Source organism: Wolffia australiana, chromosome 14 (assembly GCF_029677425.1).
Source record: "Wolffia australiana isolate 7733 chromosome 14, ASM2967742v1".
Lineage (NCBI taxonomy): Eukaryota > Viridiplantae > Streptophyta > Magnoliopsida > Alismatales > Araceae > Wolffia > Wolffia australiana.
The window spans coordinates 12,920,613-12,990,486 of NC_135848.1; the positions used below are offsets into that span (position 1 = coordinate 12,920,613).

Genomic DNA, 69,874 nt, shown 5'->3' on the forward strand with positions numbered 1-69,874 from the left:
GGGAAAGAGACAACGTAAGGCAAAGATACTTACTTTAGATCCTTACTTTTTCTAGGATCACGTTGATTTACGAGTGCTCGTAAGCTCCCCCTCTTCTCCAATGCTTCTCCCCACACACCTAGGACACCAAGAACACTCTTGATGGATCTCAAAACTCACTATATTTCAATCAGCCCATTAAAGTAGGAAGCAAGTTCAAGATGAATTTACAATGATCCATGCCTCTACTTAGATCGGAGGGTATGGAAGAAAGAGGAGGGGGAGATGAAGTAACGCCAAAAATTTCAGCTAAATCGGAGTTGTAGATCAAAAGTTATGGTCGTTTGAAGTTGAAGAAATCCTAGCCATTGATCTTTTTCTCTCTCCTCATCATCATCATCGGTTTTTATGCACGTTGAGAAGTCAAAGCGCTCCGGATTTCGCATCGCTTTGTATTCTGCGTGCGCTTTGTCATTTTCTGTGCAGTGCATGTCGTTTTCCGTGCAACGTGCGCCTAGGAAGAAGAGAACAATATAAGGAAGAAAAAAACAAGAAAAAAATAAATAAAAGGAGAGATAAGACTCTTTATGACATGGTGGCGCGTCACCAGACGCCACGTCAGGTGCGCGGAATATATATATATATATTACTATTGTGGCTGTGTGCACGCCTCGTTATTGTCGCCGGAATCCAAAGAGAGAGGACAAGAAAAGTGCATTTTTATCTTATCTCCCTCAGTCTTCACAAAAAAGGGTTCTTTTCGGTTCGTCCTTTTTTCGGTTCCTTTTTTGGGCTTTTATTTTTTCGGTTTGTTTGTATTGATTGCAATCATTGCTTTGTGAATTGCAAAGCAATTATTGCTACTGAAATGATTGGTTGTCACAAATCATTAAAATAGACTCTAGTTCATCGTCGTTCGACAAATCGAACGACGACACATGGCACGCAAAGTAAAAAGGGCTTTATATATATATAAAATATTAAAATTTCATACTAATTAAAATAAAAGCCCAAAATATGCATATAAATATATATTTTGACTCAGAAAATCATATCTTTTCAAATTTAATGTCAAAAATTCCATAAAAAACATATTATGTCTAAAAAATTACGTTATTTTAGAATCTATTGTTAGAAAAATCCCAAAAAATGTAGAAATTTGAGAAATGAATCCTAAAAATAGATTTAATCATTTTAAGCGTTATAACATGCAAATATGAGTAATTCAATGCGTATAAACATGTAAATATGATCATATAAGGTACTGAAAATGCATTTTTGCAGAATCCCATCATTAGAGACTCGTTGGCCATAGTCAAAGTACAACCGTCCGTCCATAAGACATCTTTGAAGTATCAGGTCTAAGGACCACTTACACAACCATGACGTGAATCAACCTGATTGACAGTTTGGTATAATACATTCAGGGATTCGTAGGGATCAGTTCAATGAACTCTTTCCACTAAAGAACACCCACTATCTATCCTTAGTGTCTCCACACTAATGGCTACGGGACTGGCCATACTCATCATATGAGTGAGACTAGATAGTGCTATTCTATCTGGATACTTTGATGTCCTTCTCGCACATCCTTCGAATAGGAATATTTAGAACACATGCTTAAAGACTAGTGATCTTTGTATTATGATCTCATCATAATTCACTAAGTCTGATCATGTATTCATGGACTTCATTATAAGCATCACACGTGCATTATAATTAATATATTGTATTAATGAACATGGAACGAGATGCGGAACGTGTGATTGGCTTGCCGGCCACATATATTTCCATCAGATGGACCACTACCAAGGATGGGGATGAGATTGCCTCGTAGTCGAGACATTCCAACAATGATGTACCCTTTGGTTTGGGGTAAAACTTGTCATTGCCCCCACAAATGTATCCAATTGATCTAGGGCAAGTAGATTGAGGCATTAGGTCCTATGATTCCAACTAGTATTCAGAATTATAGAGAGTTCATTCTGAATTAAATGTATCCAATGATTATCTTGGGGATTATTCCGGATTATCAAATAGATAATATCTATTCCCTATCGTGTAAATCTAAAATAAGTAATATATGTTATAACTTTATAAAATCTGGCTATTCGGACCATACTATTTCTGTAGAGATACTTGTTGTGGTGTCCCAACACGTCATGATGAAGGTAGTATACCCCCCACCCAACTATGCATGCTCTTGGTCATCTTTCTTCACACAATTACTAGGAAAGTGAGACACTACAATGAAAACATGTACAACATACCCAACACTAGTCATGATAGTTTGTCTCCTCAGTACCTTCTCGGAGACTTATACGACATACATGAAGTTAGAGAATACTAGGACGAGCGAGCAAGACTCTCTATCTTACTTAGTCTCATTCTCTCCCTCTTCTCCCTAGTCTCTCTCTAGTCTCTCTCTTTCCCCCTCTTGTCTTTCTCAGCCTCACTCTCTCCCTCTTTTCTCTCTCTGTCTCTCTATCCCCCTTATCTTATTTAGCCTCTCTCTCTCTCCCTCGTCTCTCTCTATCTCTCCGCTTCTTCTCTCTCTTGGTCGCTCTTTCTCCTTTCTCTTACACCGTCTATACCTCTCCCTCTTAAAATTATTGGTCTCTCTCTCTCTCTCTCTCTCTCTCTTTTCTGTCTTGATCTCTATCTGTCTCTCTCTCCCTCTCTCTCACCCACAGTCTCTCCTCCCTCGTTCTCTCCTTCTCTCCCTCTTCTCTCTCATTCTCTCCTTCTCTCCCTCTTACTCTCTCTCCCTCTTCTCATTCTCAATGTATCTCTCTCTCCCTCTTCTCATTCTCGATGTATCTCTCTCCCTCTTCTCATTATAAATGTATCTCTCTCTCCCTGTTCTCATTCTTGATGTATCTCTGTATCCCTCTTCTCATTCTCGATGAATATCTCTCTCCCTCTCCTCATTTTCGGTCTCTCTCCCTCCTCTCTCTCTTAGTCTCTCTCTCTCCCTCGTTATATCTCTCTGTCCTCCTCTTCTGGTTCTCTCTCTTATCATTTAACAACCAGTCAGCACCGTCATCCGTGATGGCCGTCCCGTCATGTCACATCTCTGGGAGCCTCGATCACCCTCACGTCAACCGTCACATGAATTTCATCACAAGATCTATCACTGTCACACTCTTATAAAACATCATCCATCACCATCACGTCACCTGTCACATCTCCCTCACCATGACAAATGACGTAACAAATGACATGTTTCTGTTCCCTAGAGATTGTCAAGAATGATCGGATGGATGCTTCTGGAACTCAGCCATTGTCTCACACTGCACCTACCCGCCATCCAGGCTGACGGGCATTGTACTAAGTTAAACCAGTCAGCATCAAGTTTTAAAAAAAATTAAGAAGGCTTAAACAATAGTCTAAAATTCAAAATATCGCTTGTAAGGAGACCCGGCCTCCATTCAATTAAATCTCATTAGAATATCCCACACTTATATAACTACTAATTCGATCACTTGGCATTATTCTAAACCAACATTAAAACTGTACCATAAGGAAAAATGTACGGCGGACCCCAAGAGAAGAAAATCACACCTAACAACCCGACTCGCCGTTTCCTCGGAAAACGCGTGACCAGCTTTTTAATTTAATTTAATTCTTAAGGAGGGCATTTTGAGCATTAATATTACTCCGGGGTGCAGGGGGGAAAAAATAACAGGGGTAGTTTCGTCCGGAAGATTGTATACATATCCCCATGGCTGATTTCTGAATGGCGTCCCCTTGTCGAGTTATCGTTGAAAGCGGTGGGAGAAGGAGAGTTAGAGAGAGAGAGAGAGAGAGGGGGGAGGAGAGAGAAATGGCTGGTTCATCGTCGACCTCTCTAGCTGCGCAGCTCTCCTGCCCTCGATCCTTGATTTGTCCTCAGTATTCTGGATTGCGCCAAGTTTTTCTGAAGCAAGATCAGAGATCAATCTCCGATGCCCACCTTGGCCAGATCCATCGCCAGCTTCGCGTCGCGTCGAGCCCCGGTGGGAAGGGTTGCCGGGCCGTGGTCGCCATGGCTGGCTCCGGGAAGGTGAGATCTTGGTTTTTTCGGGTTTTTTTTTTTCCGCCCCGGGGGGAATTCTCTGTGTTTGGGTAGATCTAGGTGTTCCTCGTGGTTAATTCTTTTGAATCGATGCGTTTTTGAGCTATAATTGCGGTGGGGATGCCAATGCTGTTGGGTTTGGTTCATTGGAATTGCGTGTTGCATGGTGGAAAATGCGTCATTTGATGTTGTTTCTTTTCTGAATTTGGAATTCTCGATGTTGATTTTGCGTTCTGGATAATTTTGGCTGCATGGGTTGGCTTTGAGGTAATCCTGCGAGGTTTTCTTTGTAAGAAAAGCCTCTTTTAAACTGATTGGTTTTGTTATTTGTTTATAATCGAAGAAATAGGATTTTCAGAGGAATCTAGTTGAATTCGAAAAGTGTTTGATGTCCTGAGAAAAGTTGATGTAATTCACCTGTCTCTGATTGAGAAATCGTATTTCTTCGAATAAAGACAGTATTTTTCATGCGTTTTCTGCGACGAGAATTCTCGAAGGGGGATCAGATCTAGCTTGATTGTTCATGGGTATTAGTGCTTGATTTTTCTTATCAACTTTGAAATATATTCTACGCTTGATTTCGATGGGCTTTCCCCGCCGTTTCGAGGTAGAACTGCTCTGAAATGTTTTTTGACTGCATGACACTAGTTTTAGTAAAATTATAACCCTTAGGGAGTTGATTCTGAAGGTAATCCTGCTCGGTTTTCTTTTAAAGTAAAGCCTTTTTCGAAATGATGCTTTTTACTAATTTCTTTATAATTAAATAAAATTATCAGAGGAATTAATTTCCAATTAAAGAAATAAAATAAGTGTTTACAAAATTGTATGATATTCGTCCGTCTCTGATTGAGGATTTAAAGGGTTTTGCCTGCCTCCCTGCGTTTGCCTGTAATAGTTTCAGCATTCCAAGCGCATTTTTTGTCAAAATAAATCTCATTCGAATTTTTTTGTTCTACTTCATTTCGTAACGTTTTCACTTGGGAGGCCTATTCTTTTATTTAATTTATGTTATCTATTGAATCCTATCCGTTCATCTAATCATTTAACTTGTTTGCTGTTCACAGTTTTTCGTTGGAGGCAACTGGAAATGTGTAAGTACGGTTTCCGCGTGATTTTACTCTCTTCTAATTTATTTAATGCAATCTAGCGAACAATGCTTTAATTTCTCGGAAATTTGCTATTGAAGGATTTCTTATCTTTGTCTAACGGCTATCATTTTGGCTTTTTTTTTTCTCGTTTAGAATGGGACGAAGGACTCCATCAGCACGCTTGTCGCGGATTTGAACGCTGCAAATATTGAGCCTGATGTTGGTCAGTTTATAAAAACAATTCATTATCTTATAAATAATGCTAAGTCCTGTAATGGTAAAATAATTCTAATTTTAATTTATCTTGAGTTCTACATAACATATTTTGAAACATCTGAGTACAAAACACCAGATTAAATTGTCTTTAACTATTTATTTATCCTGCGGACTACATTTGATTTCACTTAATTTCAAGATATAGGACGACATTTCCTCCTTGTAAGCCTCTTTTTTATCTTTGTATTAACAATTTAATCTGGTTATTATCTTCTTATGTCTCTGTATATTCCTTTCATGGTCTGCATCAATTAGACACTTGGGGATTTTTCATTCCAAGATTCATCGGCTAGTTTATCAAGGAAATATGTATCGTTTGTGTATAATTAAGAACCATATCAGCACGCATACAAATAAGTTTATTACCTTGTGTCAATTACATAAATAGTGTTTTTGTATAGTTTTTATCTCATTCTCAGAGAGTGCTGGGAAACTTGTTCTCATCATCTATCTTTATTTTGAAGCAGTATCAACAGAAATTAACATTTCCTGTCGAGATGGTAGCTTGAAGATGTGATTACCTCGTTTGAATTCTTTGCAGTAAAACCTAATTTTCTTATGATTGTATGGCAGATGTGGTGGTATCTCCTCCGTTCATATATATTGACCAGGTGAAGAACTCGCTTGGTGGCCGTATTGAGATATCTGCTCAGAACTGCTGGGTGGGAAAAACCGGTGCCTACACCGGAGAAATCAGGTAATCTCCCACTTAAATTACTCTGGCATGATGCCAATATTTACTAATGATGGTGTTACCTTTAATTAAATGATATGCAATATCATCACCAGTGCCGAACAGTTGAAGGACATTGGCTGCCAGTGGGTTATTCTAGGGCACTCGGAGAGGCGGCATATCATTAAAGAAAACGATGAGGTATTTAGTAACAGAAAACGAACTTGAAAAAAAAAATTCTATATGCTTTTTGACAGGAGACAAAAATTGTTATTGTCTTCAGTTCATTGGGAAGAAAGCCGCATACGCATTGGACCAGGGCATCAAAGTAATTGCATGCATTGGAGAATTGCTGGAGGAAAGAGAATCAGGGAAGACTTTCGACGTCTGTTTTAGACAATTGAAAGCCTTCGCTGGTGAGAATATTTCATTCCTTTTTTGCCTCTGGATGGAAGATCCACAGGTGGGTTTGATGAAGGAATAAACTATTTGTGCCGCAGATGCTGTTCCTAGCTGGGAGAATATTGTCATTGCATACGAGCCCGTGTGGGCTATTGGAACTGGAAAGGTGGCCACACCTGAGCAGGCCCAAGAAGTACACGCGGCAGTCCGCGATTGGCTGAAGAACAATGTCTCCACTGAAGTGGCTTCTAGCACCCGGATAATATACGGAGGTATTCTTCCCTGCATTATCAATCAAAGGGTGTTTCTTGAGCAAATATTGAAACCCAATTTGAAACCCCGTTTATAACCCAAATACTCTCATTAATTCTAAGAACCTGTGTTTTAGGCTCTGTCAATGGGAGCAACTGCGCAGATCTGGCAAAGCGAGAAGACATCGACGGGTTTCTCGTGGGCGGCGCATCATTGAAGGTTGGCTTCTGCTAGCTTCTGATAAAGAAGCATCAATTTTTGATCAATCACAAAGTTGATCAGATCGTTGAGATCTAAGACCATCGATCAGAGCAAAACCAGGGATCTGTGATCTCTCCGGATTCCCTCGATCTGATCTGATCTGATCGCCGAACCTGAGACGAGTAGATTAACACTTAACATTGAACAAACAAAGCGGATTAACTCTTAATCTTTGATGACTCTAAATGCAGGGCCCGGAGTTCGCCCAGATCATCAACTCTGTGACCGCCAAGAAAGTGGCTGCCTGATGGGCTTTGGATTTCAGCCCACCAAGGACTGACGAACTCAGTGTATGGCTGTTCAGCGTGTGAGTTCTCCCATTTTCCTTTCGATGCTCTGAAACATGCTATGGCACGCCGTCTCTCACGGTACATGTATACAATTCAATATGTTTTATTTCAGTTACTCGAGAGAAAACATGCATTCCATTCAATATTGAAAAACTAAGATAAAATTATTCCCACACGTCCAAATTATTTAGGAAAAAATATTTTGTCAACGATTGGCAAGAGTTTTCACCAGATCCTCTGGCGTCTGGTGGCCAAATTGTAATCTTATTTTGTAAGAGGAAAACAACAGAAGGGCAAAAACTTTGGTGAACCCAGGATGCTTATCACCTTCATAGATAACGTCAAGCGGCCGCCGACTGTTTGACGTCTTGGTCGCTGAGATTCAGAAGATCGAGGAGCTTCGGCCAGGATTCTGGAATTCCCCCGGGCAAGTCGAATTCCAGAAGTTTATCCCGGCTTCGGTAGAAATCCTCCACCGGCAGACTCTGAGGAAACATAACAATGGACATTTATGAGTTTGCAGAGATGAAAAACATAAACAAAAGCATATTACTGTAATTTTCACTTATAGTTAGCAAATATTTGCAGCAAAACGCATTCTCAAATATCATGTTTGTCAACAGGAACGATTGATGAACTGTTGTCTTTGTTTCGCAACAAAGTGTTTGATGTCATGAACACAAACTTCATGAAATACTCAATGTACTTGCACAAGTTTGATAGCCTAAACTAGAAGTAAAAACGAAATGCCATGTGATCATACATCTTATTGATAGTCGCAAACGGAATTTGTTGATGGTCGAAACTTTGAGTAGCAGGTAATGTCGTCAAACAACCAGAAACGATTAAAAAAGTTATATTCGGAGCTTCGTCACTGTTTGTTCCGAGGCAAATAGTTACAGAAAAGACCTTCCAAGATATCACGTGTTTCAGACTCTTACAGGAACGAATAATCAACACTTTCTTCCGTTTAGCTCTACAAAGTCTGATAACATGATTTCGAACTTCATGAAATACTCGATCAACCCACATATGTTCATTCAAAATGACAAGAACAGAGCATCAAATCGAAGTAAAAAGGACAGTCGATTCGTATGCTATGCCATGGCATCCTTATTCTAAAACATGATTCATTGACGGCGGAAGCATTAGAAACGTATCAAACTTTGAGAAATTTATAGAAAATAAATTTAAAAAGGATGATAAAGAAATCACTGACCATGTCATTGTATATCCGGAGCCTCTCTTTCACAACCTCTTCAGTATCATCAGCCCTGGTGATGAGCTTCGATGCACATCCAGATGGAGGGAGTAGCGGAGCCATATATATCCCCGGCCTTCCATCTTCTCCTTTACTTTCAATAGAAGCGACGTTGAAATTTTTCCCGCACTGACTACAGATCCGTCTTCCCAGACACTTCTCCACCAGCACATCCTCACGTAGCTTTAGATTTATCACCAAGTCGATGTCAGTAACACCTTCTAGGATTTCCTGAGAATCAAACAAATAGAAAAAAAGTCATTACAAGCACGCAGAATCTTGCATTACACCGAAAAAAAAATGATAGCATTATCCCAAAAAAAAATTGCATTATTCAAAACTTAATGTTTGGCATTGTTCATGACTTCAAGGATGCAACTTTCGAGCAGGAATAAAATTTTATTAGCTGTACTAGGATAAATATAGAAGACTATATACGGGTCAATGAGGTATATAATCATACTATGGGGGGTAAAAAAAGAAACCAGTACTGGTGAGATGTTTCTATGATTACGAGATTGAAATTAGATCATGATATTTGAAGGTAAAATTTTAAGATAGAAATAATAAAACACCAGGCTGCTCACAGCTTGTTTAATGGTTCGCGGAAACCCATCGAGAATGAATCCAGATTCACCCTTGGCTTCTCCTTCTTCGAGCCTCTTGGCCAGAATGTTGACGATGATCTCGTCAGAAACCAATTTTCCTTGGTTCACAATTCCTCGAAGCTGCAAAAACAATTAAAATTTGATTCAACAAAATAAGATAACTCAAACGCTTCAAATAGGAAAAAACATAGAACACGAACAATGAAATGCTGCGCTTTTAATAGTAATTAACAACTGAAAGACAACCGAGGGAGGAAAACCTGCTCAGCAAGAGGGCCAGAAGAGTTGAGTTCATCCCGAACAAGATCTCCAGTGGCGATATGAGGAACTCCGAGCAGATTACACAGGCGACTGGCGTACGTACCCTTCCCAACGCCAGGGCATCCCAAGAACACCCAGCGAACATCCCTATCACTGGAATCCTTTCGATCGGGAAACTGCCGGTGATTCAACAACTCAGGAAACCGCAATTCCGGCTCAGAAATCGCAGAAGAAATCAGCCTCTTCCCCGCTGAACATTGCGGGAGAAAACAAGCGCGAGCGGGGCTCCTCAACAAGCGTCTCAGAGCCGCCATGATCGACGGTCACCTGAGAAAGCTCCGAGCCCTTCTCTCCCCGCTCGCCACCGTCGTTACTTATACAGCAAGAAATCTCTCAGACCCGGATCGACGGTCAGCATTTTTTCTCACTATTTTCTTTAATTTTTTCTCCCTCGCTACACGCGGCTTTTTCCTATTGGGCGACGCAAAACGCCACGTGGAGGTTTGGATACGGTGACCGCCCGGTGCGGGTACCGACCCGGGCCGTTTCGAGCCAGGGGCTGGACCAGGGGTGCTAGCCGGCGCGGCCGGGGCGGTGACGGGATCCGCCTCCGCGGTTTAACAGCTCCCCCTCGCCGACTCCAAGACAGTTAGTTCCTCGGAGGAGAGGAAATGCTGGCGAAGAGGAGCCGTAGCCATGGAATTTGGGGCTGATCTTGCCGTCGAAGGAGTCCGATCGTTGTTCTTCCCGGCTAGATCTGCGAGGAATTCCGATTGATTCGTTAATCTGTTCGTTCGCGTTGGAGAAATTGATGAATTTCATGCTTCGATCGAACTAGAGCGCTGGGGGCGAATCAGAGTGTTCAGGGCCCGTTGGAGGCGGGCTTCCGTCTCCTCTTCTTCTTCCGCAACCCTAATGCGCGCCGATCCTACCATCTCGATCGTCTGCCTCCGCCATCCATGGATTTCGTGAGCCGACACGCCGCTGCATCAACCGACCACCAGACATCCAACGATTCTTCGCTGCCGATCGCCCCGCCCGCTGCTTCGGCGGAGGAGCCTGAATATCTCTGTAGGTATTTCGTTGTGAAGCACACTCTATGGCGCGGGCGGTATAAGAGGATTCTCTGCATTTCTCACTCTCTGATCGTCACCTTGCACCCGACCACTCTCGCCGTGACCAACTCTTATAACATCCCTGGCGATTACGAAGGCGCCGAGCCCGTTCAAGATGATGATACGTTTCAGGAATTCAAGATCAGATTGCGCAGGCCTAACCGCGGGAAGTTCGATGAATTTAAGTTTTCTTCGCCTCACAGGGCTAGCATTTTGACGGAGCTGCATCGAATTCATTGGCCGCGTGCATCGCCGATCTCAGAGTTCTCTGTGCTGCATTTGCGGCGAAGGACAACGGAGTGGATTTCATATGTTAGTATCTCTTCTAACCTGTAGCGTATCCAATTTATTTGTAGGCTTTTGCATGGGTTCTGAAGCTCGTCTTATGATGCAGAAAATAAGAATCACTGCTGTCGGGGTTGAAATAGTGGAATGTCCGTCAGGAAATCTTCGGTGGTGCCTGGATTTCAGAGACATGGCGTCTCCAGCAATCGTTCTTCTTGATGATATTTATGGAAATAAAAGCGTGGATAACGCACCCTTTGTTCTATGTTCTCTACATGGACGGAAGTCAAAAGCTTTTCTCGCGGCCCCGGGAAGTTCCACAAACGCAATAATTTCAAGCTTGGTGAGATATTTGCTTTTTCAATATGATGTTTTTCCTCGACAAATGAGTTATGTTATTTTTCCATTTATTGTGGGATGGATTCAAATGCTGATATGAATCTTAATCATTTGATTCAGACCAAGGTTGCAAAGACGGTAGTTGGTGTTTCTATAGCTGTCGACAGATCCCAGACATTGACAACAGCAGACTTCATAAAGCAAAGAGGTAAGATCAATTATGAGCTCTGGGCTATATTAGGTCCTGTTTATTTTGACACGGTTTTGTTGAACCGGATGAGTTTCTCTGGATTCATGTGAGAAGACGTAGTTGGGGTCTGTTATTTCTAAGTCAGAGTTGTGACGAAAATTCTCATCGTTTTATTCATCCTCACTTCGCGTGTTGCTTGACATCTATGGTTTATGTGTTCCAGACTATACTATCAATACAGGTTCAACAAAGGGTACGGTTTAAATTGATAAATTTGTCGTTTCAATTGAGGATCAAAGGACAAACTTTATTGTGTCTTTCTAGCTGGGAATCATACTTTTGTAGTTCCCTTAAAAGCATCTATAATTCCCTACGTTCAGTAATGTCCTCCATTGGTGAATGGTCCCGTCTGCCTAAGGAAGCACCGACTTAGGTTTTATTTTCCACATCCAGGAATACTCCATGTGAATGACTAAATCCATCCTTCATTAATGTTTTGGTCTGATATCTCCCACGGTGATTGGATTTTGACTCACCCTTCTATCCTTAGTGATACTACCCTAAACAAAAAGGATAGGCCTCTCCAAACCCAGCCGTCCTATGTCTCATTTTCAGTCTGCAAGCGTAATTCTACATGATGTGTAGAGTTTTATCTCATACTGGTTTCAGAGGGAGTGAATGATGGAAAGAGGACTCATACTGGTTTCAGAGGGAGTGAATGATGGAAAGAGGACTCATACTGGTTTCAGAGGGAGTGAATGATGGAAAGAGGACTCATACTGGTTTCAGAGGGAGTGAATGATGGAAAGAGGACTCATACTGGTTTCAGAGGGAGTGAATGATGGAAAGAGGACTCATACTGGTTTCAGAGGGAGTTTTATCTCATGAATGATGGAGATTTAAGTAACTCTTAGAGCCCTCTTGCAAATTCCCTCTTACATCTGGTACTGTCAGCCTAGTTCCGTATGTGCATTGGCCCTTCTTCATGCACTAATAAGACCGTCCATGTTAACTAACCATTACTTTTTTTATCCCTACTCATCTTATTATGCTTTGGATCAATTTATTCTTTAATCTCTGGAAATGTTTCACTGATTAAATTGCGTCTTATGGACTTGGTCATACCTGCAAGTACACACTCTCTTATTATGTGAAATGAACATGGTTCATAGGACTTGTGGATATAGTGTTACGACCATTTACAATCTCTTTGATCTTCATTGTAGATGCTAATCGTTTCTTCAAATTAATCAGTCCGAACTTTCAAATATATATTCTATTCGGCTGTTGATACAATTGATAAGGCTTTAGATTCTGCATTCTCTTTCAGATTTGCGTATTTTATGGTTTTCTTCTCTGTGCCTTAATCTTTTACGCAATTTTTCAAATAGCTTTTTTACTTCTCAGCAAGGGAGGCTGTTGGAGCTGATGAGACGCCCTATGGCGGGTGGTTGGTGACTAGGCTGCGATCTGGCGCCCATGGAACCAAGAGTGTCTCTGGACTGAGCTTGGTTATTGGTCCTAAAGGGGGACTTGATGAACGTGGGGATTCAGTGCCCAGGCAGCTTATCCTCACGAAAGCTTCACTTATTGAAAGGCGGCCAGAGAACTACGAGGTACCTATAATATATATGATCCGGTATTTTGAAGTTCGTCTGGTGTATCAGGTGATTTTATTAAACGATGGCTCTTCTTTTCTGGAAACTTCTAACTGCACTAAGAACATCTTTTTTGAGATAGAATAAATAATATTTCTCTAATTCTAATCAGAAATGCAGACCTCTTAATTAATTTGGTTGAATGTTCACCCAATCGTCTCAAGTGCACAGTGTGTGGCAACTTAGGATCTGCATGAGCACCTTGTAGATCTTGAAACTGACTGGTGGTCATTTTGTCAGCTGATGCCCATTTATGTTCTGTATGCTAACTATTGTTCTTTGTAGTTCTGTCTGTATCCTTTAACTATCCAACATTGTGTCCGTGCTGGTATGGGATCCGTTTAAATCGGATACCATACCTAATGTAACACAACATAAGTATCAGGCGTTTCTGAATGTTCTCCTGCTGGCTGCTAGGTTCCAACAGGTGGTCCAAAGCGGATCAGAGAATCTCACAATTTTATGCAAATAAAATCAAATATTTAGGGCAGAGTCTTTTTTGTCGGTGTCAGTTGTAGACAGTGCTTTAATAGGTTAGGCTCATATCAGGCATATTAAACTTTTCTACTATGGTGATGAACGATTGACCATGTATCATATTATAAAAATTCAAACTTAATTATTTTTTTTCAATGAACGATTGGTTCCATTTCAACTGAGGGCCATGTCTCCGTCGTTTAATTTAAGTATAAAGCTGTTTGAATTTGCGTGGTTTTAACTTCTGATTTAGATTTCCTTTGTGAAGTTTCCCTTTCTTCCTGCCCCCTTTGGACCACCTGGTGTAGCCCTACCCGCCAGCAAGAAGATCAAAAAAAGGAAAGAATACCTCAATGAGATGTGACACAACATGCACGAGATTTATATTGGCTTACACTGGTTCGGGTCTCAGTGGACCCAAAACGATGGATATAAATCTAAACCTCTCTCATGAGAGCAATTATACCGCGCCACAAAATTACAGACTTAAGGAGAAAAGAGATAATAACAAGTTAAACTTGATGGCCTTTGGGTATAATTATGCCCTCTTCAAAGGACAAAATAAGATATAAAAAGATAAATATCCCCCCTACGCTTACACTAGTTTTGAGCCTGGACTTCAAGATTTCTGTGGAAGAGCCTCCAACTTCTTTTGCAAGGATGATGTTGTGTCCTGTCATTTTTGTCGCATGCATAGAAACATTACTTCCTCTGCTGTTATTTAACTGCATCTAGTTAAATATTTTTTCTGTTAACACTGGTACAATGTTTTTCTGTAAAATGATGCTATTTCTGGACGCTGAAGCTTTCTCTACTCACTCTACTACTGTCCTCTTTTCCGTTGTCAGGCTGTCATCGTTAGACCTTTATCTGCCATCAGTGGCCTTGTTCGTTTTGCGGAGGAGCCTCAGATGTTTGCTGTTGAATTCAATGATGGTTGCCCAACTCACGTAAGAACTGGATCCACTTAAGCAAGATGTTGTGCGTGGTGAGAAAATGGCAGCCTTCTTGATTTTCCAGGCTTCCATTTCAGGTGTACACGAGTGCCTCCCGCGACAGCTTGTTAGCTGCAGTTAAGGATGCGTTACAAACAGAAGTAGGTAGATCTAATTTAACTTTATTGAAATTGTTTCTAAATATTTTATGGCAGAGAATCATTGCAATTATTCAATGCCACATGCTTATTGTCACTTTTGGAAATAAATACTTACATATGTTATTCCTGAAGTGTGAGGGTCATACGTCTGTGAGAAATTCATCACGCATATGTTACACATGTTTTTTTCCCTAGTCTGTGAGAAAATTGAAATTCATTAATATATAAAATGTTGGGAATGTCTTGGTTGAGATATGTTAAGCTTATCTTTTGGTTATAAGGGATAAAAATTGGAAAATTCATTTTTGAATGTTTGGATTCCTAATCCAATCACTTGCAGGGACAATTCCCTATTCCTGTTCTGCCCAGGTTGACAATGCCAGGACACCGATTGGATCCCCCTTATGGAAGGCCATATCAGCAATCTCAGCCACGTCTTGTAGCTGACTCTGAGAGCACAACAATGCATTTGAAACATTTGTCAGTTGCTGCAAAAGATGCCGTTGCTGAAGGAGGTTCCGTCCCTGGGTCAAGAGCAAGACTGTGGCGAAGAATCAGGGAATTCAATGCATGTGTACCATACAGTGGAGTACCTTTCAATATGGAAGTGCCCGAGGTGGTTCTCATGGCTTTGATCACAATGCTTCCAGCTACAGCAAATCTTCCTCCTGATGCTCCTCCTCCGCCACCGCCATCACCGAAAGCAGCTGCAACAGTCATTGGCTTTCTTTCATGCTTACGGAGACTTCTTGCGTCCAGAAGTGCGGCCTCACACGTGTTGTCATTTCCTGCTGCTGTTGGAAGGATAATGGGGTTACTTAGGAATGGTTCCGAGGGAGTGGCCGCTGAAGCTGCAGGGCTTGTTGCTTTTCTTATTGGTGGTGGCCCTGGTGACACTGATTTGATGATCATGGACTCCAAGGGAGAAAGACATGCAACTTTCATGCACACAAAGTCAGTTTTATTTTCCAGCCTCACTTCTGTAACTATTCTTGTGAACAGGTTGAAACCCATGTCTGTTTCACCCTTACTTTCAATGTCTGCCGTTGAGGTTCTTGAAGCAATGCTTTGTGAACCCCACGCAGAAACCACCCAACACACTACTTTTGTTGAACTTCTACGTCAAGTGGCAGGTTTAAGAAGGAGATTATTTACTTTGTTTGGTCATCCTGCTGAGAGTGTGCGAGAGACAATTGCAAACATAATGCGTACAATTGCTGAAGAGGATGCAATTGCAGCAGAATCCATGCGTGATGCTGCCCTTAGAGATGGTGCTCTTTTGAGGCATTTACATCATGCTTTCTTTCATGCAAACGGGGAAAGGCGTGATGTTAGTCAACACCTTGTTGCGCTTTGGGCAGATTCTTATCAACCAGCTTATGAGCTACTCTCTAGAATTCTTCCACCTGGGCTTGTTGCCTATCTGCAGACTCGTCCTGAGGGAAGTTTGGCCGAAGACTCTTTGAATCAGTCTGGTCACGATGCACCATTTACAAGGAGGCGCAGAGGTATTCTTAATCAGAGAAGGGCTCAGAATGGAGTTGCTACAGATGTTATAATAACATCAGCTGGTGTTGAAGCTGTAGATAACAGAAAAAATGTCACCCATGCTTTGCCTCCTGCTGAATTGACTGTTGGACAGGTTTCTGCTTCAACTCCTATTGTTCCGGACAGAAATTCAATGGCAGAAGCATTTGGGGAAGGTTTTCAGCCTGCAACTTCTGACGGTGCTGTGAACCCTGAAAACTTAATTCTGAAGCCAGGTGATTGTGATGTCAATGAAGCTCAGTCCTCCATAGCTGCTGATTTTCCTGCTCCTGCACAAGTCGTACTTGAGGACACACCGGTTGGTTCTGGCAGGTTATTGTGCAACTGGCATGAGTTCTGGAAAGAATTTGGTTTGGACCACAATAGAGCTGATTTGATATGGAACGAGCGTACAAGGCAGGAATTAAGAGAGTCCCTGCAAGCTGAGGTCCATAAATTAGATGTTGAAAAAGAGCGTTCAGAAGACATTGTCCCCGGATCTGCCACAATGGAGGCATTTCCTACAGCAGACCAGGCACCTAGAATTTCGTGGAATTATACAGAATTTTCAGTGAGCTATCCCAGCTTAGCAAAAGAAGTTTGTGTCGGCCAATATTACTTGCGGCTGCTTCTGGAAAGTGGAAATGGTTGCCGTGCCCATGATTTTCCACTGCGAGATCCTGTCAAGTTCTTTAGAGCATTGTACCATCAGTTTCTATGTGATGCTGATACGGGACTCACAGTAGAAGGTGCTATCCCTGATGAGTTGGGTGCTTCTGACGATTGGTGTGATATGGGAAGATTGGATGGATTCGGTGGAGGTGGAGGTTCTTCTGTCAGAGAGCTTTGTGCTCGAGCCATGACAATTGTGTATGAACAACATTATAAGGTTATCGGCCCTTTTGATGGTACTGCTCACGTCACTGTACTCTTGGATAGGACCGACGATCGGGCACTGCGGCACCGTCTTCTTCTTCTTTTAAAGGTAATTGTGTATGTCAATCGATCCCCGATTCATCTTTTGGCGTCATAGTTCAACTTTTATCACAATTAAAAGTATTCATATTTTTTTTCTGAGCTTCTTGTGTGCTTGTGTTTGGCGGGGAAATTCAGGGAAATCATGAATCAAAGTGATACTCGCTTCCAGTGCAAGTGTGATTTATTTCAATTTTAACTTTACCTGAATTCATCAATACTTTTTATCAAGTATTATATCTGCTGATGCATTCATTCTCGTTCCTTGAATAAATATTAAAACAGCAGAAAGCATAGGAGTTTAGAAAAATCTTAATGGCTACATGCATTTCAAGTATTATTTCACGTTAAGGAATATCAAAAAAATATGGAAGCCTTATTTACTCTTTATGAAGGCGAGATCTATTGAATCATACTTTATTATCTTTCCCTGGTTCTTTTTTAATAACTGAAAGTATCGCCAGATGATGCTGAAAATAATGAAGAAAGGCTAGTGAACCTTCATGCTTGATCTGCCTTATTGTATTAACCAGTGGCTTTGGTGGAATGCTCTGCTCTCCCCTATTTGGGGAATAATTTTCTGATTCACTATTCTTTCTGAGCTAACAACCTGATCTACTGTGCTCTTATTCCATACTGGAATCGATAGAACAGAGGGAATAGGTCAAGAGAAAGGTAGATTAGTGGGCTTTCCGCTGCTGCCTTGATCATAATTCGGCTGAAACAAGGAGATTTGATTCACTTGCTTTTTACCTTTGGTTGGTCATCTAGTGTTGGGTACTTCTTAATAACCCATGTTTAATTTCACAAATTACAAAATCCTGCAGCCCAAAATCACAACAGAATTGAAAATAATAGTTGCATCTATCCCACATAGCTGCGCAAAGGTACTCACCCCTTGAATTCCAACAGGAACGTATTTGTCAGCTCCCTTCTCCTCCAGCTGGTGGCAAACCTGGCTATACCTGGACAACATGTGCTAGGTTCTTTCTCAAATAGCAGAATCATTGTTTTTCTGGGTAGTCCGCCCATATTTATGGAGTTAACTGCGGGCCCTAAATTTACTGGGCCTAGTAGCAAAATCAGGAAGCGAAGAAGATAAAGAGAATGATGTAATATAATAAAGATAAAAAGGCGTGAAGACAGTGTCTTGCTTACAGTATTTATGTGTCTTAATCTCCTTTTCATGTGTTGTGCATGGATAAAATATATAATCTTTACTGTGCCTGTTCGTATTGCGTCTTAATTAGTGTTTCTTTTCTAAGTTCAACCACTAGTTTAGTTTGCTTATTTCCGATATTTTTTTCATGTTCTCGAACTTTGGATTGCTAATGAAATCATTTTATATTTCAGGCGCTGATGAAGGATCATTTAAACATTGAGGCTTGTGTCTTAGTGGGTGGCTGTGTTTTATCTGTTGACCTATTGACTGTAGCTCATGAAACTTCAGAAAGAACTTCAATACCTCTACAGTCTAATTTGATTGCAGCTACTGCTTTCATGGAACCGCAGAAAGAATGGATGTTTATTGATGGGGATGAGATACGTACAGGTCCACTAGAAAAGGATGCTATTCGTAGGTTATGGTCAAAGAAATCTATTAATTGGTCAACTCGAATACATGCATCTGGAATGCTTGATTGGAAAAAACTGCGTGATATACGTGAATTGCGATGGGTATTGGGGCGTGGAGTTCCTGTTTTAACCCCTGTTCAGGTACTTTTTACGGACACCATTGGAACGAGAGTTTTTTTTGATTTAATGATGTACTCTACGTTGAGGAAATAGATGTAGACCGATACTTTGTTTGCAGGGCCTCAATTTATGCCCATGAGTTTTTAATTTGTTGTATATACGTGATGGGAGGTCACCAATTTTTTGTGATCTCTCCTATATTTCTTCAAAAAAATATTCTATATACATTGTTCTTTGGATCTCTTTGTGAGTTCTGGAACAATGAAGCCATAGCCGAGAGCTGGAAGAAAACAAACAGGATGCTGCTTTAACCCTAACGGCACCCATGTAACCCTGTATATACAAGGATTCTAATATGTGGTACATATGAATGGGCCTATGATAACTTGCCATACATGAAACGGAGGATAGTGCAAAAAGGGGAGGTACAATTATAGAAGTGTAAAGAATAGAATTCAACTACAGCTAACACTTTTTATCTGTAATTTTTGAAGTTAAATTTCTTGTTGATGATTTTTTATGTCCCTTGAAGACAATTAGTTTTTTTTAATTTTTAATGTAAATTTTTAGGTCGGGGAAGCTGCATTATCAATATTACATTATATGGTGTCAGCACATTCAGACCTTGACGATGCAGGGGAGATTGTTACGCCCACGCCAAGAGTGAAAAGGATTTTGTCAAGCCCAAGGTGCCTTCCACATGTCGCACAGGTGACCCTTGATCTATACTCCTTGGTTTTATCCATTTTGGAGATTACTTTTTATTATCTTTTGTCATCTCCAAGTTTTATGTTGTAACTCTGGGTAGTCGCCTCGCTTACTAGGAATTGTGACGAATGTTTTTCTGATATGATCTTACTTCAAGAAATTAAAAAGTCCAAAAGGGGTCTCTTCAGGCAATAGGAAAATTAATTACTTTTTAATATCTTAAGATATTACACTTCTCTCTACATGATGCGGGACTTTAATGAAGCATCAAAATTGTCAGGATTGTAGTTTATCGTTTTCTTTTTGGCGTAAAAACCAGTCATACTGCACTTTTACATTTCCTTTCGTGATTTGAACTCCTTGGTGAGTAGGTCATTATGGTTTCATAATAAGGACGTTTTACTCTTGGATCCTTCGTTTTCTATCCCATTGTCTTTTATTATTTCATTGTTTGGTCATTTCTTAGTAGTTTGACTGGCCTCTTTTTTACAGTCCTTTTCAGAAGATTTCCCATGAACCAAGGCCTTCATGTTACAATTTAGCATGGAGCGTCATGGTAACCAGAATTACACAGAGAAAAGATAGTGTCAAACAGCATCAGTTGTTTGCGTGTTTTTACTCCCTTGATGTTCGGCATTGTTTGCGAGTAGAATCACGTGTATCAATTTTTTTGAAGTTTCCAATCCACTTTCGACAACATTAATCCTCCGCTCTATCTGCATTTACGTAATGTATATTAGTTCCTCGTTCATGACCTGGTGTTTTGGATAATTGATGATGTAATCGGTATTTCAGTTTTGTTATCGGTATGTTTGCACCTTCTTCTTTTTTGAGTGACTTATCCTCAAGGAAAGCGCTCACATGGAATGCAGACCAGTTCACTGAACTTGAATCATTTCTTTTTCCGGAAAAAAATAAACAGTCCAGAAAGAAATTTTCTGCTAGTCTGACAATGCCCCGATGAGGATTAGGACAGCAGACTGAAAGGCAGTTCTTTGTTCTGAGGCCTCGTCCAGTGTTGAATAAGTTTGTTATTGTAATTACCAATATTTTACTCCTTTCCAGAAAAAAAATACTTCTCTTTTGGCATATATGTAACGCTCGAAAGCAATGGTGTTCTTTCTGACACTCGTGATGCTTGAAAGAAATCTGTCTCGTTTGATATTTCTATGCTGGTTGCTTCATTTGATATTCCTGTCTTGTAGATGTAGCGTCAGTTGATATGAATTTTCCATTCTGTATTCACATTCATGTCTTTTCTCTTTTTTCCTTCTTCATTCCGGTGCATTCTTTTATTCCCTCGATTTTATCTTTTAAAAATTAATTGTAGGCTTTGCTTACTGGGGAGCCTGCTATTGTTGAAGCTGCTGCTGGCCTACTGAAAGCTATCGTTACTAGAAATCCCAAAGCCATGATCAGGTTGTACAGTACCGGTGCCTTTTATTTTGCTCTTGCATATCCAGGCTCCAACCTTCATTCTATTGCTCAGCTCTTCTTTGTCACGCACATGCATCAAGCATTTCATGGAGGTGAAGAGGCAGCAGTGTCTTCTTCACTGCCGTTAGCAAAACGTAGTGTTTTAGGTGGGCTCCTTCCAGAATCTTTATTGTATGTACTTGAAAGAAGTGGACCTATTGCATTTGCTGCTGCTATGGTTTCTGATTCTGATACCCCAGAGATCATTTGGACGCATAAGATGAGAGCTGAACATCTAATTTGCCAGGTATTTTTTTGTCATGTGACATTTTAATCTTATCTCCCCATTGATGTGAAGTCAGTCGGTTTATGTTGGTTATTACCGTGGTGCTTCAGGTTTTGCAGCATCTTGGCGATTTTCCTCAGAAATTATCTCAGCACTGTCATTCGCTGTATGAGTATGCTCCTATGCCACCGGTGACGTACGCAGAGCTAAGAGATGAAATGTGGTGCCACCGATATTACCTGAGAAACTTGTGTGATGAAGTTCGTTTTCCCAACTGGCCCATTGTTGAGCATGTTGAGTTCTTACAGTCACTGCTAGCAATGTGGCGTGAAGAGTTGACACGGAGGCCGTTGGATCTTTCTGAGGAGGATGCATGCAGAATACTTGAGATTTCCATGGATGAAGTGCAGATGGGTGAAGGTACCAGTGTGAATGAAGCATCTGTTGCTGATGTCGACACTGATGGCACTTACATAAAGAAAAAGAACATTGATGAGGAAAAACTTAAAAGACAATACAAAAAGCTTGCGATGAAGTATCATCCGGACAAAAACCCTGAAGGCAGAGACAAATTTGTCTCTGTACAAAAGGCATATGAGCGTCTACAGGTACTTGTTTATTTTTTTTCTTCTGCGATCACTTATTTTAGAGCTCCATTGTCTTATTAATTTTAATCTGGACCCTTTTTTTCTTTACCTCAAATGGTATTTCTCCTTCTTTTCTTCAGTAATCATTTTTTTGTTTTTTTCTTCTCTGAATCCTTGTTCTGTTTAGATTGTCTAGAGGTAGTAATTGCTAAGTCATCTTTTTTTCGTACTACAAAGTCTTGCTAACTTAATGATCTTTTTCCTGATTGAATTGAACTCGCCTAATGCCAGCCACATATATAAATTCCCATCATTCTCAGGCACTTCATACAAGTAGAAAAATGGGGTCAGACGGTCTGTTTCTCCAGTAAACAAAGTCTGAGGAATCTCACCCAAGTTGCATTAATATTTTGTGCCAAGGAGACCATAGGCCTCATGTATGTGTGCAAATTCTGAACGTGGATTTGTAAAAAGTCCATAAGAAATATAGAAGGTCTCTGCTTTAGAATATACCTCCTTTCCTCAGAATGTGGATTCTTCATTGTCCAGTAATGATCAATTTTCCCCTATTTAGCCTTCAATTTGCATGATTACACAAATCCACATTAAGAATTTGCACAATTACATGAGACCTATGATCTTCAATTTGCATTGCGTACAAATTCTGAGGGACTCATGGTCTACCTTGGCATTCAAAACATATAATTTCCAATCATCGTGCAGCTTGCAGAAATTCTTGTATTTTCTGCCCACAAGTCCGCTGAATCCCCATAAGGACATTAGAAATATGATACGATTGTATCTCTAAAAAATGGTATCTATCAAAGAAAACAGAACGCACCTGCACTGTGCGGTGGATATTCGACGTCATGCTTGATCAGTACAGAAGATCAGATTGACCTCGATTATCTTGCCTTCCACTGGGGATCCCAGATCCTAGTGCGTCGCCTTCCTCCCCGTGACCCAGCCGAATCCAGCTCTGTCCCAAGAGAACGACCAACCAGCTGATTCTTGGATCCTATTGCCTGCGTCTTTCTCTCCCACCACTGGTTCTTATATATTCCCAATCGGGGTCCTTATTCTTTATTGGGCTTATTTTTCCCTCTTTATTAATGGGCCTGTTGTAGCCCTTTGAGTTCTAAGCTGTTACGTGGTGCTTCACGTGATGATCTTATGTACCTCGTCGTGTCCCATGTTGACCCCTTCTGTCTGCGTCTCACATTGACGTCTCTTCTTTCCCCTCTTTTATTCTATGTAAAGGACCATATCAAAATCATGTCTGGGGTCATAGTGGCCAGAATCCACTGGTGAATGAATGCCTCCGTGTCTTGTATGATAGATTTTTTTCAGAGACAAGATTTACCACCAGATGATCTCCTAATATTCTCCCAGTAAGAGACCCTTCCACCTGCTTATTCTATTAGTAGATGTTGAGGCAAATGAACTTCATATGATGTCCCGGAAGGACAAGGACCACCTTCTCACAGTCTGTTGTGTGTGCTGCTGAAGGGATTTATCTCTGTAGCCTTCGTTATCTGCTACAAGATCTCTTCCACTGTTGCACTAGTATCAGCACACTAGTGTACCGGATACCATTAGAACTCCCAAGTTAAGGGTGCTTGGACGAGAGCAGTACCAGGATGGGTGACCGCCTGGGAAGTCCTCGTTGGTGACCACAGCATGGGCATGTGATCACAGTTCAAAATTTCAAAAAAAGAAAGATCTCTTCCACTGTTATGAGGTGACGCTGATGGAATAAGGTGGTGTACTGAGCTTGGTTTCTGGAGAGGCTGACGGCAGTTTGATATTGTTGAGCATTATTTGGCCCTCTCTATGTTTGGCCCTCTCTATATTTGGCCCCTTCTATCTTTGGGCCATTAGGGCCCCCTATATAAACCCTTGTAATCACTATTCTCACCATCAATAGAATCATTTTCTTGTTTACATGGTATCAGAGCCCTAACCCTAACCCTAACCCTAATCTGGGTTCTTGGGACTCTCCTCTTCCTGCGCTCAGATCTCAGGCAGCTCTCCGGCCGGCCTGATCTCGCGCACCGCCGTTGCCCTCTGCGCTCAGCCGTCGCCCTCGCACAGCCGCAGCTGCCGCACACCGCGCGCAGCATTCTTCGGCCGCGCGCAGAGCTTTTACGGCCGCGCACAGCCGTGACAGCCCGCGCGCAGCGCAAGCAGCGCGCGCAGCCGCACACGCGCGCGCACAACCGCAACAACGCGCCGCGGCGCTCCGCATGCACGGCTGCACACAGCCGCGCACGGCCGCCCACTGCCGCGCACGGTTGTCTTTGCTTGTCTTTGGCTGTCCTTAGCCTCCTGCACGCTTGTCCGGCCTGCCGTCCGTGAGCTTTGCTTCGACTGTGGGCGTTGCTTTGACTGGGCCTTCATCTGCCGTTTGTGCTGTCCAAGCCATCTCAGCACCTCTCCTTTGGCCAAATCTCAGCAATGACGAATCCTATTGCTGCTGTTGAGTCACCTGAAGCTCCGACCTCCTCGGTTACGCCAAACTCGGCCGGCCGGCGCCACATGCACCTGCGGCGCCTATTGAGTCGGAAACTGGTCTTCCTCCCAGGACCTTTCTCTTTGCCTCGGATGCCGCCAGATGGCATGTTCACTGGCTTTAATCTGTTGCAATGGCGCCAGTACGTCCAAATTACCCTAAAGGGGCGTCTCATGCGCCACCTTCTGGAAGACGGACCTCCTAGGACCGATCCGAAGTACTACGATTGGCTGGATGTCGAGGGGATTGTTCATCGCTGGCTCTTGGACAGCATTTCACCCAGCGTTAAGGGTGAATTTCTGTCCCTGGAGTCGGCTAAGGCAGTCTGGGAAGCGGCGCTTGAGAGTCACTCCAAGAAGCATAATATCGCCACTTTGTATGAGTTGGTGCATCGGGCCTCCAATCTGCGGCAAGGGGACCGGACCATTATGGAGTACAGTACGGAGCTCATCTCCTTGTGGAATGAGATCGACCACTACATGCCACCGGATCCTCACTCGGTGGATCGCAAGTACACTCTTCAACTTCGGGTGTTCCAGTTCCTCATGGGACTGAACCCAGAGTATGAGTCGCTACGGGCTCAACTAATCCATCGGGAGAAGGAGCTTACCTTCAAGGATGCTCTTCGCAGTGCCAGAATTGAAGAATCTCGCTTCCAGCAGATGCAGACCCCAGTCACGGCACTTGTAGCTCAGTCCTCTCCGGCGCGCCCATCGACGACGACACCACCCGATTCTTTGCCGCGTGGTCCGACTACTCGGTCTGAGGAGTCTCCAAAGGGTGATCCCTCTCTCTTTTGCAATTATTGCAAGAAGCGGGGCCACTCCAAGGAGACGTGCTACAGGCTTCAACGGAAGCGCGTGCAACAGAGCAACCTTGCTACCGTCGCACCTTCCGTCAGCCAAGTGCCTCCTCCGGGTCAAGTGCCTATGCCATACGGACTTCGTCCCACTGGTGCCTCACCCGCCGGCTTTACTCCGGAAGAGATGGAACGCCTCCGCCGCTTGCTTGATCCTCCAGTCGTGGGCTCATGTTCCTTGGCCCACGCAGGTATGTCCACCGTTCTTCCTCCACCCCCATCTCCTTCCGACAATCCCTCTTCATCTTCCACTTGGCTTCTTGATTCCGGTGCCACCGCTCATATGACCCCTGATCCAAGAGCTTTTGTAACGTATGAACCCGTGTCTGGATCCTCTAAAGTCAAAACGGCCTCCGGCGATCTTCTCACCGTGGCGGGTATTGGTCGTGTGGCCGTCTCTTCCTCTATGCAATTACCTAAAGTTCTCCATGTTCCACGCCTAACTCATCATCTTCTTTCCTTGTCGAATCTTGTTCGCGATTTGAATCACGATCTTACATTCTCCCCTCATTCATGTTTTTATCGTGATAAGGTGTTGGGGAGGAAGATTTCCATTGCTGAGGAGCATGAGGGGCTCTATCTTGTTCGACCTTCTTCGCCTTCTTTTGCTGTTGCTGCTACGGCAGTCTCTCTTTCAGCTTCTCACGGCGTTTGTGGCTTCTTCGACGTCTCGGCCTTCCTTCCTTTGCTACCCTTTATCGTCTCTTTCCAAAACTTTTCCAAGGCCATTCTGTGGACCGATTTGTTTGTAATGCTTGTCGAATTGCGAAACATCATCGCACTTCTTATCCTATCTCGTCTTCTCATTCTTCCACTCCTTTTTCTCTTATTCACACCCGGCGTGTGGGACCTTCCCCTATTCACAGCACTTCCGGATCTCGATGGTTATGCATCTTCATTGACGACGCAACTCGTTTCACGTGAGCCTATTTCTTAAAGAATAAATCGGAGATATCCCGTGTTATTCCCCAATTCTACTCACTTGTTCAAACTCAATTCTCTACGTCCATCCGTCGCTTCCGCTCCGACAATGCTAAAGACTATGTTAATACCTCGTTAAGCACCTTCTTTCAAGACAAAGGCATTATCCATGAAACCTCTTGCCCATATACACCCCAACAAAATGGCGTTGCCGAACGTAAATTCCGTCACATCTTTGAAATGACTCGGAGCCTTCTCTTCCATATGCATGAGCCCAAGTATCTTTGGGGGGAAGCCGTCTCCACCGCCATCCATCTCCTTAACCGCCTTCCGTCTAGAGTGCTTGATTTTTCCACACGTATTGACCGTCTTCAGCATGCCTTTCCCTCCCTCTCTCTCCGAACTAATCTTACCCCTCGTGTATTCGGATGTGTTTGTTATGCGCCTAACCATCGCCTTGGTCGTGATAAACTTGACCCTCGTGCTGTGAAATGCGTGTTCGTTGGCTATTCCTCCACGCAAAAAGGTTATGTATGCTATCATCCACCCTCTCATCGGTTCGTCGTCACTAAAGATGCCACTTTCGATGAATTTCTCCCTTACTACTCTTCCTCTTCTCCAGAACCACCTTCATCAACACCCTCATCCGATCCACTTGAATTCCTAATTCTCCTCAACCATCTCCTCCGTTATCTGTCTCGTCCATCCTCTCCGGCCCCGCCAGTCGTGTCTCCTCCAGAAGTTGTGCCTCCCGACTCGCCTCCAGAAATTGTGCCTCCCAACATCTCTCCGGCCCCCATCTCCGTCCCTCATGTGGAGCTTCCTCCTGTCCCGGCTGCTGAATTCTCCTCTTCGGCAGAACCTTCTTTGCCTCCACCACTTCCTATCCGCCGATGCCCGCCTGAAAAACGGTATGGTATTACTCTCGCTCGTCGAAGACCTCGGGTTACGTCCTCTTCCGATGCCCCGCCTCAGTCGTCCTCCCCACCTCTAGAATCCTCATTAGCCGTGCTGCCCTCTTCACGTTCTTCTCCTCTCTATCCCTTAGAGGCATCCATTTCGTCTCACCGTCTCTCACCATCCTATCATGCACTTCTTACCTCACTTGATGCCACTTCCCTTCCGAAGACGGTGGACATTGCACTTTCATTTTCGCATTGGCGTCAGGCTATGGAGGAGGAGCTTCGTGCTCTTGCTCAAAATGAGACGTGGGATTTCGTTCCTCTACCGGCCGGGAAGCATCTAGTGGGTAGCCGTTGGGTTTATGCTGTGAAGCATAATTCCTACGGTTCTATTGAGAGGCACAAAGCTCGGGTTGTGGCGCAGGGGTTTACTCAGAAGCATGGCATTGATTATCAGGCGACATTTGCCCCCGTTGCCAAGCTGAATACGGTGCGGATCCTCTTGGCTCTTGCTGCGGATCGTGGCTGGACTTTGCAGCAATATGATGTGAAGAATGCTTTTCTGCATGGCTATTTGACTGAGGAGATCTACATGGCATTACCTCCAGGCTATACTTCTTTAGTGCCGTCTCCGAATTCTGTTGTCGCCTGAAGAAAGCACTATATGGCTTGAAGCAATCTCCTCGGCGTGGTTTGGTCGTTTCACGGCGGCCATGAAGCGCCGTGACTATCGTCAGTGTAATGGAGATCACACCTCTTCTACCGCCATTCCACGTCAGAGAGTAGCTATTCTGCTTGTGTACGTGGATGACATCATTATTACGGGTGATGATACAGCGACCATTACTGAGCTGGCCATGTATCTCTCGTCGGAGTTTGCTATTCGCCATCTTGGCCCGTTGAGGTATTTTCTTGGCATAGAGGTGGCATATTCTTGAGGGATTTTTATTTGTCAGAGAAAGTATACGGTGGATCTTCTCTGCGAGCTTGGAAAGGAGGATTCCAAGCCTATTTCGACACCGATTGATGCGAACCATCGACTCAGTGCCGACGAGAATGAGGAGCTTGCTGAGCCCGGACAATATAGAAGACTTGTGGGCCAACTGATTTATCTCACCCACACTCGTCCAGACATTGCTTACTCAGTGGGTGTTCTGAGTCAGTTTATGCAGACTCCTCGCAAGAGTCATCTTCATGCTGCTCATCGTCTCCTCCGGTTTCTGAAGGGCACCATTGGTCGTGGACTACTGTTTCGTCGTCATACAGGCATGCGTCTAGAAGTCTACACTGATGCTGATTATGCAGGCTCTGTCGTCGACCGACGGTCCACATCGGGCTATTGCATCTTCTTGGGCGGCAACTTGATTACGTGGAGGAGTAAGAAGCAGAAGGTGGTCTCCCGCTCGAGTGCTGAAGCGGAGTTCCGTGCTCTGGCGCATGGTCTTTGCGAAGCACTTTGGATTACCAAGCTCCTCCGGGAACTACGGTGTCCAGTTAGCTCTCCTGTCCAGCTGTTCTGCGACAACAAATCGGCGATTAGCATTGCTCATGATCCCGTTCAGCATGACCGTACAAAGCACATCGAGATTGATCGTCATTTCATCAAAGAGAAGCTTGAATCGGGAAATTTTTGCACGCCATATGTTCCGTCCACTGAACAGCTAGCAGATATCTTCACCAAAAGGCTTCATGCTCCTCGGTTTGAAGAGCTCTGTTCCAAGCTGGGTGTGGAAAACATCCACGCTCCAGCTTGAGGGGGAGTGTTGAGCATTATTTGGCCCTCTCTATGTTTGGCCCTCTCTATATTTGGCCCCTTCTATCTTTGGGCCATTAGGGCCCCCTATATAAACCCTTGTAATCACTATTCTCACCATCAATAGAATCATTTTCTTGTTTACAGATATGATCCCTGATCCTTCCTAGGGGCATTCCGTCTTTTTTCCTTGGGAGAGAAGGGAGAAAGAGGGAGGACGGAAGAGACATAGTAGCAAGGGCCAGTCAGTACTGGAGAAGCTCCCTATAAGTGGGTTGTTCGCTACGGGAGACAGTACCTTGAAGTGTATAGGCCTGCACTCCGCTGTATTGACTGTGTTCTTCGTCTCAGTCTTAATCTATAAGTCTCTTTTTCTTTCTTTCTTCTAGGATACCTTCTTCGATAGAGATCTACATCAAGGACTCTATCACAGTCCTACCAGATTAAACCAGGCTCTGATAATGTCATACTGCTGTACTGGTCTCCTCCAGGGCCGCATGGATACCTCCCTCCAATTAGGGCTTTGCCACGACAAAAACATTTCACATATAAGGGATAGTTAAAATATCAGCAACAGGATAATGCGCTTCAGGCCACAAGAGTTAGGTCCACTTATACATGTGGCTCATTTGCGCAGGACATCAAATAAGAAAATAAGCGGTGTAATAAAACACTAGCTAATGATCCTTTTTTTGTGATTTCCCGTTGATGAGTGTTATATTTTATCGAATCCTTTATCATTTTTTGTATGAAGAAACAGAGTAGGGGGCAGCTCAAATGCAAACACTTGAAAGATCATGTGACCCCCACATGGGAAAACCATTAAGTAGAAAATGGCAGTTGTAACCTTAGGATAGTCTTAAGTCATATCATTATCAAGCTGATCCAGCTACCACAGCTTTCCTCTTATTACTGTCTTTCTCCCAACTTCAATCTCCAACCGCTCAAAGAGCACTGCCCAGGGCTCTTCTCCATGAAATCAAACATTCCTTCAGTCAAGCATTGCATGAAGTTCCTTTTTTGATCTTATGTGAGTTCTTTATTTGTTAAAAAGCTAAGTCCTGGTGCTCCTCTACTGATGTAGGGCATCCTTAATTTCTGCTATTGCTGAATGCATAGACTCTATAAGTGAGAAAGAGGTCAGGTCGATCAGTGATATTTGGTGATCTTCTTTATTTTCTTCAAAAAAAAATTATTGCAAAAGAGGTGAAGTATGAAGAAATTGATTCGGCCAACATATTCTCTTCCATAATGTTCCTTCAGCCCCTTCAATCATTGGCCATAGGAGTCTTTAATCGCATATCTCCTACTGCTATCACTTTCGATTTTTTTTACCTCTTCGAATATATGGCCATAAGTGGTGCCCTGTACTTGACTAAGAAACATTATTACTTCTTCATTTCAATTTCTAAGAATCTTGAAACATCGTCATCTCCAACTCTAACGATTTTTGGCTGTTTGGTTTTAGTGACATTTCACATTACACATACATGAACTCACGCATTTGCCCACATGTGCTTTCAAGTTGACACGGAGCATATTATCTGTTGGGTTCATATGATAATAAAGGCGTACGGGGAATTGATTGGACTGGTCTTGTTGTCGAGCTGTTTCTATTTGATATAAACAAACAAGGACGCAAATTTATCCATTATTCATCGAAAATATTGTGCTTTGTTGCTCTTTAATTCACTTTGTAACTCTTTTTTTGCAATCTAGGCAACAATACAAGGCCTGCAAGGTCCTCAAATCTGGAGGTTGCTTCTTTTATTGAAAGCTCAATGTATCTTGTATAGGAGATTTGGACATGTCCTGGAACCTTTCAAATACGCTGGCTATCCTATGTTGCTCAGTTCAGTAACTGTGGATAAGGATGACTGTAATTTTCTTTCCTCAGAGAGGGCTTCCCTTCTTATTGCCTCCTCTGAGCTTATCTGGCTCACGTAAGAAACCATATATTTAGGGATTTATTTTTGCATTTAAATCTTGGGTGGATGATTCAACTTGCTTTTTCCTCACATCAGGTGTGCATCATCTTTTCTGAATGGGGAGGAACTTGTACGGGATGGGGGGGTCCCTCTCTTGGCAACGTTACTTGGGCGCTGTATGGGTGTTGTTCAGCCTACTACACCTGGAAGCGAACCATCTGCTATTATTGTGACCAATGTTATTCGAACTTTTTCGGTCTTGAGTAAATTTGATATTGCAAGAGAGGAAATGCTGAAATTTGGTGGTTTGATTGATAACATAGTTCACTGTATGGAGCTAGAGAGTGCCCCGTCTGCTGTTGATGCCGCGTTACAGACTGCTGCACATATATCTGTGTCATCTATGTTGCAAAATGCGCTCGTTAGGGCTGGTGCCTTCTGGTATGTAGGGTTAACACTTTTCAAATTTTGAGGAAAAAAAATTGATTGAACAAAATACTTATTTTGTGAATCACAAGTAATCATATAATGATACTCCTATTTTTCCTTTTTGGCCTTTGGTTTGTTGACACTTTATTCCATTTATACATCATATCTCTGGCCTTGAACTATCAACGGCACCAAAAGCAGATGTGCCCTTATGATTGCCATGTTGAGCTTTCTCTTTTTATTGAATAACAGTGGTGGTTTGATTTTTCTATTTATTTGTTAAAATTTCTCTCTTTTTTTCCATCTTGTTCTTTGCAGGTACCTTTTGCCCCTTCTGCTTCAATATGATGCGACAGCAGAAGAGAATGACATGATGGAAGCTCATGGTGTCGGTGCTAGTGTCCAGATTGCTAAAAATATTCATGCTGTTCGTGCATGTGAAGCTTTGTCAAGGATTAGTGGTCTCTGTGGCGATGACGTTTCGACGCCTTATAATCAGCTGGCAGCGAATGCACTTAAAGCCCTCCTTACCCCCAAACTAGCCAGCATGCTTAAGAATCAGTCAGAAAGAGATCTTTTGTCCAACCTAAACACAAATTTGGAATCTCCGGAGGTGATTTTCTTAAATTTTCCTCTGAAGCAGATGTGCCAATTACTCTGATCATTTTCACCGAATTGCACATGTCCACTTTTTTGCCTACTTGGTGGTATTTGGCTGGGAGAGTTCATCTCATGATCATTGAAGTTGGCATCTGTCACCAAAAAACTGCGAACCCCTGTTCATTGTTTTCAATTTTCAATAGGATCTGTCAAAAGTTTTGTGTCATGCAAGTGTAGCTTAGCTTTTCATTATAAATCTTTTAAAGGGAAAAGTTATTGATGCGTTTTTTCCTTATTCACATTTCCTGAAAAGAGATGGCAAGCATATTTCTTCGATTAGAATGTGAATGTTATTGGATGTTTTTCCCTTGTGATTCTGTAGGAGATGATGAGCTACGGTCTTCATTCAAGCTTTGTGAAGAGCTGAATCCCAATCTCCTATAGTCATTTTATGGGAGGAAAGGGTGTTAAGTTGATGTTGGCACTCATCCACGCTTTCATATGTTATTAAGCACATCACTAGAAGGAACTCTTTGTCATTGCCCTTTTGCTTAAGGATAATATGGTTGTTGCTCGTTCATTTGATCTCATTATCATGATGTTTTGGATTAATGTACATTTTCCTTTCAGATTATCTGGAATTCGTCAACACGGGCAGAATTACTCAAATTCGTGGATCACCAGCGTACCTGCCAAGGTCCTGATGGCTCGCACAGTTTGGATGAATCTCAAGATTTTGCTTATCAGGCACTATCTAATGAGCTTCACGTCGGTAATGTGTACCTAAGAGTCTACAATAACCAACCAGACTTTGAGCTCAGTGAACCAGAAATATTCTGCATTGCCCTTCTCGAGTTTATAACCGGATTAGTGAACAACCTGAGCGCACAAAACTCTGAAATTCCTGGAAGAACTGTTCAGGATGATAATCTCTGCCTGCCTGATCTTCAAAATTCTGTTGTACATGAGCCAGAAGACAAAGAAAATGCTGAAGTGTCATCATCGTTCTCATCTGGTGAGAAAACATATAGAGAAGATGAGAGAGTGGTTATGAACCTTCAAGCCTCGCTAATCTCTCTTAAGGTATGGAATGGGATATTTTTTAGAACCGTACCCATTTGCATTTTCTTCTGTAATTTCTACCTTTTTCTTAACAGAATTTGTTGACGAACAAGCCCAGGCTGGCCGCTGTTTTCTCCACAAAAGACCATCTTGTAACCCTGTTCGAATGTTTTACTCTATCTTTTCCACCCGAGAGCGATATCCCACAGCATTGTCTGCGGGTGCTCTCCCAATTGACAGCTTACGCACCTTGTGTCGAGGCAATGGTTGCCGAAAGAACAAGCTTAGTCCTCCTGTTTCAGCTACTCCACTGTTCGGCTTCTTGCAGAGAAGGGGCACTACGTGTCCTCTACGCACTAGCCGGAACGCCAGAGCTCGCCTGGGCTGCAGCGAAACACGGCGGCGTGGTGTATATCCTTGAACTCCTCCTACCATTTCAAGGTAAATAAATCCTCGTATATGCTCTTGCATTCAGTTTTTGTTTTGTCATAATGTTTTACAGTCATTCTGTGTTCAGAAAAAATCGCTTTACAGCAAAGAGCAGCGGCTGCATCTTTGCTGGGGAAGCTTGTGGGGCAGCCAATGCATGGGCCAAGGGTAGCAATTACCCTAGGAAGGTTTCTTCCTGATGGGTTAGTCTCTGCCATTAAGGATGGGCCTGGTGAAGCTGTAGTTGCTTCCTTAGAGCAGACAACGGAGACACCAGAGCTCGTTTGGACGCCTGCAATGGCTGCATCTCTCTCTGCCCAACTATCTACAATGGCCACCGACCTATACAGTGAACAGACAAAAGATCGCATTTTTGACTGGGATATCCCGGAGGAAGCATCAGGCCGACAGGACTTGAAAGATGAGCCTCAGGTATGCACGTAAAGGTTTGGCCTCATTTAGGATAATGATGATGTTATTTTAAACTTGTGATTGACGAAATTAAGGGCGGTTGATGACGACGTTGACATTCATTGGTTTCTGTTGATAGTAGATGTTGCTAGGAACATCTGCTTGTTCACTAATTCTACTGATGTCATCGATGATATTCGATGTTGACAGGTTAGTGTTGATGGTGGGCGTTGCTGTATCAGGAGCAATAGACCCCGTCCATCAATGTCGGTTGTCAACTTGGCACAGTTCTTGTTGAGAGATCAACAACCCCATCAATGTCAACATCGCTGTCACCAACAGCAACCGCCTTAGTTTTCAAAATATTTGAAACTTATAGTCTGGTGGCGTTGACCCATGACAGCGATGATGACATCACAGAGTTGAGTTTTGGACAACATCCAAACATTATTAAGTTGATGTCTTAGGTTGATGGGTGTGTCCACCATCCCTGATGTAGCAACGCTCACCATCAATGGTAATCCTTCATTTTTAACCCTATGTATTGTTGATGTTGACCATGGTATTGACATCTATTAATGACATCTTCAGCAATTTGTCAACCATCCGTCCTCATCACTGTCACATGTCAACATCTTATGGACACAATGTGATGTAAATACGTTTGTACCTTTTCTCTATCTAAATTTTTGAAAGAAATCATCTTATCTTCTTCAGGTCGCGGGAATTTATGTTAGGCTGTTTTTAAAGGACCCAAAGTTCCCACTCAGGAATCCCAAGAGATTTCTGGAAGGGTTGCTTGATCAGTATGTCAGTTCAATAGCTGCAACCCATTTTGATGCTAGCTCAGCCGACACAGAGCTTCCTTTGCTTCTCTCTGCTGCGTTGGTGTCCTTGTTACGTGTCCATCCACCACTTGCTGACCACACTGGCTTCCTTGGATACGTTCCCAAGCTTGTCGCTGCAATGGCCTTCGAAGGGAGGAGAGAGACGATGTCTTCCGATGGGATGAAAAATGGTGGCAGCCATTCTTATGATGATGATGACGATGACGAGGTTAAGTCTGTTTCTCGTGGGCAGACTCCGCAAGAACGCGTGCGCCTTAGCTGTCTTCGTATTTTACATCAGCTGGCATCTAGTACTACTTGTGCAGAGGCAATGGCAGCCACGAGTGTGGGTTCTCCGCAGGTGATTTGATTTGATTTTATCAGATCTTGGGCTATAGTTTGTTTGAAATTAGTGTTTAATTTGACTTAGGAAAGTCTAGTTTTCTTCCATGTGGTATAATTACTTGAAATTAGTTTTTTTTTGGAATAATTACTGATGGCTTCTGATGGTGTCCATTTTACTATTTTTTAGAATTTTCTCACCCTTCAATTTATAATTTATTGTTTTCAGGTTGTTCCCTTGCTAATGAAAGCAATTGGATGGCAAGGGGGGAGCATACTAGCCCTCGAGACATTGAAACGCGTTGTTGTGGCTGGAAATCGAGCAAGAGATGCGCTTGTCGCCCAGGGCCTGAAGTGAGTAGTTTTTTCATATTAGTTTGGAGTGCTCATCATTCAGCTTTCCTGGAGAATCTATTGATATGTATCTTTTGTGGTCCTTTAAATTATTAGCGCAGGGCTTTTAACGGAAATTATAAAAAGCTTTCAGTGATGTATGAAATGTGGAAATCATAGTGAATTTTTCGTCTATCATAGAAGAATATCTTCTACGTCCTTTTAGCTTTCGGAAAAAACGCAGATATTTCAATCTTTTAGCTGATCAAAATGACTTCATGATGTGCTCTGAACAGGATCGGACTTGTTGAAGTGCTCCTTGGGCTTCTTGATTGGAGATCTGGAGGAAGGCATGGATTCTGTGCCCAGATGAAGTGGAATGATTCTGAAGCTTCTATTGGGCGTGTTCTGGCCGTGGAGGTCTGCAACATAAGGATTACATCACCTTTTCTTTCAGAACAGACTTGGTTACATGCGATATTACTCAAATTCACAATATTATCATATATTTCCCATATTCAACTGAGGTCTACTTTTTCAAGTGGTAGATATTCTGGTGTAACTATATATCCTATTGTCGTACCCAATCCTGACTTTCTTCGGCCTTCTTTGTTTTTTATTACAGTGTTGATCTTATATAAAGGTTGATAAACAAAAAAAAATAGGTCCGACAGTATCTGTTGGAGGTTGTTAAGAGAGGAAGGAAGAAGATAATGACATAACTCAATAGAGTACATGGCTGGGTATACATATACCCTAGGAGAGAGAGAATGATAAGAGGGCTAATGGGCTTATAGAATAGGGCCCATTAGCCCATAAGGCTGACTATCTCACTAACACCCCCCCGCAAGCGAAGTATGGATGTCATCCATGCCGAGCTTGGACACTGCACGTTGCAGGAGAGGTCGAGATAGTCCTTTGGTAAGGATATCAGCAGCTTGATCAGCGGATGGAACAAATTCCAAGTCAAAGATGCCCTCGTCCACGCGCTCCTTGAAGAAGTAGCGGTGGAGTTCCATATGCTTGATCCGTCCCTGTTGGCCAGGGTTCTTTGCCAAGGCGATTGCCGACTTGTTGTCGCAGTAGAAGTGGATCGGGCCGGAATACTCCACACGAAGGTCATGGAGAATTCTGTATATCCACTGGCCTTCAGAGGCCCCATCGGCAAGTGCCCGGTATTCGGCTTCAGCACTGGAGCGGGACACTTTGTCCTGCTTGCTGCTCTTCCAACTGACAAGACTACCGAAGACAAAAGTGCAGTACACCGTGGTGGAACGACAGTCCACAACTGAGCCGGCAAAGTCCGCATCAGTGTACACCTTCACGGTCCGCTCCATACTCCGAGGAAAGAACAAGCCCTTCCCGGGGCAGCCCTTTAGGTTCGCAAGTACCCGGTTGGCCGCCTGACGATGGATCTCCCGCGGAGAGTGCATGAACTGACTGAGGAGGTTGACGGCGAAACTGATGTCGGGGCGGGTGTGGGTCAAGTACAGGAGTTTCCCCACCACCTGCTGGTACTGATATGCGTTCACCGGTGCTGAGTCCTCCCCCTTACCCAACTTGACGTTAGGGTCGATGGGAGTAGTAACCGGTGCACACTCAGTCATTCCGGTCAAGGCCAGTAGGTTAACGGCATACTTCTGCTGTGACACAAAGATCCCCCAGGGGAGTAGGCCACCTCAAGGCCGAGGAAGTAGCGAAGAGGCCCGAGGGCCTTGATTTCGAACTCCTTGGCCAACGCAGAGCTGAGGCAGCCGGCCTCTGCAGAATCGGATCCCGTGATGAGGATGTCGTCAATGTACACGGCCAAGATGGAGACACCCGCGGAACTGTGACGGAAGAATAGGGAGGCATCCCCATTGCTCTGAGTGTAGCCCTCGGTCTTCATGACCGAAGAGAACCGACCGAACCACCTCCGCGGCGACTGTTTCAGTCCATAGAGAGACTTCCGCGGCCGGCAAAGCGGTGCCCGGAGGGAATGAGGTATACCCGGGAGGTGGCTGCATGTACACCTCCTCCGTCAAGTCACCGTGGAGAAAAGCATTCTTCACATCGAACTGTCGACGGCCAGTCGGAATGAGCATAGCGCCAAGAGGAGACGGACTGTTTCCATCTTCGCCACAGGAGAGAAGGTCTCGAAGTAGTCCACGCCATACAACTGAGTAAACCCCCGAGCCACAAGTTGAGACTTGAGGCGCTCGAGAGTACCATCAGCATGATGCTTCTTGGCATGAATCCACTTGCAATCCACCGCCCTCTTGCCAGGAGGAAGTGGGACGACTTCCCAAGTGTGGTTCTTGAGCAAGGACTGCATCTCCTCATCCATCGCCGCTTTCCAATGAGGAGAAGCAAGAGCATCGGATAGGCGACGAGGGAGGCGATGCGACGCGAGGTGAGGAAGAGAGGACCGGTAGGAAGGGCTTAGCCGATCAAAAGAGAGATAGTGAGATAAGGGGTAGAGAGGTGTGCGAGTGCACTGACGAACCCCTTTCCGAAGGGCGATAGGCCATCCCAACTGAGCATCATCATCAGTAGACGAGGGTGGCGCATCGTCCGACGGAGGAGCGGAAGCAAAGGAGGGAGAAGAAGATAGCTCCCCGGGGGTAGGGGGAGGCTCCCCGGGGGAAGGTGGTGCACTAGGAGAAGGATACGGTGCACCAAGAGTAGGAGGTAGCTCCCCGGGGTGAGAGATGAACTTCTCGGGGTTAGGAGGTGCCCTAGGGGGAGGATACGGTGCACCGGGAGGTGAGACGGTAGGAGGCAAGGGAGAGAAGGTGGCTGGGGATGGCGACGGTGGAGGAATGGGTCCCACAAACGGAAAGGGTTCCAAGGAAGGAGTCGAAGACGCCTCAGCCAGCGGAAGGCGTGGCGAGGTAGAATCACCGAAGTAAGAGTCATGCTCGGCAAAGGTGACGTTTGCCGAGATGAAAAATCTCCGAGACGGAGGGTGGTAGCAACGGTAACCTTTCTGGAGAGAAGCGTACCCGACAAAGACGCACCGGAGAGCTCGTGCATCGAGCTTCATGCGAGAGGGAGCCGTATCGTGGACGTACGCCGTGCACCCGAAGATGTGAGGGAGGAGTCCAGTCCGCAGTGAGAGATGGGGGAACGCCGTGGAGAGACGATCCAGTGGGCTGACAAACCCGAGGGGCTGGGAGGGGAGACGGTTTACGAGATGGGTACTCGTTAAGACCGCCTCACCCATGTCGCCACGGAACAGAATAGTTCAGCAGAAGGGTACGGGTGGTCGACGTGACATACCCGATCCGACGTTCTGCCATACCGTTCTGTTCCGGGGTGGCCACACAAGAGGACTCGTGGAGAATCCCATGGTCAGCAAAGTACGTGGCCAGCTCGGTGTTGACGAAGTCCCGGGCGTTATCGGAGCGGAAGTGCTGAATACCGCGGCCAAACTGAGTACGAACCATGGTGCAGAAGTGACGGACCGTCGGAGCAACCTCAGATTTGGCGGTCAACAAGTAGACCCATGTGTAGCGGGTGGCCTCGTCAACAAAGATCTGAAAGTATCGGTGGCCCTTTAGGCTAGCCTGCAGGGCGGGTCCCCAAACATCACTATGGATGCGAAATAATGGAGTGGAGGAGTGCGAGGTGGACGGAGAGAATGATGAACGACGATGCTTTGCCAGTTGACAGGCATCACACGCGATAGTCTGAAGGTCCAATCCAGTACACATCGAAGGAAAGAGACGCTGTAAAACTGAAAATGGCGGGTGACCCAGCCGTTGGTGAGCCAACTGGAGACGTCCCATACGCCGCACATCCGCCGATCGGAGTTGGCGGTGAAGCAGGAAGCACCGAGAGCGTCCCCCATCCTCCAACAACAGCAACCCGTTCTCCCGCCTAATCGGTGTAGTCCGACCCACCTTGTCAGACAGAAACATCCCGTCAGGCTGGAGGTGAAAAGAACAGGACAAACTGTCAACCAAACGCTGAGGAGACATAAGTATAGCTCGCAGGGCGAGGACATGAAGAACATTGCTGACCACTCCGAGGCCGTCTACAAAAACTGCCTCAATTCCAGCAACACGCAACCGTCCACCACCGGCTGTAAGAACCGTACGGTCCTCACTATGCCTTTCGTAGGATACAAACCGGTCATTGAACGGGGTCATGTGTTCGGTTGCCCCCGAATCAAGAACCCAGCTCGTATCCGATACGAGAGGCGAGTAAGAAGCCGTACCACAATACCACTGTTCAGACTGAGGGATAGAGAACGCACCAAATCCACCAAAATGTGCCGTCGACTGAGTCGGAGTCTGCATAGTAGCCACTTGGTCACGGAGACGGGCCAAGTCGGCTTGGAGCTGCTCAATAGTCGCCGGGCTGGTAGAAGAGGTAGAGGAGGAGGCAACCATAGCTTTCCCTTCGGTAGCCTCCTTTTTCCGGTTGTCGTACTGACGCTTCTTGCACCACTTGCGAAGATGTCCAGGCTTGCTGCAGTAGGAGCAAATCAGCCTGGAGGGGGCCGCCTCCGCGGGGGGAGCAGGAGCGGGCGAGGGAGGCCGGGCGAGGAGGGCAGTCGAGTCACGAGCTGCCTCCGAGGAGAGAGTGCCAATGACATGAAAATGACTCTCCTCTTCCTGGAGTTCCTTCACCAAGTCATCAATGGAAGGAAGGCCTTCCTTGCGATGGAGGGCACGGCGCCGAGTGTCGTCATACTCCTTGTTTAGGCCATAAAGAAACCCCAAGAGGCGTAGGCGAAGAGTGTTCTGGAATGACTTGCACGTCGGATCATCCGTCGGCAAGTAGTAGTCCACCTCGTCCCACAGCTTCTTGTGTTCCAGCGCATAGTCCGAGATGGACAGTGCGCCTTGGCGAAAGTTGCTTGTTTTGGCAACGAGCATAAAGAGGCGCCAGTTGTCCTTCGCGGCGCAAATTTGTTGGCATGGTCCCAAAAACCCTTCACAGTGGAGCAGCGAGGGAACCTTTCACGGAACGAGGGTGCCAGGGAGGTTGTGTAGAGCCATCCAAGGACGAAGTGTTCCTTGGCTTCCCACGCCGCATAGTGTGGATGGGTCGATGGAAGCGGGGCTTGTGTGCAATGCTTGAACAGTTGGCGAGCCTTGAGAGTAGTCTCGACAAAGTGACGCCACTGTAACAAATTCGGGCCCTGGAGACACGTCGTGTCGGGAACCGCCGGCAGAGAATGAGTAACCTTGTGTGACAAGGGTTCTCGTTGAAAGTCTGCATCGGTGAAGCCATCATCTGGGACGGCCGGTTGACGCGTCTGGCCCGTGGAGTAAAGTTCCTCCGACATCAGAGCCGTGGTCTCTACGGAGACGGCTGTTGTGACTGAGGTTGCGGTCCGTGCTGCGGCTGCAGCTGCAAGCTGCGGCGGCGGCTGCGGTTGCTGGCAGTGGCTGCGGCTGCTGCTTCGGCGGCGGCTGCAGCTGCTGGCTGCGGCTGCGGCGGCTGCTTCGGCGGCGGCTGCAGCTGCTTCGGCGGCTGCTGCGGCTTCTGCTGCTGCTTCGGCGGCGGCTGAGGCAGCTGGCTGCGGCTGCACGCGGCTTCGGCTGGCGCGCGGCTGCGGCTGAGGCTGTGCGCGGCTGTGGCTGGCGCGCGGCTGCAGCTGCGGCTGCAGCTGGCGAGCTGCCGCGGCTGTGGCTGTGCGCGGCTGCGGCTGTGCGCGGCTGCGGCTTCGGCTAGGGTTTTGGCTGCGGCTGGTTCTCCGGAAGCTCCGCGGGCTGGCTACAGCTCGCGCTGTGGCTGATCCGTCGGTCACGCTCCGGGTTCGCTAGACAGCGAGAGGGTGATGTCAAACCCTAGATGGAAGAGCTCTGGGGCTCTGATACCATGTTAAGAGAGGAAGGAAGAAGATAATGACATAACTCAATAGAGTACATGGCTGGGTATACATATCCCTAGGAGAGAGAGAATGATAAGAGGGCTAATGGGCTTATAGAATAGGGCCCATTAGCCCATAAGGCTGACTATCTCACTAACAAAGGTTGAAATTTCTTGAATTAATTTACTCGTCGAACCATTGACATCGCTTTGAGACCATCAATTCCAGTGACTTTGAATACTTCTTTTTTGAAGAAAGTGATTTTGAATACTACACCTGTAATTCTCTTCTCGGCATTCGATTATAGTAATTACCTCTTCGTGTTGCCTAAAAACCTTATTAAACAACCTTTCACAGGTTCTGCACGCGTTTGCTGCTGATGGGGCGCACTGCACAAAAGTTCTTGAGATTTTGAACGCCTCTGATGTGAGTAGAACCCATGCTGGGCCTTTTCAAAGAGTATATATTTCAATTAAATATCCATCATCCTGCATGGAAGTAAATCTGAAATTATTTTGCGGAACCAACATTTACAGGTGTGGAGCGCCTACAAAGATCAAAAGCACGATCTGTTCCTTCCATCAAATGCTCAGTCTGCCGCTGCGGGCGTGGCGGGTCTGATTGAGAACAGCTCGTCCCGCTATACGTATGCTCTCACTGCTCCTGAGCAGCCACCTCAGCCACTGAAACTCCCTCAGTCTTCCACCCTGGCTGCCGATAGATCCACAGAAACACACCCCAGCTCATAGCAAAAGGGCTCTGCTTTACCAGGTACCCGTTGTGTACAAAGATTGATAAGGGTCATGCTGGTTATATGTTACTGTGTAAAAAAAACGAAAAGAATGAGCTTTTCCTTCTTTTGAGGGTTTCTTTATTCATTTGTTTTCTTGCTTCCACAATTTAACTTAATTCTTCCATAATTTTGGTCAGTCATCCATCACAGAGTCTGCAGTTTCATTCCATAAGGGATGGCAGTTGATTGTAAACGTGGAGTATATCTCCCGGTAGCCAATGACGATTGGAGACATAACGAAATGGAAATGAAACGCTACGGATTTTGTTTAGTTTTCATTTCAAGGTCAGGTCGAATGACTGTAGGAAACGGCAGCCGTCATCCGTCACGTCACACGTCACGGAGACGGAAACGTGACGGATGACGTGACGATGACGGTGACAAAAATAGGGGCCCGTGACGGTGACGGTGGCGGTGACGAACTCACCGTGATGGTGATGTGACGGGGAGCCTCAGACGCGTGACGTGACGAAACGGCCGTCACAGATGACAGACGTGACGTGATGAAACAGCCATCACAGATGACGGCCGTGACGGATTTTTAAAAATGTGTCCTCCAAACATGTCCATGGATACGTAACGTGGCTACGGGATCCTCTCTCGCCCGCCAAACCTGTCCATGGACGAGGCCTGGGTTCGAGAAGGTCATGTTTGGCTGCATCGACGCTAGTGATTGTCCAACCGATGTCCATCACGTATGGTCATCCGTCCCGTCACGTCCGGCGTCACGTCCCGGACGTGCCGTTCCCTAGATGACTGAGACAGAAAGGGATGGAATCGATAACGGATCATCATCCATCCAGCAGCCTTAGTTTCCACTGCTGCTGTTTATTTTTGGCAAATTTCTTGAATAAGAGAACAAAATTGCAAAATCTTGAGAAAAGCAGAGGAAGAAAATAGTATTCTCCTTTTTTTCTCATCATCCAAAACCAGGGGGCACATCAGGGTCAGCCTCTTCGTCCTTGTGGCGGCGCTCTGCCGCTACATCCACATGCTCCGCCAGCATATGTCGGCTCGAAACGAACCCCGGCGTTGTCGCCAGAACGTCACCTCGTGGAAGACATGTTGGAGTATCTGCAGGAATGGCCGATGGTTGACCTTTTACAGTGAATGGGGACTTCATATTCTCCAATTCTGGATTCATCAGCTTGTAGCAGACGGATCTGACTGAGTTTCTGATCTCATCTCGCATCCCGTCGCCAGATCGGATGACGTTCCATAGCTCATCGCAGATAAACCCCATGAGCTTGGCCCTGGACTTGAAGAATAAATGATAATGATAACCCTTAGGAGAAGAAAAATAAAGAGGGAGATATAAAGAAATGAATGATATTAATGAAATAGGAAGAGATGCGAATAAAGGGGGAGATATGAAAAATTAAGAATGATACTGACGAATAGAATAAAGAGAGGAGAAAAATTATAAATGATTGTGATAACTGGTAAGGGAATAAAAGAGGGAGAGATGAAAAATTTTATTAAATAATAAAAAAGTCTAAGAGTGCAAAAAAGGACACATGAAAAAATAAAAACTACACTAAAAATAGGAAGGGAGAAGAATAAAGAGGGAGTCATGATAATTTTAAAATATATAGTGTAATCCGAGAGGATAATACAGAGGGATGCATGAAAATTCTAAAAAATAAATAATATTTTGCAAGGAGACAAGAAAATTAAAATAAGTAGCGATAAATTGAAAGAGAGAAAAATAAACCGGGAGATATGAAAAATTATAAATGATAGACAAACTGTAACAGGAAAAAATAAAGAGGGAGACATAGCAAATTCTAAAAAATGAACCCCACCCAATCTCCTCATGAATGGCATCTAAGAGCTGCCGTGGTTTCAAGTTCTCTGCCCCTTCTCGATCAAGGGCCGCAGATTTCTTCACCTCTGAGATAATCTGACTGCGCAGGTCTTCCTGTCCTGGGTCATTAATCTCATCAATATTTTCTCATAATGAAAATTCCCCAATAAGAGATGATAGATGTTACATTGCGCGAATGAAGCCCTAGATCATCCTATCTTCACATTTTTTGTCTTTGAAATCATTGTTCAATAACATAATTTTATTTGATTGCAAATAAAGAAAGAAAAAATGAGAGAGAGACTGAGTGAACTGTAGAAATAAGCTCAGGTGCTCAATAAGATGATAGTGATCTTAAATTCATGGGATATCTTGCTTCATCCAAATAGTCATACAAAATAAGTGCATGAAACGAGACAGTTAATTCAGAGGTACAATGAAGCGTTTTAATCGACAGAAATATTTTGATGGAAGAATTCTCCGGCTTTGTTTTAGAAAAAAACCATCGTATGGAAAATCTCGGCCATGCCCAAAGAAAGAAATGCAGATTAGAAATAAGGAAATCTAGATAAGTGCCAGGAAGACTGTCCCACAAATAGTTCATCGAATAATCAAAGAGGATAAGAGAAATGGATTTCATCTTTGAACTTCTATCATTTCTAGGAACAAAATGGATTTCGTCAATGAATTTTTTTTTCTTCAAACCAGAATGTTCCATTGTGGAATGTTTCTAGCCAGAAGCGGTCTCTAGAATTCCAAGTACAGCTAATTCGGAGTAGAGAAAAAACCAAGAGGAATTCCCCTGTTTCTCCATTAAGTGAAGCAAGATCGTGGCACAATTCGTTAATCCAAGAATCAAAGGTGGATTCTACATGTTTCAGAACATCGATGATATTCCATCTATTATAAAGAAGAAGATTTCAAATTTTACAGACAAGCATCTCGAAATTGCGCAAAAGATAGATCAGACCCAAAAATATAGAAGAACCCAAAAGGCAGAAAGACGAGGAACGATTGGCAGTCTTACATTTTCCTTGATCTTACGGACTATTTTGAGACGGAGAGAGTCGAAGTCCCCGTCATCTTTGAGCTTCGAAATCACATCTTCCGCCTTCGGGCGATCTCTTTTGCCACAACAAGACTTCATCCTCGTCGTCATCTAAACAAAACGATCGAACTAGGCCACAGTACAAGCTTCATCGACGATTGTTTCCCCTGAATATTGTACGAGAGAGAGAGATAGAGAAACAGAAACCTTTCTTTGTAGTGAATATGTATTTTCGGAAGATGTAAAAAAATAAATATATGGAGAGAGAAGAAACTATGTTCCATTTCAGGAATTTTCTCCTGAAGGAAATATGATATTCCACATTATACTATCAGCACAAATAGATCATTCCCTTTGCTCAAAAACTACCCAAACAAGACCCTATTTGAAAGCCAGAAAAATGATAAGTAATCTCTTTGTTTATTTGACTTGACTACTTGAGCCGGATGAGAGTAAACCCTCATGTCTGATATTTTAGGGGGGAATCCTTTAGGAACCTGTCTTGATTTTTTTTGCTAGGCCAATAGCTAAAAAACCTTTTTTATTATTAAAAAGTGAAATCCAATCCTGGAAATACAGCATCCCATCTTTTTTTACTACCCAAGGCTTTGAAACATTTTGAAATAGAGAAATCTCGACTAGTTATCAGAGAACAATTAGCCAATTCTGAATTTACACATTATTACAGATAATTCATTGATAGAATGGAAAGAATTAGGAGATAAAGGGTCCGCCTGAAATGAATGGGAAGATAGAAAATTTTGAAGAAGTAAGGATTTTTTTGTTAGACATATGGAATTAGCTAAACATCTTATTTGAACAAATGTAGAAACAGAATGGTTGGTTTAATGTATATTACATGTTCTTCCTCCTGAGTTAAGACTTATTATTCAGATGAATGACGGTAAATTAATGAGTTCGGATGTTAATGTGTCAGGAGAACTCTACAGAAGAGTTACTAATCGACATAAGAGTTATTTATCGCAATAATGCTCTTACTAATCTACTAACAACAAGTAGATCTACACTAGGTGAATTAGTAATGTGTCAGGAGAAATTGGTACAAGAAGCAGTGGATACACTTCTGGATAATTGTATATGTGGACAACCAATGAGTATGGGCACATCATGATGACATTAAATATTATAATGCTTCGTTTTCTGTTATGCTGCAGTATTAAATAACATCTTTCCACTCACGTCTTCTTAGAGAGGCAAATTGAAAGAGAATAAGCTTTTTGAAGGTTCGTCAATGTTTTCTTGGTACCTAGAGTGTTTGGATAAGGTCAATGGAAAAAAGAGAGGTTCTTCTATATCAAGAAATTGCCCTAATCACGACAAAAGCTAGGGATCTAATGTGAGTTTCTTGCCTTACATTGTCTTTCTGTATCACATACATTTTTTGATCCATTATACATTCATCATTACTTCCATTCCAATCCATCATCATCCATTATTACAATGATGATGATGATGATGATGATGATCACAATGACACGACCTTTACATCATCGAAATCACACACATTGCCAAATCGTCTGTTTAAATCATAAACCCTAAATCACAACCTTCATCTCCAACAACCACCATCTTCACCTTACGTCTTCACCTATCTCACTCCCTTAATTACATTCATCCTATTCACATCATCCCACCTATGTCTATTTATATGTACCATCACACCTTAGCTAAATACTTAGTACCTCTCATCTCATCTCACCATTTCCATCATATCATTATCTCTTACCCAATACTTACCATCCCACCCAAATCACCCTCTCGAGATAGTTAAATCACTCAGAACTGTTCCCTACGAAAACAACCCCTACTCATCCACAAGCTAGAATTATTCCCTAAGTATTGGTTATAAATTTTATTAATCAAACTCAAATCAACAATGACGTAACACTCTATATTTAAATATAAAATTATCAATTGGGTCACATCAATCCTTAATTACCACTCTATATTTAATTATAGTTAATTAATTAGGCTGGCCAATAAATGCAAGTAAACTATAGGCCTGATCCCTCCTGTCTATTCAGTCCATTCCGTTGTACGGGTCCGGTCCGATCTAGTCGTTCTGTTCTATTCGTTTGACACAAAATTCGCACAAAATAACCGCACAAACCATTGTTCTTTGTTCTGTTCTTTTCTTTTTCAAAAACGAACAAAATTCGCACATTCGCACAAATTCGCACATTCGCACAAAATTAGACTGAAATTCGCACAAAGCGAACAAAAGAACAGAACACAGGTCTGTTCGATGTTCTGATCAAATTCGTTTTTGTTCTATTCGGAAAACTGAACAGAACAAACAATTCGCACAAATTCGCACAAATTCGCACCAAAAGAACAGATTGACCATGTCTACCCTGCGTTTTTCCTCTTGACCAATGGCAGAATGGCGACGTCCTACCTGTTCCTAACTGTAACACCCAAATGGGGAAGACGAAATTGACGGTTGTGAGTAGTAGACGGGGTAGAACAAAAAAATCCCCCCCCCCCCCCCCTCCGTCCAATCGGCTCGCCCTCGACTGCCCATCTCGCTCGATCTCAGACACAAAGAAAGCATTTTTAAGCATACCCACCTCCCCCATTCGCTCAGGTTCGATCCCAGATCGATTTTACGCCGCAAAACATCGATTTCCCAAGTCGTGGAATCTTTGGCGATGATACTACAATGGCTGCCGGCTGATTCCTCTTGCTTTCTTTTGTCGTCTCGTGCAAGTGTCGGTGGCCGGGGAGTTACTGCCGCGGTCCAGCCCTCCTGCAGATCTGGATCGCTGACCCATCTCCGTTTCCAGAGATCTCATCGATTGATCGATCATGAACATGAAATGTTGTATATAACCCACAAGAAATAGATCAAGAGTTACTACAGATTTCGAGCTCAGGATGGGTTTGCTCAAGGGCTGGTGCGGCTGGCTGACCGTGTTCGTGATCGCTGCTCTTGTCGTCACTGGCGTGGTCATCGCTTTCAAGAAGAAATCCCACCATTCCGGCTCCGATGTTCAGCCCTCTCCTGTTCCAGGCCCTCCTGGCGCTATCTCCAAGAAGTATGCCGACGCTCTCTCCGTCGCCATCCAATTCTTCGACGTTCAGAAATGTACAATTCTATCTCTTTCTGGGTTTTTTTCTTTCTTTTCTCTGATGAATTCTGCTGCAGCGGGGAAGCTGGTTGACAACAAGATCCCTTGGCGGGGTGATTCTGCGCTGAGTGATGGGAAAGAAGCGAATTTGGATTTGTCCAAGGGATTGTATGATTCTGGAGATCATGTGAAATTCGGGCTTCCCATGGCGTTCACTGCAACAGTGATCTCTTGGAGCATTCTCGAGTATGGAGACCAGATGGAAGCGGTGAAGCAGCTGGAGCCTGCTCAAGACTCTCTCAAGTGGATCACGGACTTCTTGGTCAATGCTCATCCCAAAGAAAACGTGCTATTCGTTCAGGTGAAGTCCTGCCAATCTTTAGAGTTTCGAGATAGAAAACGCTGGCGATTAGTGGTTGCGGTTCCTTATGATTAATTAGTCCTTAATTCGATCTACTTTCTGATCTTGCAAATGTCCACTTTGATTGAACTGACCAATGATCAGTTCTAGTAGATCGATTGACAATACCTATTGGGCTCAGAGGATTTGGACTGTGTGGTGTTCTACAGACAGCAGTGCAGCATGGCAGAGCAGGATCTGGCCTTTGATCTCGATCGAATCGTTTTTTCTTGTTCACTATCAAAGCTGTTGACACAATCACATTTTTTTGATGTGATTGTGATCATGGCTGTTGGATCAATCGAATTCTTCTGATCAGATTCAGTTTGAGGTGGGAGCGCATTCAAATGTCTACAAGAGCATTCATAACCGGAGTTGTTTCAGGTGGGAGACCCTGACATTGATCACAAGTGTTGGGAGAGGCCGGAGGTAATGTCTGAGAAAAGGCCACTCACCCAAATCAATGAGAGTGCACCCGGTTCGGACATTGCGGCGGAGACGGCGGCGGCTTTAGCTTCGGCCTCCATTGTCTTCAGATCGGTTGACTCATCTTACTCTGCGGTTCTGCTCAAACATGCTCGCCAGCTATTCAATTTTGCAGACAAGTACAGGGGTTTGTACAGTGAGAGTGTCCCCAGCGTTCAGACCTTTTATAACTCCACTGGCTACCTGGATGAGCTTCTGTGGGCAGCTTCATGGCTGTATCATGCAACTGGGGAGGAGTTCTTTATGAGATATGTGACAGAGACCAATGGCAGGCTGTACGCTGATTGGGGAAAGCCCACTTGGTTCAGTTGGGATGACAAACGAGCTGGAACCCAGGTATGAAACTATGAAACCCCCTTCAACATTTGATCTCAAATCGGTCATAATACTCCCCCTCAGTTATACTCCAGGAGAGTGCTCTCTATTTCTCCCCTCTATTTGTCTATCTTTATCTTTATCTTTCTCTCTCACTCTTTCTATCTATCAATCCGTATCTCCTTCTCACTTCCTCAATCTCTGTATCTCTCTATCTATCTCTCTCTATCTCTCTATCTGGCTATCTCTCTATCTCTCTGTCTGTCTGTCTCTCTTTCTCCCTCTATATTTCTGCCTCTCTGGTTATCTCCCTCACTATACCTCTCTGTCTGTCTCTCTCTCTTTCTCACTCTATATTTCTGTCTCCCTGGTTCTCTTCCTCACTCTTTCTCTCTATCTGGCTGTCTCTCGTTCTCACTCTGTCTCTGTATCTGGCTATTTCTCTTTCTCACTCTGTGTCTCTATGTGGGTGTCTCTCTTTCTCACTGTCTCTCTATCCTTCTGTCTCTCTTTCTCGCTCTCTCTATCCTCTATCTCACTCTCACTATCTATCTGTCTGTCTGCGTTTCTCTCTCTGTCTCTTTCTGTCTACCTTTTTCTCCCTCCCTTCCCTCTTTCTCACACTCACCCTATCTGTTTCTCTCTCTCTCTCTCTATCCTCTATCTCGCTCTATCTATCTGTCTGTCTGCATTTCTCTCTGTTTCTCTCACTCTCACTCTCTCCAACATTAAAGTTTAGACTATGATTCTTGCAAAAATTGTCTAGGTCTTGCTCTCCAGGGTGAACATCCTCGGCCCGCAACTGTCTTCAAATACGCAGAAAGTAGATCTCAAGAATTACAGGAAGACTGCCGAGTCAGTGGTGTGCGGGCTCCTTCCTGGCTCGCCATCTGCCACCACAAGCAGAACTGAAGGTATTAACATAAACTAAAAAAGCTCTATCACCATCATCAACTCAGTAATTCTACTGCAGGTGGGCTGATATGGGTGGAGGAATGGAATTCTCTGCAACATCCAGTTGGGGCCTCCTTCCTTGCCTTGATGTTCAGTGACTACATGCTAACATCTCGTGTGCCCTCGGTAGACTGTGGAGGAACGTCGTTCACGCCAGCAGATCTCCGGAATTTTGCAGCCTCTCAGGTAGCTCTTTTCCTATTTCTTGAGAGGGTTTCTAGTTAACGCAGGGGTTGACAATGAATCTAATTTAAACAGTTAGATCATCTCAACTGATGATCACATCAATCCAACAAATCATCTTTCATTTTGATCAATTTTCCTTGATCAAACTGGTCCAAAATACTTCACAGCTCCTCATTTCAGAAACAGGCGTTATGAAATTTATTGATCGTGCCACATGGCAGTGCTCCCCTGGACCCATCTCTTTGTTTATGAACATTTCATAAGAGCAAAAGAACTGATGATTATAAGATCTTTAACTGAACCATTTTATCCTGCAGGTGGACTACATTCTTGGGGACAACCCCATGAAGATAAGCTACTTGGTGGGTTATGGGAGCAAGTACCCCCAACAAGTGCACCACCGGGGCGCGTCAATCCCTGCGGATGCGACCACTGGGTGCAAAGGGTTCCAGTGGCTGAGCTCTCCAGACCCGAACCCAAACGTGGCAATGGGAGCCCTCGTCGCAGGACCCTTCAAGAACGACTCATTTATTGACCTGCGCAACAACTACATACAAACAGAGCCAAGCACCTATAACTCTGCCGTCCTTGTTGGCCTGCTCTCCGGCCTCATCACCACCTCCTCGGTGCCTCTGACTTTCTCCTCTGGCTAGCTTGCCCATTGACCTTTGTATGATCTATTGGACTTTGGTAATGCAGCTCTGAGGATAAATGGATTGTCTTGAACTGGCGCCAACCTGTTGCTCTATGGATCATTCTCTCAGTCCTATTATCTACTACATAAGACCCATATATCTCACTCTTAAAATGTGTACACCTATCTCAGGCATCAATTAGTACTGCAACAAAATAACTATGCTATTGATCACCATTCTACAAGTCTCAATTTCTTCTTCAAAACAATTTAACATACCTCACTGCTTCTTCCTTGCATCACTTCAAGATTCTAACCTAAATCCTTGCAAATTCCTCATCTTAGAGGTCAACAGAAGACCATGTGACATCATAATCTTACATTCTGTGGAGCTGCACCAAACCTCACAAAAGGTATGGGGTGCATTCACGCTGGTGCAGGAGAGCAGTGCAGGGTGAGTGGGTGTGTAGCCCCATTAGTTCCAGCCATTTTGGTGCCCCAGGAAAAGTTAGCAGAGGAGCATAATTAGACCTCATGACATTTTATTATGTTGTTATGGACACAACTCAATAAGGAAGCTGAGTCTAGAGCAATCTGAGATGGTCTCACACTATGCTTGAAGTTTGGCATCGGAAAAGTATGAAAGGAATCAAACCCATTCATTTTCATTAAGAAGTTGGTCCCAAAACAACATAAATGATACCATGTTAATTAAGGATTTGATATCATTTATTTTAGATATTTATTAGTATTATTTAAATGATCATACGTGCATGTTATCAACCTGAAAACAGTTAAATGCATTTTTAGAATGGAAGTTTGATTTTATAAATTTCAAGTACTATTAGAGAATTTTTGGACATAAAATACGTAATGAAACCAATTTTATTATAATAAAATTTTACAGGTTTACTAAATCAGCTTAAAGTTTTTTTATGGGTTAAGTGTGAATTAATATCACCTTTCAACCTATTACGATTTTATGCCTTTCATTTGCACGCAAATAATTCCTGGCACCGTCAGGCACCCTTTTAATTTATCTATCATGCCTCATTATTGTGTGAGAAAAGTTCTTCATGTTAGGAAAACTATTTGTGAGATTTCCCATTCAGTTAGGTAGTGTTGGCTGTTTTGATTTTTTGTTCTAACCCCTAAGAGAAAGATAAAAACAAAAACTAACAAATAGATCAAAATCAATAATAAAAAATAAAGGACTTATCTTTTTACATAGTTTGTAGTTTTAAATATTTTTCCCATCTTCACAAGGATGCCACCATAATTTTTCATCATCTTGTTCTCGTCTTATTTGATGTATGTGTTCATTACTACATCATTGAGACTTACCTTATCTATTTATTCAATTATCTTTGGTGTAGACTATCTTAGGAAAAATTTTCCCTCTGTTCATAGTTTTATCCACCTATCACATTTTTGGTGCTGTTCACTAAACATAGATACCTTATCTAATTATATCCTCCCCACCTAATTTCATTGATGCGCATTTTTTTTCTATGCTTGAACACTATGATAATAATGTTAGACCCTTACTTTGAGGTCAGATGAATGCTAGAGTAGAACCCCAATAATTAGGTTGCTGCCTCTTGTGAGAAATTCCCTAAAAAGTAAAACATGTGAGATCATCTCTTGATTTTTAGTATCATTCATGGTGAAACCTAAGCTTCACTCCTCGTGACCACCAGATGTTTCCAGAATAACAGGGGACTTGAACATGTTTTTTTCTGGTGTTTGATGAGTACATTCAAACTAATGGATGTGATTTATACCATCGAGACTTTATACTCACACATTTAGGTTCTTCGGGTAAATCAATTAATCTCAAAAACATTCCTACTGGACTTAATGATTCTATTTGGGGTCTGACAACACATTAATTATTACATTAATCTCACAAGATGTTTAGATGCATGTATTTTTCAATTATCTTATATTCTTTTTATTGCAATTAAAAGTATTTCATTTATTTTAGGCAAATTTCTAGACTTTATCTATTTTCTATATCATACTCAAATGAAATAGTTTACCAAATAAATATATGTTAATGTGGTTTCTGGATTTTAGTGTGAATCAATATTGGTATCCAACGTGTCATAAAATCTTGGATTTCAGTTGTGTGACATAATTTTTTTATAAAACTAATTACTTGGAATAATATTATAATGATTTATTTTTAAAAATTGTGTTTTTGGGTTTTAGTGTTAGTTATTATCACCTTGCAATCTGTCGCAATGGTTATGCCATGGAAATGAATTCACAACAACATCATGGTATCTATAATTTGACATGATCATATTTTTAAGTGCAAAAGGGATATGTGGACCAAAAAAAGTATAATTGATTAAAGGCAGAACATGCACAGACACATGGTGGCCATAAAAATTTTGTATTTTGAAGTCACAAAAAGGCATTATTTTTTGTTCTCTTATCCACAGGAAACATGTGGCAACATGATAGAGACATGAAGATTTGCATAAAAAGAAATAGCTGTACTCACAAGTCTCACAAAACATTAAAGGAATGCAAGGATGAATAATTCTAGAAGGCACAAATATTGGAACAAAGAGTTCAGATAATGGCAGGTTATGAAATCCAATAAAATGTTTTCTACTGCAAAAAAATTCAAAAAAATGTGATGGAGAAAACACCGAATGCCTAGATACATCCAATTTCCAAAATCTTGAACAGATGGAGCCAAAATCTGGAGAGAGTTCATGTTCTTCAACTCTACTCAATAATAGACTCAGATAAATAAAATGATCCTCCCCAGGTCTTAAAATTTTTAAAGGATTTTCTCCTACATTTGTTATCTGAAACAAAGCGGTGACATCCCTGATCCATAAACATTTATTGATTTACTGAGTTTTGTGAAGGCTGGAGTTTACTGATGAAACTTAATCTTGGAGGGGAAAATTCCTCCAAATTTTGGTAGTGCATAAGCATCTGAGGTGATATCTTTGAGTCTACATCTTCATCCTATTTCCTCAATGTTTATTTAATTATATTATATATAATTATATCTAAAACATAGTTTGGTAAAATATATTGTCATGTAGACATTTACAATAGATTGATTTATCCATTATGTCATTTCATCAGCCATCAATCCTACTCATTAACACACATCCACACTCATGCACACACTTATACATTACTCTCTCATTGCTTCATTCCATGTTCTTTGTAACTTTTTAACTCTCTTTTTATTTCCTACATCCACCTTTATCTACATCCTCAATCTATTTTTCTTTGATATTTAATTACAATCAAATTCATTCAACACATTTATTTTTTGAAAATATATGTGACCCTTAATATTGATTTATTTAATATTTATTTATTCAATATATTCATTATAATGCACATAGAATCATAATATGATGATCATTAGTCTTTAAATATGTATTATTTATATTCTTATTCTAAGGATACTAAAAGAGAAAATCAAAATATATGCTAGAATAACAATGTCCAGTCCCATTCATATGGTGATTATGGCTGATCCCCTATCCTTTTGTGAGGAGAAACTAAAGACAAGTAGTGGGTGTTATTCAAGAAAATATTTGAGTGAATTGATCCATATGAATCCCTAAATGATCATAACATCAATTAGGTTTAATTATGTCACAGTTGTGTAAGTGGTCCTTAGGCCTGAGGTACCAAAGACACGTTGTGGATAGGTTTCATTGATTATGATCTACGAGTCTCTAGCCAAGAGATTCTAAACCATCTTAGCTCAAATGGAGCAAAAAGTCAACAAAACAGACGGTGAGGTCAAGATGGGATCACTTTCCCTCCACATTGGAGAACATTGACTCATGGAAGAAGATGCACTTAAATACCTTTCTATGCTAGTGGAAGTACTAGAGAAGGTTTTCTATGATGCTTTCACTATAATTAGTAAGAACTAGAATGGTGAATTATGGTCCCACAGTTAACCAAACCCTATGCCATTGAAGAGTCTCGCACGGATGAAGTATTATACACACATAATAGTGGATATCATTAAAGGTTCCATGAGAGATTTGACATAGTGCTTAGCAACCTAGAGGTTGGGAATTCAAGATGTTTATTGGGTTAAAGCAATCCTTGATAAATTAATCTATAAATTGATATAGTTAATTCTTTAGGTTGGTAAATACAGGTTGTTGGGACATTAGATTGACATGGGCCTAGAAGGTAAAACACATAAGTTTGGAGACTTCTATTAAAATTTCCTAGGAATGAGGACTTCCATCAAATTTTCCCAAGTACTACAAGTAGACGAAGGCACCCTCGTTTGGTACTCATGAGAGTTAATTTGGGTCCCCCTTTTCTTCTCTTGATTTTACTAGGTTAAGCATCTAGTGAGAGTAGATGGAGATGAAGTAAAAATTCTGGCAGCACAGTTCAAGGAAAGAAATGGAAATACAGTGCTCTGAAGATTGTGTGAATACATATAGATGTTGGACATCTGAATGGCTTGAAGATGGATATTCAAGGAACCAATAAATTATGTATTTGATTAGTGCAAAGGTGATATTTTGGCTGTATATATGCTTTTGTTTTCAGATTGACATTAGACTGGAGGTTTTGATGGGAAATCAAATTTTAATTGAGTCAATTGAGGCCATCACCATTACCATTACGTTAATTTTTTTTGGACAAAATTCTTGCTTGAATCCTTTAAAAAGACATAAGCGTCTAGCATGTTTAAAGAGAAAGGGAAGGACCATTTCTTGGAATAGGAGATGGACATGGGGCTATGGGGGGTTATTTTGAATCCCTGGAGAGCCTTCATGGCAATGGAGGACCACGCATTGTCATCAAACTCGACAAAGGTGATGCGGGGCTTGGCCTCGACCATCCTCACCTCCCTAAAACCTGGGTACTACTGGAAGAGAATCTACAGCATCATGCTTGTTGTCACATGCGGCAGATTCTGCACGAACAATATGTTATTTGGCACCGCAGCCATGTCTTTGGCACTTAGCTTTCCTACTCCAGCCTGAGAAGCCCCATTGATTTCCTTGTGCAGCCCACAGTGGGTGCTCCAGGTTTTTCTGCCTCTTTGGTTTTTTGTTTTGTCTCAGATTATTCTTGTTTCTTCCTTTTCTCTTTTGGATTATCTATGGCTTCTTCCATGGAAATACAATCAGATTTAGTCTTGGCATACTGTATTCTCATTGGTTTGTTGTAAAAGGAAATTCTACATGTGGCGTACTGCAGCACTTTGCAGAGGGGACTTCACTGAATAAAACCCATGCTTGACCCTGTAGTTTTTCCGTTTTCAGGGCGACAAGGTCTAGAATTCTTCCATATTGAGAGAAGAGAGCTTAAGGGGATCTCTTCAATTCTTCTTTCTTTATCTTCTCATTGATATTCTTGATGTAGATGGTCCTGTTTGGGGGGATGTCCCCAAAGAGCATGGCAGCACTCGCTTTAAAATTATCATGTGTCAATTGAGTCAATTCCCATCACACACTATTACAGTCCCCACTATGCAGTGACTCTGGTTTCAAGTAGGGGAGGGATGTCATGCGGGTGTGTAATCTCATGCTAATTATTAGACAAACACCATAATTTTTATAATTTTTTAAATTTAAGTATGTATACCTCTGTATTATCAACATTGATATAATTTCATATTTTTAGAAGGATGTTTTTACTTTTCTAGATTTTTAGGATTTGCAGCCATTATATTCTTAAATAAAATAATCTTCTAAATTGAATATATTTATTTTGGAATTTTATGACAAGATATTCATAGAAATTTTATTTCTTATGTGAGGAGGCTTCAGAAACACATTAATCATATCCTTATTTAGGGAGTGTATTCCCTACAAAGGGTTTGTTGGTTTCCTGTGGTGTGTGCACATGATGATGGAATATTAAGTATCCTACTATCTGATCACGCTTTCATGTGTTGTTTTTGTTCATTTCATTAGTACTTAACTCACTAGTATTGTCGTGGGATATTTTATCATGAACTCCTTAAGTCCAAGAGATGAAAAAGTGAATTATGATTATATCATGATATGAAGTTCAATATTTTTTAACATGTTTTTTTAATATTCATATTGGAAGGATACATGAGACGGACATTAAAAAATTCATATTAAATAGCACTGTTTAATCCCACTCATATGATGAATACACATTATCCCATGAACATTGGTGTTGATAAACTAAGGATCGATGGTGGGTGTAGGGAAAGAGCTCACATCATGATACTATTTGTGGTCCCTAGAGCTGAGACACTAAACTTATTATGTCAATAGACTGTCATGTTCCAACTATGACTTATGAGTGAAAGTGGTTGAGTATTCAAGATGGGATTATCTACCCTTGGTACAAGATGAGACAATGTCTGACTTGGGTACAAGAAAGGTGATGTGATAAAGTACTATGGTGTAGAAAACACTTTGCATGTATGAAATAAACTGATACATGCCTCTCATGCCCTAGGGGTTTATGAAATACATATCTCTCACTGACACTCTCCCTACCTCTCTGTCCCTCTCTTATTAGCGTGTTTTTGTTCAGATATAAATTCCCAAAGTGAGTATCAGAGATCAATATCGGCAAGTGTTGTACGCTGTCCATACAAAATCACCACAATCATTACCCTTTTTCTAATATCTGTTATCTCATAATAGATCTGGATAATAGGACATATCATTATGATGTCTATAGTTGGCAGCATAATCTGTGAGAATTTAAGATCTTTAATTTTTTTCAATTATGAATATGCCACATCAGAAAATGGATATACTATATTTCCGCACATGGTAGAAGCTAAGTATTAGGCTAATATATTATGACTACAAGATACTAAACAGGGATATATGTTGTTGGCTCTGTCTTACTCTATCTATTTGTCTATCTATCTCTCTCTCTCTTCCTCTCTCTCACACGCACTCCCTATATCCCTCCTTTCTCTCCCTATCTCTCTCTATTCTCATCTCTATCCTTCACTCTCCCTCTCTCCCCTTTTATTTATTCTTCCCTTATTCTCTCTCTACCCCTGTTTCTCTCACAAGCACACATTCTCTACCCCTACATCTCTCTCTATGTCTCAATTAGAATAACAAACTAAAATTACATCATCTATGTGACAATAAATAATGGACTCTATCATGTAGACAAACATGATAGAGACATATCCTTGGCTCAATTGACCAGGACCCTCAATTCAAAACCCTAAAACTTATTATCTCTAAAACTATATTGACTACCCATCCGCCTCCTAGATGTTATTTTTTTGTTGTTGGTGTGTTCCAAAATCACACAAAGCACCATTTAATTTCTCAAACATTATTCTATATGACCTCTAGGGACCATCGTGAATTATTATTTTTTTATTTTGAATTTATTTATTATATTATATTTATTGATGATTCTAGTAATAACATTTGAATTTATCCATTGGAAATTAAATAAAATAATTTCTTTTATTTTATGATTTCGGCATCTTATGGTGAAGTAGCAATCCACCAAAATCATATCATAATAGTCAAATTGGGGAGGTGAATATCGAACTATTCAACCCCTCTACTGAAATATTCATCTCATATATTCTTTCAAGACTCATTAATGCAATCGTATAAAAAATAAAACATAGACATCTCTTTTTTGCACATCAAGTCTCAATACCTCAAAATTTTGGGAATGATCTCGCTACCACTATAGTCTATCTCATCAACCATATATCACTTTTCTTGAAAAATAAATTTCCATAAAAAGTATTTTTCAAATAACACTAATCTTTGTATCTTTAAAAGGCTTTTCACGTTTATGTAACCCAAAATTCAAGGCTACATGTAGGGAATAAGCTGACACAAAGGTCAAACTTGAGTATGTTATGTGGATACATCTCTATCCACAGTCATTAAAGATGCACCTCTTTCTTTGTTTAGCCAAGATTTAAGGCTATATGTATTAAAGAAGCTGACACAATAATAACAGATGTACCTCTCACTTTGTTTAGCCAATACTATGATAATTACAAATAACATGCTAATGTTATATGTAAATTCAAATATTTTCTATGTTTATTTATAGTAAATGAAAAATAAGCATGATATTAAAGCTTAAAATAATTTATTATATTTCTATCAATACATTCTGATTTTCTAGATTTTTTGGTTTTCTTATATTTTTTTGGTATTTTTATAGATTGTTTGGTATTTTTATATATTTTTGGTATTTATATGTTTTTTGTATTTTTATATATTGTTTGCTATTTTTCATATATTTTTATATTTTTTGGCTTTTTTATATTTTTGGTATTTTATATATATTTAGGAATTTTTATACATATTTATATACTTTTTGGGTATATATATATATTGTATTTTTACATATATATTGGTTATATATATTTGGTATTTTTATATATATTTCGTATTTTATATATATTTCGTATTTTATATATTTTGGTATTTTTATATATTTTGGTATTTTTATATATTTTGGTATTTTTATATATTTTGGTATTTTTATATATTTTGGTATTTTTATATATTTTGGTATTTCTATATATATTTTGGTCTTTTATATATGTTTGGTATTTTTATATATTTTGGCATTTTTTATATTTTTGGTATTTTTTATATTTTTTGGTATATTTATTGATTTTTGGTGTTTTATATATTTTGGTATTTTATATATTTTGGTATTTTTATATATTTTTGGTATTTTTATAGATTTTTGCATTTTTATATATTTTTGGTATTTGTATATATTTTGGTGTTTTTATAAATTTTGGTATTTTATAGAATGGTATTTATACAAATATATTGGCATTTTATATATTTGTCGGTATTTTTATAATTTTTTGGTATTTTTATAGACTTTTTCGTATGTTTACAGAATTTTCTGAAGTTAAATTGTTATATATAATAGTGTACAACTCATATATTTCTATATTTGTTTGACAACTTTTAGGGGGTTTTGGTGAATTGTTTTATTCTGCTCATCCATTTATAACAAAGTGATAAATTCAGATTACAGCCAATCATAGGAATTGGCCAATCATTGGCTACATTGAGTGAGTGATTATCACATTGTTTAATAAATGTTTTGACATGAAAGAAAGACAGATGATGGAAAAAGGAGAATAATTTGTTTAAATAAATGCCTTCTAACACGGTGGACATGTGGTGAGAGGAAAATAATCAATCCTTTTCCACAATAAGTGTACCATTTTTTGGTGAAGGGAAAAGGATGCATTTAATGCATCAGAATGGATATTTCTTTGTAGATACACAAAGTGGAACAAGGTTGGATGTGTTGTTTGAGCATGGATCTCATAAAATGGTTGGAGTATTTTAAATGAATTCAAGGGAATGTATCCGTGCATAATCGAAACCTAATATTAAATGTGGATTTTTGATGCAGAACATATGAGGAGTCTAAGGATTTACATGTCACATCGGTGATCTGTCATGAGGATCAGGGTAGGGAGATGAGTATTCAATGGTGTAGATTGCTCAAACTTCATACCGTGATATCTAATGGTCCATAAGGAGTTCAGACTGAAATATTAGGTATAGCTGATGAACTCAAACCAATAGATGGATGTGAAGAAGAGAATGATGAAGGGTAAGAGTTCTAAACATCGATCCATATATTCCGCAAGGATCAAGGTGGTTTGTGATACTGGGCGAGCCCCTCCCCTTCTGTTTCATTTTCTAACTTCAATCCACAAAATTACAGCCCAAAACTCAAGGATAATTAGATAACACAATTTGAAGTTGAATCATTCTGAACCATTGGATTCTTTCTCTCCTCCTTGAATGTCCAAGGTTGCAAAAAAGACATAAAATTATCAAAAATAGGAAAAAGGAAAAAAAACAATACTCAAATAATTATTGAAAATATTTTTTGATTCATAAATATTTGGAATATATATTCCTACTTGTAAAATCAAGTTTATGAATTTAATTTTAGAAATTTATAAAATATGACTTAGCATTTTTTCTTACGGGTTTAATTTAAAAATTCTGAAACATATACTCTGACGTAGAAAATTACTCTCTTTATTAATATGATATCAGTAAATTCCAGTAAATAACTTAAAATTCAGAAAACCCATAATATTATTTCAAAATCAAATTTAATAATTTTAAGCTTAATAACATGCAGATAAAATAATTTTAACTGAAATAAATTCAGAATATTCACAGTATTTGTCTTCAAAATAGCATGGTATGAGTAATTCTGACTTTGTCTTCTGTATTTATCCATACTCTTAGATCTACAATTTTAAACTAAAATCTTTATTAAATGACGCCCTCTGATGTTGTTCATTATTATGACTAATGGAGAGATTTTCTTATTTAAAATATTTTTGTGGTTTTTTCTTGAGTTTTGAGGGCAAAATACTGAAGAACAATGCCATGGTCAAGACTCATGAAGTGAAAGCAGCACGCCGCTTGTTGGGCTTGTGATGGTGTAGTTAGTGAAATCATTGATCTTTCTTAGATTCATTTCTTCCTCCATTAATGTGGTCTTCAAGCGAGTCACACTACCATTTTTATTTAAGTTCATTATTATTCGATGTGATGTTTATAATGAAGTCCATGAATACGTGCAATGACTTAGTGAATTATGATGAGATCATAATACAATGATCATAATACCAGTCTTTAAATATGTATTCTAAATATTCATATTCAATGGATAGTCGATACGGACATCAAATTATCCTGATAGAATAGCACTAGCTGATCCTACTAATACGATAAGTATAGCTAATCCTGTGGCTATTAGTATGGCGACACTACGGATAGATAGTGGGTGCTCTTTGGAGAAAGAGTTTACTAAATTGATCCATACGAATCCCTGAATGGTACTATAAGTGATCAATCCGGTTGATTCAAGTCACAGTTGTATAAGTGATCCACTGACCTGAGACACCAAGGACATCTCATGAGTGGACGACTATGTATTGACTATGACTTACGAGCCTCTAATCATGGGATTCAAATAAGTTATAGATCCGATGTAGTAAGAAGCTTACGGAGATGATTGAGTTGTCAAGATGGGATCATCCACCCTCGGTATAAGAGGAGATTGACTCAAGGAAGACGATGCAGAAAAATCCCTGGCCAGGGTAGTGAGGATATTGGAGAAGGTGTTCTTCAATGATCCTTGTTACGCATCAGTACTAATTGAATGACAGATTAGGATTTGACGATAACCATACCCTAAGTCATTCGAGAGTCTTATGCAGATGATGGAATATACATATACGGTAACTGATGACAGTAAATGTTTCATGAGAGAGTTTGAAACTACTTGGTATCTTCTAGAGCACGAGGTGTAGCTTGGCACCCCATGGGCTAGAAACTTAATCTATCAATTGGGTTAAATCGATCCTTATTTAATTACTCTATATGTTGATATAGTTAATTAATAAGGTTGGTCAAAAAATATTATTGGGCCATTAAAGTTATTAAGTAGAACGATACATGGGCCCAGAGGGTCACATGCAGAAGATCACAAGGGCCTTGGTGGATATATTTTACTTTGGAGGGCTTTTGAGAAAAACCTTTAGTGAATTATAAAGAGGGAAAGAGGTCTCCTTTTAAGCATCCATGCAAGCCTGATTTGAGACCCCTTCCTTTCTTCATTCTCTAGATCAACCAAGGAGAGAGTCTCCAAGAAGAGTTGAAGAAGAAGAGGTGGATATCCAAGTGCTGAGTGATCGCGTGGATACTTAAAGAGGTTGGACGCGTGAACGATTTAAGAATGATCTCAAAGCAGCAAAGTCAAGGGTGGAATGAGTTCCCCAATAGGTACTTTCAATGGTTTATTTTGAAGATACGCTTTCGCATCCATGGAACGTGTTTTCCATGGACGAACCAAGGCACATAACCCAACACTTTCTCCAAGATTATCATCCTTGAGGAATGCTCAGTTTTTTCATCATTGTGCATGCATCCATTGATTTTGTTGTCTGCTAGCGTGTACTGATTGTTTCTCACCTTTTTCTTATAAAGAAAATTATAAATTTTATTACATAACTCAGTAATTTTAAATGGAATAATTAAACCTAATTTATGGTTTATCATATAAATATTGTTTCACATAATTTTATTACAATTATAATATATACCCTTTTTCTTATTATATATTTATTTCTTTGACCTTTTTTATCACCCATAAAGGATCCCATTTGAGGTATCTACTTGCGTATTACACCAATCTTCCCCTTTCATATGGGTCAATTTGCCACCATTTTCTAGTTTGACGTCTAATGTGCTAAACATATCACAAAATTTCCATGAGCTTGAGTCAGCAACCCCACTTTGCAAACCTCATCAAATGGGTCTTATATCATGTCAACAAAAAATCTCTCATCCATCCTAGATATCTCAAGTACACTATCTATATCACCAGTAAACCCTATTAATGCATTAACACACGTTTATAATTAATCTAAATTTAAATATGTAATTATGAACTTCAAATGATATACAAACACAAATAGTATTTTGATCTCTACATGTCAATTTGATAACCATGGACAAATTTAACCCCATTGCCAAATTATTTTTTACCTTGTGGAGTTCCAAGCAACAAATTGTGCTCTATACAAAGGATTATGGTAACTCTCTAATGAAATATTTACCATCATCGATTACCTTGTATTTATAATACTTTCCCTAATGATACTCCTAAATTAATTTAAGTTATTATTAACTGCCAACCCCTTGTCGATCATTATAGGTAGTAATGATGTGAGGCAAAAGCATTACTCCCGAGAGAAAAAGAAAGAAAAAGAAAATTTTATTTTTTATTTCTTATTTCTGGTTTTGACCTTGTACTCATTCTGTCCTCCCATTGGGAAAACCCTGACACGTCATGCACCACCCAGCCAATGATCGTGCTGTTGATTGCACCACTCCTAGCACCGCCGACCGCAACACTCTTTGCACGCCGTCCTTGCCACCATTAGGTTCGTTCTGAATTTTTTGCACAAAAATTGATCAGAGATCAGAGATTGCACATCACACAAATTTGCACAAAAAATTGTGAGCAGAGATGGAGGGGAGAGTGAGAGAGCTAGCGAGAGACTTTCTCGCTTAGTTTGCTTTTCCGCAACTCGGCGACTCGGCGGCCATTACGCTTTGCTCTCAGTGAGAGACTCTCAGAGAGAGAAAAATGATAAAGAAAGAAAGAGTGAGAGAGGAACGAGAGCGAGAAAGAGAATGAGGGGGAGGGAGCACTTGAGAGAGAAAGAGAGTATCCTAGAGAGGGAAGAACAAGCTGGAGAGAGAGTAACGAGAAAGAGAGAGAAGGGGAGAGAGAGAAGAGTGAGAGTGTGAGAGAAGATGGAATGGTAGCGAAGGAGAGAGAGGTAGACCAATAATACATATAATAGAGAAGAAACCCCCATACTTCTAAATGATGAGTGTTAAATTATTTATACACGTTAAAGGCTGTTCAGGCCATTTATGGTAGTCTTCAACCGACTGAGCATCACCATGCCGAATGGCATGATGGCGCACATTGGCCTTCGGGTTGTCGCTGGCTGGCAGGTGAGAGTCTCCTCGAGACCGTGCGACAGCTGTCTTAGAGTGTCAAGGACATGGCAGAGAGTTGCTTGTCCCGAGAGAACTGGCGGCAGCCATGCTGAATTTGAGAAGCTTCGATTGCTTCTCGTTAGTCGACGCGTACGGAGGTGGTGACATGTGGATGACGCTTCCCTGAAACTGTTTGGCAGTGTATGAATGTCATGACATTCCTTCTCGAGCCGACCACCTGCCAGTGCATTAACAGGCCCCCGCAAAACAAAGGTGGGTACCACATTGAGTTTTGAGCACAACCAATGGAACCGTTGCTTGCTTAATGGTTTTGTAAGTAAGAAGCAAGTTGATCATTAGTGGAAACAAAGGAAACTCGAAGAAGACCAGTTGAGACCCGTTCTCGTACAAAATGGAAGGAAATTTCTATATGTTTTGTATGAGAGTGAAAAATAGAGTTTTTAGCTTGATACATGGCACCTAAATTGTCACATCACAGCGTAAAGATATACCTGGATGAAGAGCAAGCTCGATTAGTGATTCTACCCAAATAACTTCTACGGTAGCATTAGCAATAGATTTGTTCTCAACTTCAGTACTAGACAGAGAAACTGGAGATTGCTTCTAGGACGACCAGCTAATCAAGTTTGGACCAAGGAATATGAGATACCCTTGTGTGGATTGTCTATCAGTTTGGTCTCCCGCCCAATCTGAATCACTTTACACATTAAGATTCATTGAAGATGAACGAGAATATGATAACAAGTATTTATCAGTTCCTTTTAAATAGCAGAGTAAATGTGATGCCGACGTCGTCAAGACGTCGTCCGGTCGTCACCAAGGGTATTGACTCAGTGGCGAAGAGAGGTCTCTATCGGACTATGGTAGGAGCGTCGTACGATGCGGACAGCAGATTGCTATGAAATGAGAGTGAATGCATGATACTCCAGATGTGGTATGTGCAAACGCCGACTCACGGTGGGTGCCGTTCCCAGGGTTCAACGGGGTCACCTAGGGAAGGATAGTCCAGACTTCCCGAACCTCATTCGAGGGGACGAGGGCAACTACGAGATCGAACGGGGAAACCCCGCAGGTATTGCTCACACGGGACAGACGAAACCCGACTCACACCGAACAGGTAAGACTCACGTGTATTCTTTCGTCATTTCTCATCCTGTCTCTCTCACCTTCATCTAACCCGAGCGTGGTGGAGGCAATAGAAAGTGTACTGAAAGAGATAAGAGACGAGAGTGCAGGGTGGAGTACCCTTTTGTCGCATCCGGCAACAACTATCTCGGTATTGCCCGTTGTGTTTTCGACAAGGACGGGGCGGTCATAGGTGACGGCCGTAATGGCGGCAGGCAACTCAAACGGTCCGTGGGGTGCGAGCACCAAAGGGCAGTATCAAAGGGCAGCGGCAGCACGACAGTCTAGGCTGGCGCCGAAGAGGAGACTACGAGCATGGTGGGCTGCGGTCGCGGTGCAGAACATGGCTTTATTGATCGGCGGCGCGGGCTGGCGGCGGGCGGCGGCGTTCCCTTCTTCCTTCTCCTCTCTTCTTCTTCTTCCTCCTCCTTCCTCCTCCTTCCTTCTTCCTCAACGAGGGACTCTTCAATTTCCAACGTTTTTCTTTCAAGCAAATTCAAAGAGTAGTCTTTGGAGGGAGCCCACCCCTTCCTTTATAGAAGAGAGCTGGATGGGCCCCTTTTAAGGCTACAAAACTAATATAAAGAGATGGGTTTGGACCCGATAACAGGAGGGGAAGGTATCCTCATACGGGAACTTCCCCTCGCTACAACGCTGTTACAAAGAAAAGAGGATATGAAAGAATACGTAAATGTAGAAAGCAAAAGCAGTAAACGGAACCGAAGATGGTGCGTCGTTACCCGGGATATTTGAATCCAGGTGCGCGGGTCGTCGCTTTGGCTTGCCGTGCGAGCTGGACGCAAATCGGTGGCGAGGTCGATGACGAAGCCGACTCCTTGAGCGATGATCCTGCGGTCTCGGATTGTGTCGCGCCATCAAAATGTTTAACGACAGCCCAATGTATATTTTGGGGGTCATGCATATTATGGCATGCCTGATTGACAACATAGGCAATATCCGGCCAAGTAATTGTAACCTATCGTAAACTCCCAACGATTTTTCAATGGAACGTTGGGTTGGGCCAATCAGAAAATTTAGAGGGCACCAAGAAGGAGAGGATGTATGGTGTATTAGTTGGCTTACATTCGCCCATTTTGGCAGTCTGAAGAATCTGTGCCACATATTTGGATTGTGATAGAGTGATACCTTTGGATGTGGGAATCAATTCAATTCCTAGAAAGTATTTCACATTACCGAGGTTTTGGACTGGGAAAGTACTTTGAAGAGAGGAAATTGTTCCTGCTACAACATGAGAGTTAGAACCGATGACTAGTATGCCATCAACATAAACCAGAATGAACAATTTTGAAGTCAACGTGTTTTTAAAAAATAAAGAAGCATCCGTTTTAGAACTGTGGAAGCCTGGATGTGTTAAGAAATTGGATAACTTTTTGTACCACATCCGAGGAGCTTATTTAAGACCATACAGGGATTTCTTAAGTAAACATACATGTTGAGGATTAGACGAGTTAACAAAGCCTGGCAGTTGTTACACAAATATAGTTTCGTTAAGATCACCATATAAAAAGGAGTTAGAAATATCCAGTTGTTTAATTTCGCAGTTGTTACACAGTGCAATGGATAGAAGAAATTGTATAGTTGTCATCTTAACAACAGGACTAAAGGTGTCCTGATAGTCAATTCTTGGGGATTGACTAAACCCATGCGCAACAAGACAAGCTTTATATCAATCTAATGTACCATCAGCATTTAACTTGCGTTTAAAGACCCATTTAGAACCAACTATATTCACACCATACGGTGATTTCACGAGCACCCATGTGTAATTCTTATGAAGAGCAGAGATTTCTGCCTCCATAGATGCCCTCCATGTTGGAGAGCTCAAGGCTTGTGAAGTATTGGTTGGTTCAACAAGAAGAGAGTAGTGGGTTGAAGAGTGTACCTTAGTGTGAAGAGCATTTGATGAGAACAGATGGCAAGCGCGTTCTTGAGACGAGTCTAGGATGTTCAATAAATTGTGTATACGACGTGTGCGTAGAGGTGGAGTGGAAGAAGCTGTGTCAGAGATAAGAGGAGTAAGCGAAGGTACAGGAGACTTACCGGAATCAGTAGTGGAGGAGCTGAATCGAGGGCTTTCTTTAGAGCAAACGTAAGAAAGTGAAGGAATATTATCTTCGAATGCAGTAAGCATATTAGGAGTATAGTTTTCAGTAGGGGCAAAACCCAGTAACCCGTCTGGCGAATGAGTCTGCTTGAAAGATTGAGAGAAAGGAAAGACATTTTCATTGAAAATAACATATCGTGAAATATAAAGATGAGAACTATAAAGAGAGAGACGTCGATATCCCTTATGGAATGAGCTTTAGCTGAGAAATATGCATTGCTAATACCGGAGAGATCATCCGATTAAATAGATATGCTGTCATTGTCACGGCCTCATCCCAGAACTTTGTTGGCAAGGAGGCATGATGAAGCATGCTAAGTGTAGTCTCAATTACATGTTGATGTTTGCGCTCAGTTGTGCCATTCTGTTCCGGCGCATGTGGGCAGGAAACTTGATGTTTGATGCCACACATTAGAAAATATTTACGTAGGAGTGGAACTCACCTTCCCAGTCAGAGTGAAATGTCTGAATTTTGCTTCAAAACTATTTTTCCACTAGTCGCTGGAACTGAATGAGCGTCGAGTAAATGTCGCTCTTGGCCTTCAGAGGATAAAGCCATGTGAACCTGCTAAATTCATCATTAAAGGAAATATAATAAGAATATCCCAAGTAGAATTGCACATGTGTTGGACCCCATAGATCAGAGTGAATTACTTGAAGAGGATGTAAGGATGTACGAGTAGTGGAAGAAAACATAAGTTTTTGAGATTTAGCAAGGCAACATGCAGAGCATACAAAAGAAGATAATGTTTAAGATGTAGGAAGCCCAAAACGAGAGTCTGTTTGTTTTAAAATGTTGAAAGCTGGATGTCCAAGACGAAGGTGCCAGACATCCAGTGATTGTCGTTCTCCCAAAATGCCACTGCACATGAAGGTTCGATGCAGTAGAGCCCATCACAATCTATTCAAGTGAGGATCAGTTTCCCTCGTCATGTGATCCTTGACATAACCAGCATTAGGATGAGATTCAACAAATACATGATTACTAGATGTTAATTTATGAATGGAGAGAAGATTCTTCGTAATTTGGAGAACATGGAATACATTTTTTGAAAGCAGAGGGCGACATATATGAGATGAATAAATTTCAGATGAACCAAGAGATTTTATAGGCAAACATGACCCATCGCCTACATACAGCTGCTTCGACCCTTCATAGGGAATGGCCCCATACATACTGTGTACGCCAGATGTAACATGGTGAGTAGCACTACTATTAGGATACTATGTTTGATGGTAAGGATGCAATTGTGGAGTCAGCAATGGGAAGACAATGGAGCCACATATCCAGCAAATGTTGTCGCATAAGCTTGTGGAGGTCCTTAAAATACGTGCACAAGTGGACGCGTCATGACGGTCGAAGGAGGATTGGAGTGCATACGTCCATAGGAGATAGATTGACACTTTAGAGCTCGGTGGCCTTGCTTAAGGCATAGTTGACATCTAGGAATGAACCGGCCATTGCGTCTTCCCCAACCACAACTGTCTCCTCCTCGAGAGCCATGGCGTGTGCCACATTCTCGATGAGTAGTAGACTGCTGGTTGTTGTAAGAGACCTGGTTGGAAAGAGTTGTCTAGACTTGATTCTCCATTAGGGAAACAGGTGCATCCATGGCCTCATCGTCATTCTCGAAGTTATCTAGATAAATCTCAGAAACGGAGAGCAGCTAACAAATCATCAAAGGAATGCACTCTTCTATCTCTATATCATGCTCTTCTCCCTTTCTCACTCTCCATCGCTCATCTCTCTCATCCTGTCTCGCGCTCACTCTATTAATGCACTAACAGGTGGTCGGCTTGAGAAGGAATGTCGTGGCATCCGTATGCTGCCAAGCACACGTCTCAAGGAAGCGTTATCCATAAGTCGCCACCATCCGTATGCATCGACTGATGAGAAGCAATCGAAGCTTCATGAATTCAGTATGGTCGCCGCCAGTTCTCTCAGGACAAGCAACTCACGTCCTTGCCACTCTAAGACAATTGTCGCATGGTCCCGAGAAGATTCTCACCTGCCAGTCAGCAACGCCACGAAGACTGATTTGCGTCATCATGCCATTCGGCATGGTGACACTCAATCGGTTGAACTGCCATAAATGGCCCGAACTGCCTTTAATGTCTATAAATAGCTGAACACTCGTCATTTGGAAGCATGGGGTTTTCTTCTCCAATCCCTCTCTATTCTTTGTCTACCTCTCTCTCCTTCCCTACCACTCCATCTTCTCTCACGGTATCTGAGCTAAATGAGGCCGGCAATGCCTCCACTCAAGGCATACCCATGCCCGCCGAAGCGCATGCTGGTTGTAATCCACAGCCGCCTCGAGCCGACCACCTGTCAGTGCATTAACAGAGTGAGTGAGAGAGAGGATGAGAGAGATGAGCGACAGAGAGTGAGAAAAGGAGAAGAGCACGAGAGAGAAATAGAAGAGCGATATAGAGGGAGAAAGGAACAACAAAGAGAGATGAGCGCGAGAGAGAAAGAGAGA

General features: G+C 42.0%; 5 protein-coding genes and 2 pseudogenes across 6 annotated transcripts; 4 read left to right on the forward strand and 3 right to left on the reverse strand.

Moving 5' to 3' along the window:
• The first annotated feature begins 3,708 nt into the window (after nucleotides 1-3,708).
• Nucleotides 3,709-7,405, forward strand: TIM (triosephosphate isomerase). Its single transcript, XM_078585582.1, has 9 exons — nucleotides 3,709-4,024; nucleotides 5,101-5,127; nucleotides 5,278-5,347; nucleotides 5,974-6,097; nucleotides 6,190-6,274; nucleotides 6,357-6,489; nucleotides 6,574-6,747; nucleotides 6,864-6,946; nucleotides 7,180-7,405. The coding sequence occupies exons 1-9, from the start codon at nucleotides 3,719-3,721 to the stop codon at nucleotides 7,234-7,236; spliced, it is 1,059 nt and encodes a 352-aa protein (XP_078441708.1). The 5' UTR covers nucleotides 3,709-3,718; the 3' UTR covers nucleotides 7,237-7,405.
• LOC144711602 (putative adenylate kinase 1, chloroplastic) lies at nucleotides 7,395-9,768 on the reverse strand. The gene is made up of 4 exons (XM_078585583.1): nucleotides 9,408-9,768; nucleotides 9,127-9,267; nucleotides 8,498-8,770; nucleotides 7,395-7,763 (listed from the first exon to the last, which is right to left on the reverse strand). The coding sequence occupies exons 1-4, from the start codon at nucleotides 9,720-9,722 to the stop codon at nucleotides 7,620-7,622; spliced, it is 873 nt and encodes a 290-aa protein (XP_078441709.1). The 5' UTR covers nucleotides 9,723-9,768; the 3' UTR covers nucleotides 7,395-7,619.
• Nucleotides 9,769-10,054: 286 nt separating this feature from the next.
• GRV2 (DNAJ heat shock N-terminal domain-containing protein) lies at nucleotides 10,055-41,754 on the forward strand. Of its 2 annotated transcripts, none has more exons than XM_078586640.1 (22): nucleotides 10,055-10,835; nucleotides 10,918-11,151; nucleotides 11,268-11,355; nucleotides 12,745-12,953; nucleotides 14,321-14,422; nucleotides 14,506-14,568; nucleotides 14,909-17,080; nucleotides 18,424-18,786; nucleotides 19,336-19,476; nucleotides 20,804-21,196; nucleotides 21,286-21,783; nucleotides 30,429-30,652; nucleotides 30,734-31,078; nucleotides 31,385-31,679; nucleotides 32,297-32,749; nucleotides 32,824-33,169; nucleotides 33,231-33,589; nucleotides 34,286-34,756; nucleotides 34,967-35,091; nucleotides 35,367-35,490; nucleotides 41,234-41,302; nucleotides 41,413-41,754. In XM_078586640.1, the coding sequence occupies exons 1-22, from the start codon at nucleotides 10,368-10,370 to the stop codon at nucleotides 41,623-41,625; spliced, it is 7,755 nt and encodes a 2,584-aa protein (XP_078442766.1). In that variant the 5' UTR covers nucleotides 10,055-10,367; the 3' UTR covers nucleotides 41,626-41,754. The 2 variants fall into 2 exon arrangements, with proteins under 2 accessions (XP_078442766.1, XP_078442767.1); XM_078586641.1 differs by having other exon boundaries at nucleotides 33,246-33,589.
• Nucleotides 23,319-23,441, forward strand: LOC144712564 (5S ribosomal RNA; annotated as a pseudogene).
• Nucleotides 41,755-42,543: 789 nt separating the features above from the next.
• Nucleotides 42,544-44,752, reverse strand: LOC144712386 (uncharacterized). Its single transcript, XM_078586644.1, has 3 exons — nucleotides 44,504-44,752; nucleotides 43,475-43,590; nucleotides 42,544-42,922 (listed from the first exon to the last, which is right to left on the reverse strand). The coding sequence occupies exons 1-3, from the start codon at nucleotides 44,633-44,635 to the stop codon at nucleotides 42,589-42,591; spliced, it is 582 nt and encodes a 193-aa protein (XP_078442770.1). The 5' UTR covers nucleotides 44,636-44,752; the 3' UTR covers nucleotides 42,544-42,588.
• A 2,309-nt stretch (nucleotides 44,753-47,061) lies between these two features.
• GH9B7 (glycosyl hydrolase 9B7) lies at nucleotides 47,062-50,683 on the forward strand. The gene is made up of 6 exons (XM_078586643.1): nucleotides 47,062-47,633; nucleotides 47,694-47,977; nucleotides 48,401-48,838; nucleotides 49,584-49,731; nucleotides 49,791-49,957; nucleotides 50,275-50,683. The coding sequence occupies exons 1-6, from the start codon at nucleotides 47,423-47,425 to the stop codon at nucleotides 50,608-50,610; spliced, it is 1,584 nt and encodes a 527-aa protein (XP_078442769.1). The 5' UTR covers nucleotides 47,062-47,422; the 3' UTR covers nucleotides 50,611-50,683.
• Nucleotides 50,684-55,230: 4,547 nt separating this feature from the next.
• LOC144712508 (U2 small nuclear ribonucleoprotein B'' pseudogene) lies at nucleotides 55,231-56,014 on the reverse strand (annotated as a pseudogene).
• Nucleotides 56,015-69,874: the final 13,860 nt, after the last annotated feature.

What these genes read in the sequence shown, in the direction of transcription:
- TIM (XM_078585582.1), top strand. Translation starts at nt 3,719, where the DNA reads ATGGCGTCCCCTTGTCGAGTTATCGTTGAAAGCGGTGGGAGAAGGAGA. An exon ending in GCCTACACCGGAGAAATCAG is followed by an intron (nt 6,098 to 6,189) that starts GTAATCTCCCAC and finishes TATCATCACCAG; the next exon opens with TGCCGAACAGTTGAAGGACA. An exon ending in TGGGCGGCGCATCATTGAAG is followed by an intron (nt 6,947 to 7,179) that starts GTTGGCTTCTGC and finishes CTCTAAATGCAG; the next exon opens with GGCCCGGAGTTCGCCCAGAT.
- GRV2 (XM_078586640.1), top strand. Translation starts at nt 10,368, where the DNA reads ATGGATTTCGTGAGCCGACACGCCGCTGCATCAACCGACCACCAGACA. An exon ending in CAAATTTGGAATCTCCGGAG is followed by an intron (nt 31,680 to 32,296) that starts GTGATTTTCTTA and finishes TTTTCCTTTCAG; the next exon opens with ATTATCTGGAATTCGTCAAC. An exon ending in AGATTTTGAACGCCTCTGAT is followed by an intron (nt 41,303 to 41,412) that starts GTGAGTAGAACC and finishes CAACATTTACAG; the next exon opens with GTGTGGAGCGCCTACAAAGA.
- LOC144712386 (XM_078586644.1), bottom strand. Translation starts at nt 44,635, where the DNA reads ATGACGACGAGGATGAAGTCTTGTTGTGGCAAAAGAGATCGCCCGAAG. An exon ending in TCCGTAAGATCAAGGAAAAT is followed by an intron (nt 43,591 to 44,503) that starts GTAAGACTGCCA and finishes GACCCAGGACAG; the next exon opens with GAAGACCTGCGCAGTCAGAT. An exon ending in GCCATTCATGAGGAGATTGG is followed by an intron (nt 42,923 to 43,474) that starts GTGGGGTTCATT and finishes CTTCAAGTCCAG; the next exon opens with GGCCAAGCTCATGGGGTTTA.
- LOC144711602 (XM_078585583.1), bottom strand. Translation starts at nt 9,722, where the DNA reads ATGGCGGCTCTGAGACGCTTGTTGAGGAGCCCCGCTCGCGCTTGTTTT. An exon ending in CTGGCCCTCTTGCTGAGCAG is followed by an intron (nt 9,268 to 9,407) that starts GTTTTCCTCCCT and finishes TTGTTTTTGCAG; the next exon opens with CTTCGAGGAATTGTGAACCA. An exon ending in TCCGGATATACAATGACATG is followed by an intron (nt 7,764 to 8,497) that starts GTCAGTGATTTC and finishes ATGTTTCCTCAG; the next exon opens with AGTCTGCCGGTGGAGGATTT.
- GH9B7 (XM_078586643.1), top strand. Translation starts at nt 47,423, where the DNA reads ATGGGTTTGCTCAAGGGCTGGTGCGGCTGGCTGACCGTGTTCGTGATC. An exon ending in ATTCTTCGACGTTCAGAAAT is followed by an intron (nt 47,634 to 47,693) that starts GTACAATTCTAT and finishes ATTCTGCTGCAG; the next exon opens with CGGGGAAGCTGGTTGACAAC. An exon ending in AAAACGTGCTATTCGTTCAG is followed by an intron (nt 47,978 to 48,400) that starts GTGAAGTCCTGC and finishes GAGTTGTTTCAG; the next exon opens with GTGGGAGACCCTGACATTGA.